The sequence below is a fragment of the Apodemus sylvaticus genome, chromosome 14 (assembly GCF_947179515.1).
Source record: "Apodemus sylvaticus chromosome 14, mApoSyl1.1, whole genome shotgun sequence".
Taxonomy (NCBI): Eukaryota; Metazoa; Chordata; class Mammalia; order Rodentia; family Muridae; genus Apodemus; species Apodemus sylvaticus.
In genome coordinates, this window is record NC_067485.1 from 12784377 (window position 1) to 12836256 (window position 51880).

Sequence of the window (51880 nt, forward strand, 5' to 3'; positions counted from 1 at the left end):
TGACTGGCCTCCTGCTGGGTCTTGGCCAGCTTCTCTCTCCTTTCAGCCCTGATTACCACACTACCTCAGAGCAGTCTTTGAAAGCACACAGCTCCTATGTCCTCTCCCTGACAGACCATTCACAGCTCCCCAAGGCCCACACAGACATAAACTGGTGGCCTACAGACATGTTTTCTTTGGCTCACACAGTGTTTGGGGTTTTTATTTAAGTCTTGAATTAGTTAGCATATTTTACATCAAAGTCCAGTTTTCTCACTCTTTCTAAGACACTAGAAAAGCTCCTACAGTTCCCAGGTTTCATTGCTCTAGGGCGGTACTTTGCCCTCTTGGAAAAGCCATGTCCTCCACCATTTGCCATAGTTACACTACTCCCTCTGTTTCCCTCACTCAAATGACCCATCTGACCCAGTGACATTAGAAGTTTGCAGTCACTGGGCTTGAAGACAAATACATCACTTTTGGAAGCATGAACTGAGGCTGATGGAGTAGGGAAATGACAGTGAAGCGAAAAAGTCAGATTAGCCTGGCAGTGGTGGCGCATGCCTTTAATCCCAGCACTTGGGAGGCAGAGGCAGGCGGATTTCTGAGTTCGAGGCCAGCCTGGTCTACAGAGTGAGTTCTAGGACAGCCAGGGCTACACAGAGAAACCTTGTCTTGGAAAAAAAAAATGTCGGATCATAGCCATGTTGTGAAGGGTCAGTTTGTCTGACTGTCTGTCTGTCTGTTGTGGTTTTGGTCTTGCTTGGCCTCAACCTAGAAAACCTCCTGCCTCAGTATCCCAAGTGCTGTGAGCATTGGCTTCCTGGATAGCTATAAGGTATTATGAAGCAGGGAAGTGATAGGATTGGGCTTATGTTTTTAGCTGAGACCTTCTTGACAAGGGGACCAGATGGGGACAAAGAATCCAGTGAGGAGCCTGGACAGACTGGGTTGTTCCCCCCTGGAACGTCTCCTAAGCCTGAGTCTGTTCTCTCTGTTTCAGAACCAGACAGCTGTCTTGAGCTCAAACATGGCGGTGAGGGTAGAGGGTCAGTCCTAAAGACCCAGCCTGACTCCACCCATTTCAGAAGGACTCCAGCCCCCCAAGATCCCTCTGCTCCCCACAGGATGGGAGCCTGGGCACTGGAGGCCCGGTCATGAGGAACTGCTGCTCCTCTCCACAGGTCATCCCTGCACCCGCAAGGCACACCCTGGACCAAAGCCTCAGCATGGACTCCAGACACGGCAGTTCCAGTGGGGCTGGGGAAGGGGCATCCTGTTCTGAGAACCCTGCTGGGAGCTCAGCCTGCCCACCTCCTACCCGCAGCCCTCTCCCAGAGACAGTGAGGGCACATGGAGCCTTGACCCCAGAAGCCTCTGAACCGACTTTGTTTGGGAAACCAGAGCTCATGTCCTCAGCAGAGGCTGCTCCCACAGCCTCAGAGATCAGAAACCCTGTGTTCTCACAGAAGATGGATTCCAACTCCTTGAAGCAGGCAGATTCTACTTCCACACGACAGGAAGAGGCTGGGTCCTTGAGGAAGGAAGAGTCCATGCTGAAGGGAAAGGCAGAGCCTGGGATCTGTGGAAAGGGGGAGCCTGGGGTGGTGGGAAGAGTGGACTGTACAGCTCCAAGGGAGGAGGATTCTGGGTCCTTGGGAAGAGGAGACACAGCATGTTCTGGCAAAATGGATGTAGTGTCCCCAGGAGGGGAAAGTGTTGGATCGTTAAGAAAGGTAGAGACTATATCCTCAGGCAAAATGGATCCTGGCAAGGAGAACCCTGTGCATTCCAGGAGCGAGCACTCTGGGTCCACACAAGAGGGAGAGCCTGTGTCTTTGGAGGGAAATGATGTGAAACCCTCAGAAAAGGTAGATCCTGCATCCACAAAAAAGACAGATCCCGGGTTCTCTGGAAAGCTAACTCCAGGATCATCAGGCAAGACAGAGCTTGTATCCTCAGTCACTGTCGTTCCTGTGACCTCCGAAAGGGTGAATCCAGTATGCTCGGGAATAGCAGATCCTGCAGCTGTGGGGAATGCAGAAATTTTGTCCTCAGCTAAAGAGGACCCTCAGGTTCTTGGAAAGAAAGAGCCTGTCTCCTCAAGAGAGGGCAGGCTTGAGTCTGTGAGAATGGCAGAAACAGTGTCTGCCAGACAGCCAGAAGGTATGTTGCCAGCAAAGACAGATCCTTCATCTTCAAACAGTACAGGACCTTCAGGCAGAGCGGACCCTGTTTCCTTAAGAGATTCGGAACTTGTGTCCCCAGTGAAACCAGAACACTTGTCTTCTGGGCAAGCAGAACGCGTGTCCTTGGTAAAAACAGAAACCTTATCCTCAGGAAAAGAAGATCCAAGGTCCTCTAGAAGGGTGGATCACACGACTCCCACAGGAAACATAAAAACATCTCAAAAGGGGAACCCCGAGTCTTCAAGAAAGACAGACCCCGTGTCTTCAAGTTCAGGAGATACCAGGTCTCTGGGGACTTGGGGGTCCCTGTCTGTTGCAAAAGCTGAGGTGACTGAAGGGAAAGGAGACCCACAGTCCTTGGAGAAGGCAAGCCTCCCAGTCCCAGAGAAGGCTGGTCCCCTGGCTTTAAGCACGGCAGGCTCTGCTAGCCAGGGAAAAGCAGAAACTCTCCCCTCTGGAGAAGTGGGCTCCATGACTTTAGGAAAAACAGTGCCAGCAAGTTCAGGCAAAACAGCTTTGGTGTCCCCAGGGAAGGTGGATCTCGAGGCCTCAGAAAGAGCAGAAGGCATTCCAGAGCTGAAGGCTCCAGAGAAAGGGAATCCTGGGAACTCCACACGGGTGGACACCAGGGCCTCAGGGAGTACTGAGCCCAAATCTGGGGTCAAAGTGGCAACCCAGCCTCCAGGTGCCACATCCCCGGGAAAGGCAGAAGCCCCGTCTTTGCAAAAAGAGCAGCCACAGCTGTCTGAGAAGAAGGAGCCCTCCAGAAAAGTCGATCCCACGGCATCTGTGGAGCCTGTGTCCCTGGGGAAGACTGACTCTGCATCTCCATCTCCTAGAAAAGCAGAGTCTCAGACTTCTGCAAAGATTTCCCCTCAGGCTCCAGACAAGGCCACGTCCTCTTTCAGGCAATCGGATGGTACACCCCACAGCTCAGCACAGCCCCGGAGAGATAGCAGGAGCATCGGGACCCTGCCAGAGCCCGAGCCCTCTGCCAGCACCAGCCAGAAAGACCTAGCGGCAGCGGTGGCTCATAAGAGCCCCGGCGCGGAGGGTGCAGCGCTCCCGCCAGGGCCACGGACTCGCGACAACTTCACCAAGGCGCCGTCGTGGGACGCCGGAGCGCCACCGCCGCGCGAGGACGCGGGCACGCAGGCTGGCACCCAGGCCTGCGTTTCGGTGGCGGTGAGCCCCATGTCCCCCCAGGACGGCGCGGGCGGCCCGGCCTTCAGCTTCCAGGCGGCGCCGCGCGCGCCCAGCCCCGCGCCCGGGCCACCATCGCGCCGGGACGCGGGACTGCAGGTGTCGCTGGGAGCCGCTGAGACGCGCTCGGTGGCCACGGGGCCCATGACGCCGCAGGCCGCCGCGCCGCCCGCCGCGCCGCCCGTCTTCCCCGAGGTGCGGGTGCGGCCAGGCTCGGTGTTGGCGGCCGCCATGGCGCCCCAGGAGGCGGCCGAGCCAGTGCGCGAAGTGAGCTGGGACGAGAAGGGCATGACCTGGGAAGTGTACGGTGCCTCCATGGAGGTGGAGGTGCTGGGCATGGCCATCCAGAAGCATTTGGAGCGTCAGATCGAGGAGCACGGCCGCCAAGGGGCGCCGGCGCCGCCGCCCGCCGTCCGCGCGGGCCCAGGCCGTGCAGGCTCGGTGCGCACCGCGCCGGCGGAGGGCGCCCCCAAGCGCCCGCCCGGCCTCTTCCGCGCGCTGCTGCAGAGCGTGCGCCGGCCGCGGTGCTGCTCGCGGGCGGGACCCACCGCCGAGTGATCTGTCCCTGTTTTGTAGGCCCGGGTTTCCAACCTTCTCAGGCTCCTTCTCGAAGGCTAGCCCTTGAAAGCTATGCCCCAGCCCCAAGTGCGCCACGCCTCGGAGGAGTGAGCAGCCTTGGGGGCTTCTTTCCAGTCCCTCCCTTCCCAAACACTGATAAACCCCCCTTATCCAGTCCCTTTGTGGCCAGGAGCCCACACACCCACCCCTGACAACTCCACCCTAGTGCCCTCACAGCCTTTTGCTCCACTCCCGCGGGAACTAAGGGAAGAGCACAGGGACATGCTCCCACCTTTCCACCCTAGAGCTGAGGCAGGCTCCTGAGACGGCCAGACTGGTGCTGTGAGGCTTCCGGTGGGCCAGGTCCCCAGAATGGGGAAAGACTGCATGCAGATCTTTAAGTGTTCTTTTACGTGTGCCAGGATTGATGCAAGGCCACCAGAAAAGCGGACTCTGAATGGGAGTCTGGGGGGAGGGGGGAGGCGGTGAGTCTCTGAGCAGTAGGGGTCTCCACATGGTGCTGGCCCCATGGCCAGGGCATCTGTTGCATGCTGTTGGTAATCCTACCCCTGTCCCCGTCTCTCCCCACCTAGCCCAGTACCCTAGCCCTATTTCCTCCCCGACTCAGTTACTATGCACAGTTCCCATAGAGGCCAAAGGCTAGGAGTGCCCTGGGGTTCAACTGAGCAGAGTCAGTTAGAGGTTAGAGGGACTTAGACAAGACGGGAAGGCTCCTAGGCCTCACACCATCAGCCACATGGGTGACAGCGGGTCTTGGGTACTGGGAACAGAATGGAGGGCTCATTTGACATCCACAGCTGTCTTTAAAGGGCCCCCTCTTACCCCTCTCCCCACACACACAATGCTGTGAGCTCCAAGTTCCCTGTGATCACCGAGTGCCCTGCTCCCTTCAGCCTCCATTTTTTGGCTACTAACTGTCACAGTATACATTGGTAATAAAACCTTTCCCCGACTCTTGTCTGTGACTGAGACTAAGGAGCAATGCAAGGCCATATATTATATTTTAGGGGAGGGCAAATGTGTGATTTGAGCTTGGAGAAGGAAGGGCTCTGTCACAGATCTGTGGTGTCCAGGCCGGGGTTGGTGAAGGCCAGCTTCTCCTTCTGCTTCCCACTGGTGCCTGCTGTCCTTCCTGAGAGCACTGCAGTCAGGGGCTCTGGATCAGGCTCAGGAGAGCTGTGTGGAAGATCCTTCCTCTGGAGAGACAAGGAGGGAAGGGTAAAGATAAGGCTCTCACTCCAGACCCTAGGACAGCCGATGGCTCCTCAGCTGAGGTTTCTCTGAAGCTCACTCTGTTGGGCCTCTGTCACCTTGCTGTGTCCCAGAGGTGGTGGTGGCCAGGGGTGGTACAGGTGGGGTGGCCCTAGGGGGTCATCTGTGGCCTTTGCCTAAGCCCAGCAGAGCAGCATTCTGGCACTCAGACCAATCATACAACTTTGTCACAATCAGAGCAACTTTGTCACAGTTCCTGCCACCTGTACCCTAGAGTAGGTCACGTGTTGGGCAAGGCCCCTCGATTCCCTGACATAGCCATAGATTCCCCTGCTGAGAGAGGTGGAAACCGCTCAACCATTCTTGTGGATGTCCATGGTGCAACACAGATTCTGCTTGAATTTGGCATCTCCCAAATGTTCTAGAAATGTCACTGAGGATTACACCTGTACCTTATCACAGCACTCACACATCTCTGTTGTCCTTCCTCTTGCCCTTCCCTTGTGACATTAGACACACAGCCCACAGATTCCTCCTCACAGGAACAATACCTTCCTGGGAGAGAGCCAGGCCCTGAGCTAGGTTGGTCGCTGCCCCCTTCTCCACAGGGCCAGAGTCCCAAGCCACCCCCACCTTCCTCCCTACCTGCTATACTATAAAGGACTTTTCCAACCTGGGGCTGTTACTATCCCTGGTAAACAATGGCGCATCTAAGAGCCCTGAGGGTTAGTCATTCTATGGTACAGACCCTAAGCCCAAAGCAACTGGTACAGCACTAGATAATGTAATCTGGTGCCTAAACCCAGAGACCCGACTCTGCATTTGCCCTGCAGGCTGCCTCAAACCTTAGACCAGACTGCAGCCTCTGAGTGTCTGCGCCCATGCTCCTTGCTTGGCAAGAGGGCTTGGGTGGTCTACCGGGCGCTCACACCTGTACACAAGGTTAACAGAGCCTCTATAGAGCACAGCACTCAGGGATGGCTAGAAAAACCTCTTTCTGTCCCCCAGCCAGCCTGTCACAACTCCTCTCTAGACTCCTTGCTATGAAGCCCTGTTCCTTCCACGGGGCAATCGGGAACCTCGAACTCTACTCTTAGGCAGCAGGCCTACATTGCCCTTCTCTGAGCCCTGAAATTTTTGCATCAGTTGTACCAAAGAAGTTTACTAGAGGTTTGGGGTTTTTGATTTTGTTTTGTTTTGTTTGGGGGTTTTGAGGGGTTGTTTTTGTTTATTGTTGTTGGGAGGGTTTTTTGCTGTTGTTTTGTTTTCTGGTTTTGTTGTTTGTTTTTTTGCCTCCAACCACCTTCACACAGAGATGAGCCACACAGGGGCTGACTAGCTTGCTCTCCACGACCCCCATTCCTGGGAGCCTTCTAGAGATCTCTATGTCAGACTTTGTATCATGATACATCTGGGCCCTTTTACAAGCCCAAGAGAAGCTTTGATTAGCCCGATCAATCCAAGAGATGAGTCCTCTATTGGATGGCAATGGTGGTGCACGCCCTTGATCCTAGTAGTTGGGAGGCAGAGGCAGACAGATCTCTGAGTTCCAGGCCAGCCTGGTCTACAGAGAGAGTTCCAGGACAGCCAGGGCCACACAGAGAAACTCTGTCTGGAAAAAATATATATATTAGAAAGAAAGAAAGAAAGAAAGAAAGAAAGAAAGAAAGAAAGAAAGAAAGAAAGAAAGAAAGAAAGAAAGAAAGAAAGAAAGAAAAAGAAAGAAAAGATTCCTTAAGGAAAAATAAGGATTGAGAGCTGGCGGGTCCTGTTGGGGAAGGGCCCAAAGAAAAGGGTTCTGTGACAGGGCAAATACCACTTCTTTACAAGAAAGGAATTATTGCAGCTGATGGACCCCAAAACTGTCTGCTCTTGTGGGAGGAAGGTGAGCACTCTAGTGAGACCCTCCAACGTCACTGGGCAGTATCCATGATTCTCCATTCCACCTAAGTATGAAGTTTCCGGGAGAGTCGGGCAAGGCAGCACACCTGTAACCCCACCGCTCAAGAGGCCGAAACAGGAGCTGAAAGCTCGAGGCTGGGCTACAGAGTAAGACCCCATCACAAAACAGAACCCAAAACAAATCAAAAGCCCAATCAGGGAGTGCCCTGGGGAGCTTTGACAGCCAGCATGTCCTTCCCTGGTCTACTCCAGGCCATCAAGATCAGGGTCTCCGAGTGTGAGCTCGGAGCCATTCCCTCTTTCACAATTCTTCGGGCAGTTCTTTGTTTTGTTTTGTTTTTCGAGACAGGGTTTCTCTGTGTAGTCCTGGCTGTCCTGGAACTCACTCTGTAGACCAGGCTGGCCTCGAACTCAGAAATCTGCCTGCCTCTGCCTCCCAAGTGCTGGGATTAAAGGCGTGCGCCACCACTGCCCAGGCGTTGGGCAGTTCTAAAAAAAGGGCTCAAGCTGTAAGCCTGTGACTCATCTATCAACCATCTAACCAACTAGTGGAGTTAATAAGCAGCGGCGTCACCGTTTGGTCATTTACTGAGCATCCTTTCTCTCCTTGGCTATCTTTCTTACATCCAGACTTCTTCCTCACCAACTCCACCAGTATTTGTACAGAGGTCAAAAACAGGCTGGACCAGTTTCTGGCTGCATACTTTGGGCCAGGGCTTTTCCTTCTCTGGTTGGTTTGGGTTTTGTTGGTTTGTTTGGTGGTGGTGCTGGTGCCTGCCCTGCCATTGCCCTGCACACTTGCTCTGGCTTAGTCCCCACACCAGTCTCGCAGAGCCTGCGTTTTGATTGCCACTTACAGATGAAAAGAACTGAGCGCCCAAAGCAAGAAGCAGCCCACCAAGGGTCACATTAGGGAGGAACGGTGTTGGGCCTTATTCATCTTGAATTTCACCCGTCTGAGAAGAGTCTCCAGTCAGATGCCCCAGGAACCGACTCCTCCCACATCTTGCCTCGACCCCTCCCACATCTTCCCTTGGCCCCTTCCCACACCTTGTCTTGACCCCTCCCCACATCTTACCTTGTCCACTCCCACATCTTGCCTTGACCCCTCCCACATCTTCCCTTGACCCTTCCCATACCTTGTCTTGACCCCTCCCACATCTTACCTTGTCCACTCCCACATCTTGCCTTGACCCCTCCCACATCTTGCCTTGACCCCCTCCCACATCTTACCTTGAATTCTTTACTGTCCATGTCCAAGTCCACAGAGTTCTCGTCTAGGGAATTGAGGCTATGGGAGGAATGATTGAATTTAGATTGTTAGCAGGTGACCCAGTATGCCACCACCACCACCACCACCATCACCATGACTACCAACATTATCATCAGTGTCAACACCACCACCACACCATCACTACCAACATTATCACCATCACCATCAGCAGCATCACCACCATCACCATCACCATCACCACCACCTCTGTCCCCCTCTACAAACAGGTAGTCTGGTAGTGAGAGATACTATTCACCTGTGATAGTCCAAGTCACTGGAGGAGTGGCACTCCAATCCCAGATCCTTGGTAGGGAGGTCCAGCACGGGGTTGGCCCTGAGGAGAAAGTTTGGTCAAGCAGCCATGGCCCTCAGCCATCTTACAAGGTCCCTTGCTCCCCTTCGACCCTGCTTACCTGTCAGTGTTGTACATGTTGGTCCCCGGGATTGCAGCAGTTGGAGTCGTCGTCTCTATCGGTGTCTTCCGGGCCTCCTTGCCAGCCTTCATAGCTCGAAGCTTCCGGTGGTAGCTGTTGAGTCAGGAGGAAGTCACATTTACAACATACTGGCCCGGTGCCTAGTGGGAGCCCTTCAACTGTGGCTTCACAAGGATCCTAGCTGGGGATCATTTTAGCTTCATCTCATAAGGGGTGGAAACCAACAGCCAAAGGAATGTAGCTGCCCAAAGCCACACATGCGGCCAGAAGTAGTACCAGAGTAAAACTCGGGAGGCTGCCGCCCGTGCTCTAGCAAGAGGAAATGGTAACCGTTTGGGGTGCTCAGCATTTCTACCCTAAATCCATGGAGGACTCTGGAGCAAAGCCCATTCTGCAGGTGAAGAGATGGGGCTTGACCCCCAAGTTCTTTCTCCCCACCCACCACACACTGGGCATCAGGCCAGGAGAGAGCTGGAGACATGGGGAGAAATACAAGCCGTACCTCTTCCGCATACACACAAGGGCCGTAATCATAATCACAAGGACCAGCACCAAGGACACCACCAGTCCTATGATGACACTGGTGAACACTTGTGACTGATCAGACTCCTGACTCTCCTGGTAGCTCTGGAGAAGAGAGAGAGTGAGGAGGCTGTGGGAGCCGTACCCCTCCCCCACCTGTGACCTCTCGCGGGGGTGGGGGGGTCGCCACACTCACCACCACCACCAGCCCCAGTTGCAGCAGCTGCCTCAGTGCGTCCTGGTCTCTCCGGATCATCCTGCCACAGAGCCCTGCTTAGACCCAAGGGTCACTGACCTCCCCAGAGGCCTCTTGTTCTGATTTCCCCTGCCCACTCTCCCAGACGCCGCCCACCCCAACACACACACTCACACATTCAGCTCAGTAAGTGTCAGGGCTGTCCCATTGGAGAAAACAAAGTAGGCGTCCATGTAGGAGACGACTCGGGCCCTGGAATAGACAAATAGCAGCTCAGGAACACCACAAGCCTCTCTAACTACTATTGCTTCCCTCAACCCAGCCACTAGGGCTGGGGACACTCACCGAGCCATAGAGTCTATGTTCTGGATTGTCACAACGTAGACAGAGGTCATGGTCGCCTGGATAAGAGCCCTACAAAGAATGCAGGTATTGCAGATGCTTGGAGTAAAGGCCTTAGCCCAGGATTGTGACCAGGGCTGTGCAGTGGACGCAGGAGTTGCATGGATGGAAAGGGTGTGCTCGCTAAGTGGCTAACACCTCTGCACTAATCAGAAATGGCAATTCGTTCTCCGGGCCCCTGACTCTTCTCTGGTGCCTGGATTCACAACCACAATGGCAGTTGTGTTCACGTCTCATTCTGCCTTCTTGGGGAATGGGCACAGGATCAAAGGTGGGAACAAGGTCAAGGGTGGGGCAGGGACAGGGGCAGGGGCCGGGTAGAGAGGTATCATCTAGTTCTTTGAGAGCAGTCCCTTAGGCCCTGTTCTTCCAACAACCCCATCTTGAACTTCCCAGACCTACTCCTTGATCTCCTCCACATTGGCTCCAACTTCCTCCTTGTCGGTGGAGAACTGCAGCCTCACACGGTAGCTCTGGTCCACAGTGAAGAGCTAGGGTAGGAGGGGCGGGCAGGGGAGACAGCAGGGGAGACGTCAAAAATGCGGGGCAACCACAAGGCCACCAGCAGCACATGCTTCTCAGGACACACAGCCACCGTTACAGCACATGTGCTATGTTCACCTGCGACCCAGATGCAGACACCACAAAGGGGCGCAGGAAGAGAAGGCTCTTCCACTCTCACATCCCTGGTCTTGCTCTGAAGAGGCCGTCATAATGACAGTCTCGTGAGATTTTATCTTGGAATTGTCTGGCTATAGATAATCCCATGAACTCGTGCGTGGTTTTCCTTGGCCACACGCTTAGAATCCTGGGCTATGTTGCCCTTACGTGTCTTTGCTCGCTCACTTGATCGTGGGCATCTCTTCTCATCTCTCTACATGATCTATGTCTGTGGTGGTCCGTGTGAGTGTCTCACACACCCTCACCTCTTCCTGGTTTTCTCACCACCAGGTGCTCTCATGTTTCCTGATGGACCACCTCAGTGGGTCTGCAGGAACATCCCTGGAAGGGGAAGTGTGTATCTCCGTGTGTCTGTGTGTGTCTGTGTATCAGTGCGTGTCTGTGTGTCAGTGTGTGTGTTTGTGTATCTGTGTGTGTGTGTGTATATCTGTATGTCAGTGTGTGTGTGTGTCTGTCTCTGTGTGTTAGTGTTTGTCTCTGTGTTTGTGTATCTCTGTATGTGTATATCTGTATGTCAGTGTGTGTGTGTGTGTGTGTGTGTGTGTGTGTCTGTCTGTGTTTGCTGGCTAAAACCCTATGTGTCTTGTGCGTATGTGTAGAGATGGACAGGTACCCTCCCCAAAAGATCACAACAGATTTAATGTCCCAGCAAGAATAAGAAGGGTCTGGGTCGAGGATCAGCATGTCTAGTGTTAGAAGGGCGGGTTCAGTCCTCCACAGGGCTGATGTGGGCCAGGAATTGACTTCCATGTGTGTGCCGGTGATTCTTGAGTGTGTCTGTGTGTCTGTGGACGGATGTAGGTATGGGGGTGTCTGTGTGTCTATGTGTGTGTTTATGTGTATATGTCTGTGTGTATGTGTGTGTGTGTCTGTGTCTTTGTGTATGTTTATGTGTATTTCTGTGTGTCTATGTCAGTGTGTGTGTGTCTGTGTGTATGTTTGCATATCTCTCTGTGTGTTTCTGTGTGTCTGTGTGTCTGTGTCTGTGTGTATGTTTGCACATCTCTCTGTATGTCTCTGTGTGTCTGTGTGTCTGTGTGTATGTTTGCATATCTCTCTATGTATCTCTGTGTGTCTGTGTGTCTGTGTGTCTGTGTGTCTGTGTGTCTGTGTCTGTGTGTATGTTTTCATATCTCTCTGTGTGTCTCTGTGTGTCTGTGTTTGTGTCTGTGTATGTCTCTGCCTGTGTTTTTGTGTCTATGTGTGTGTGTGCACACGTGCACATGCATGTGTGTGCATGTATGTGCATGTGTGTGTGGTCTGTGATTTGTCTTAAGGCCAGGTCTGGCTATTGAGCCCAGGCTGGCCTCAGATTCAAGCTGTTCCTGCTTTTGTCCCCAAAGGACAGGGTTACAGGTCCATCTGACTATGACAAGTATTCTGGATACAAATTCAGTAAAGCATGCTTTCAATCCCAGCATTTGGTAGACAGAGACAACTGGATCTATGTGAGTTCAAGGCCAGCATTGTCTACATAGGGCCTCCAGGCCAGCCAGAGCTGCACAGTGAGAACCTGTCTTAAAACAACAAAATATAAAAAACAAACAAACAAGAAACAGGGGCTAGCTGGGCACAGCAGGGGCAGGAGGCAGGGAAGTCACTCACATGGGCACAGCAGGGGCAGTAGGCAGGGGGAAGTCACTCACATGCAGAGTGGTCTGTGTCTCTAGGGCAGGACCCACAGCAGGCTGGTCTTGGGCCTGGACTGTCACCTGGTATGTGCCTTGGATAGTAGAATCAAGGCTGGTCACCAGCCTAGGACAGAAGGAAAGACATAACTATTCTGTAAGCTAATCTGGGTTCTTACAGTCCTAGTGAAAAACCACCTGTACTACATCCTTCCAGGATGGAGACCCTGCCTCAGGCTTGGGTTTCCCACCCCACCGCACCCCACCCACCCAGACGCGCCCATCACCACATTACTCAATGCTGCCAGTGAACAGGCCAGCTTCCACTGATTGGGTAATCCGGAAGACCTGGACAGAGTTGGTAGTCCCATCCTCACGGACAAAATCTGCTTTCAGAATGGAGAACTTGATGATCGCGTTGTCTCCTGAGTCCTCGTCTCTGGCCTGGAGCAAGAGTGGATGTCTGAGGAGAGGCCAGGAAAGGCCTCCCATTCCCACCATGATCAGAAGCTACAGTGGTCGCTACAGATCTACTTTTTGATAGGTCTCACTATATAGTCCTGGCTGGTCTGGAACTCACTATTAGGCCAGAATGGCCTTGAACTTTCTCTGATCCTCCTGCCCCTGCCTCAGAAGACTACAGGAATGTACACCACACCTGGCTTGGGCTTTTTAAAAATCGAGTTCATTGTACATCCATATTTGCCTACAGTTTTTTTTCTCATGTACCCCAAAAAATTAGATTAACACCCAAAGCCCTCCTGTAATGAAACCTGCCTCACTCTACTCAACTGCCAAGCCCACAAACACACACACATACACACATACACACACACACACACACACACACACACACACACACACACACACGGAAGCACTCCCAGTCAGAGCCTGGCTCAGCTCACCTACAGTGGGCATCCTCTCTGCAAAACCCTCCCTTGAGGGCTGACTAATGTGGTTCTACATTCCCTAGTGGACCAGAAATGGACGAGAAGGAGGGACAAACATCTGGATATATTCCAGTGTCTTCAAAAAGAATGGAATGGGTACACAAGGCTTCAAGCTCAGGGTGAACGGCTGAGCTTCCAGTTGTAAAAAGGAATTTAAAAAAGGGGGGGGGGCAGTGGTGGCCTGTAATCCCAGCACTCTGGGAGGCAGAGGCAGGCGGATTACTGAATTCGAGGCCAGCCTGGTCTACAGAGTGAGTTCTAGGATAGCCAGGGCTATACAGAGAAACCCTGTCTCGAAAAAACCAAATCCAAAAAACAAACCAAAAAAAGCACTAGTTCAGAAACCAGGCAGTGGTGGCACACACCTTTAATCCCAGCACTTGGGTTGCAGAGGCAGGCAGACCTCTGTGAGCTCAAGAACAGAGTAAGTTCTGGGAAGCCAGAGAAACTCAGTCTCAAAAAACAAAACAAAACTAAACAAACAAAAACACCAGTCTGGCAAAATGAATGCTTAGTCAATAAAGTGCTTACCCTGCAGGCACAAGGGCCTGGCCTCCTTTGGCTTTCAGAGCCCATGTTAAAGACCAGGAACTGTGGGATGTGTTTGTAATCCCAGCAATGGGGAGGTGGGGACAGGGGTATCCCTGGGGCCTGTCAGCCTAATAGGCAAGTTCCAGGCTACTGAGAGACCCTGTCTCCATTTAGGGGGATGAGAGGGACTGGAGAGATGGCTCAGTGGTCAAGAGAACCAACTGTTCTTCCAGAAGTCCTGAGTTCAATTCCCAGCAACCACATAGTGGCTCACAACCATCTGTAATGGGGTCTGATGCCCTCTTCTGGTGTGTCTGAGGAGAGCAATGGTGATGTACTCATATGCATAAAATAAATTAAAAAAAATCTTGAGGGATAGCTCCTAAGGAACAATACCCTACACTGTTTTTGGCACACACACACACCACACACACACAAATATACAAATATACACACATACACACATATACATGCAATCACACACACACAGGAGCATGTGAACCCACCTACACATGTGTTCCAGTGCACTCATACAAAAGAAAACAATTCAAAGCCATGACTAAATTAGGACATTGGCACATGGTTGGCTAAGGAATGGAAATTAACTGGGTGAAGTCTTGAAAGAATCTAGAAAGGGAAGATTGCTGTCCCCAGGAGAATTCCTATGGACACCTTCATCCCTATAAAGGGATGGCCAGGCCTTTCCGAGCCTCGTGCAGGAGCCACCAGCCTCTTGTCAGAGGCAGGCTGAGCTGGGTGCAGTGACCCAGGCCTTTCATCGCAGCATTGCAGAAGCAGAGGCAGGTGGATTCCAGGCAAACCTGGTGTGCATAGTGAGTTCCAAAATAGCCAAGGCTACATGGTCAGAACCTGTCTCAAAATACACGTAGAAAGGAAGGGCAACTTAATCCCAGGGAAACGTGTTGGCTCCAGCCTGGGGTTCACCCTACGTGGCCTGGCCACCTTCTGGGCACACACCCACATCCATCACCATAACAAATCGAAAGCACTGCTATAATTGAGCTCGAAAAGCTATTTACATAGAAGAAAGCCTTTTAATTTACAACTGGCTATGGGTTCCTGATCACACTCAAGAATTCTGGCATCATCAGGAAAACATAGCCTGCAAGTAGTACTTCTGGTCATGAAATTTTTATAAATACTAAATTGAACAATTAGCAGGACGGGAACTCATCGATTGGACAAGTGCTGCCCCAGCCCAGGCTTTGTGTGAGCCCACACCACACGGAGCCCGTCGGACCTAAGGTTAAGGCATGTTTAAGGCAGTTGAAAGGCTGAAGCCTTTAGTTCTGTTCCCTGGAGCTACTGTGACAGATAATGGCTGGAGCTGAGGACTCACCTGGACAGAAGCCACCTGCTGGTTGGGCAGCACGAGCTCTGGGATGATCACTACGAACAGAAGTACGGCAGGGAGAGGTCAGTTCAGCCGGGACAGTGCCCGCCTGGCTATAAGCGCAGCCGGGACAGTGCCCACCACTGCCGATAAGCTGAGTCCACTCCACAAGCCCATCCCCAATCCCTCTACAAAACCAACTCCATCCCAGCTGTTCCTGGGGCCAGAGTTGGCGAGGTGCCCACCTCTCATTGTACAGATGGGGAAATCGAGGCCCAAATAGGAAGACCTGCCTTAGAGTCAGCCATCCGCTGATAATGAAAAGTTGGATGCCCCCTCAAGCTGCAACAGGGGCAGAGGTGGGCTGGATCCCTCTGCCGCCTAGGGAGGCTTTACGGAGGTGAGAGGAGGGATCTGAGGGTAATCTCATGTTACGGGGTGTGTGTGGATACACGATGAAGACAGGTTGCCACACTCACTCACCGAAGGTCTTGTTGTCAGGCAGAAAATAGGGGGTGTTGTCATTCTTGTCCTCGATGTTGATGGCAAGGCTTCCTGGGTAAATAAGGTCCTGTGGGTCAAAGCTCTGAGCCAAGTTCTCATAAGACAAACCTGAGCCGGAGCCGGAGCCGGAGCCGGAGCCGGAGCCGGAGCCGGAGCCGGAGCCTCAGCAGGCTTCCTGCTGTCTGTCCCTGCTCTGCCTGCCCTGTGTGTTCCTTCTCCTCACCCAGGGGTCTTCACTGTCTCCTCTAGATGTTCTGGCTGTTAGTATTGTTCCCTCCTTCACAAAGGGCAAACAGCTAGCCAGAGCCACTCGAGTGAGGCGATCCAGGAGTGGGCCTGGCTCTGCCCCAACTGACCAGGCAGGTTAGGCTTGAATGGGTCAGTCAGTGGCAGCACACTTGGTTGGCACAAGCAAGATACGGGGATTTCTTAACACACCTAAAAGTGTATGTATGTATATAAAGAAAGATTATATATGTCTATCTATATTGATATGTGTGATGTATACATTTTATGTCAGTTGGTCATTTGAACACTCACTCTGAGCCAGGAGTACTGACTGACACACAACTGTAAATTTCAGCACATGGAAGGCTGAGGCAGGAGGATTATAAATATGAGGCCAGCCAGGGTGACAGAACGAGACCCTGTTTCAATAAAACAAACTAAAAACCTCGTCCCCAGCCTGTGCCTAGGCTTTCTCGGCTATGAGTTGGATGGGTACCGCTAGCCCCTGAGCTATGCGGGAGTAAGCTAAGCAAACGCTTTAAGGTGCCTGGCACGGTCCCGAGCTGTGCTCGCTGCTGAGGTGGCCCTTGCCCGCCTGTGTGGAATGGATGAGGATGCGACTAGCTCCTCGCAGCCCTCAGTAGGCGCCTCAGGCAATCCACTAAACACCACATCCGAGTGCTTGCGCTCTCTCCACAGCCCGCCCCCTCCAGAGGACATGGCCAGAGAAATGGTTGACAAGGGCTGACGTGGGTTCCCCCAGACCTGCAGACCCTCTCACCATTGCTGCTGTAAGGGTCAAAGCGGGGATCCGTGTTGAGATCCTGTGCCCGCACGATCAGCGTGACCAGGTGGCAAGCCTCATAGTCGATGGCCTCACTCTGATTGATGTACACAGAGCCGTTGGCATCCACCGAGAACCAGCCGTGGCACACGCTGCCCACATCGACGCCGGCCTTGGTGCAGATGACGTTCACTAGCTCTATCATCAGCGAGGCATTCGTATCCACATCCTGGGCAATCACCTGAGCCACCTGGCCGTGCTCAGAGCCGTTCTCAGCCACTGAGATGCTCTGGAGTGAGGCTGCATCCAGGGTGGGCGGCTGGTCATTCACATCCAGCACAGCCACGATGACATTTGCTGTAGAACTGAGGCCCTGGGGGCCTGGGTTCTCAGCACTCACTGTCAGGTTGAAGAGCTTCTGGGTCTCATAATCCAGGCTCACATCCGGGAGCAGCCAGAGGCTGCCCTCTGCCCAGCCTTGCTCTAGCACATTGCCTTGGAGTACAAAGTTGTTGGCGCCACTCCCAGACAGGCTGAAGCTGACACGGTTGTTGGCTGCTGTCTGGTCAGCATCCCGGGCCTTCACTGTGCCCACTGACGCTCCTGTGGACCAAGGGCAGAGTTTGGAGGGGCACCTGTGCAGGCCACAGGCACTTCAGGCTGGTCCTATCGTGGAGTTCTTAGCTCAGGCCTTACTGTTGGTGTCAGAGATGGGAGGTAAACATGCCTCTCCTACAAGGTGCCCTTCCCCTAAGTTCTGCCTCACCAAAGGACGACACCTGCAGGAGCATCCTGCACGTAGCTGAGGTGCTAGGATATATATTCCCCTCCCATCCGCACAGCTAGCCCAGGTGTGGGCCCAACCAGCCAGAGGACACATACCTGGGTCTCTCTCCATCACATAGAACTCATAAGAAGACTGGTTGAATATAGGCAGGTTGTCATTAATGTCCTAAAGGGAAAGGCAGGTCTGAGTCCTAGAGACACTAGCAGCCCCAGGTTCACCCTCCCCAGAGCCATCTGAGAACCCAGAAATAGCTCTACAGATAGAGCCATCGACCCCGCGTCCCTCAGACAGCACTACCCAGTCTCCAGATGTGCAGACAACCTTCCAAAAGAAGCCAGGAAGTGGTCCTTCTGTTAGTCTGGTCTCAGCTTAGAACTACTCTGGGTCCATTTTCCAGAACTATTTCTGGGTCCCTGTCTGTGTCCCCATCTGGCTTAGCCTGAGGTTCCCCGTCTCTCAGACCTGTGACACCAGCTCTGTGCTCAGTCTGGGCTGGACTCTGATGCTTTCTGTCCTTGCCCACGAGCACAGCTGGAGCCCTGTCTTCCACGCTCTCCTCAGTACTGCCTGTGTGCCTGGGGGGTGCCCTGAATAACCCAGCCCTTCCTTATCTATGGGCACACACACATGCTTTGGTGATCGACTTTGTCTATGTAACCATGGGATGGAGACGGGGAACAGAATCCCAGGCCTTCAGTGGGTGTGCCCTCCTCCCTCCTCTTCCTTCCTTTTCTTTTGTCTTTCTTCTCTCTCCCCACTCTCTCCTCCCTTGTCTTTTTCCGGGGATAGAGGTCACATTGTGTAACTTATCTCCTGAGCTCCTGACAATGACTCCCTAGGCAGACGCCACTGGATCCCTGCACAAGGCTGCTGAATTCTCAGGGTCATCCTGCCTCGCAGGAGAATGTCTAAGAATGTCTAAGATGCCTGCTCTGGCCTCTCTGGGCTTCAGTGTTCTTATTTAAAAACAGGGTGGCCTCCGACACAGCAAGAGTATGAAGCTCAGAGGGCACAGGGACCCCTCTAAGCCAGTGAGTGTAGTTCTTCCTTTTTCCTTTAGTATTCTACCTTGTTCCCAGGAAGCCAACAAATCCTAAATCTGCTTCAATGTCTCAATCATCCCCCCAGGTCACAAGGTCTGCTCTATAGCCCAGGATGGGCTAAAACTCTCAACCACCCTGCCTCAGTTTCCCAAGTATCAAGATTATGGGTGGGCGCCACATGCTTGGGCCCTGATTTCCACCTCTTGGTGTGCAGGAAACTTAATTGGAACCAGGTTCACCTGGCCCTGGCCTTTGCTTCCTGCCAGTCAGGATAAGACTCCGTGCCTGGCAATCAGAGCTAAGGCACTGAGAGTCCCCCCAGGTGACCCCCTCTTCAGAACCCCTCCATTCATTCCTGCTGATTTTGCCCCCAGTCTTCCTGACTTCAGGACAAGGATCACCAAAGACCTCGCAGCTGAGTTCTCAACCTCATGATGTACGAGGCAGGAAGTGAAACTTGGGCCGGAACCGGGAGCTAGTCTATGTGGCAGTACTCTGCTTACCTCCACCGTGATGGTGACATTGACATCAGTGCTTAGGGAAGGCTCGCCGCAGTCAGACACGCGCACAGTTAGCACGATACGGCCCTCCAGGGCAGGGTCAATGGCCTCTCGGTCCAGGGGCCCAAGATTCCTGAGGAGCCCTGTAGTGGGGTCTAAGGAGAAGTTGTGGCTATAGGGCCCAGGAAGCAGGCTGAAGAGCAGGCGGCTGTTGTTAGTGTCTGGTTGGTCATCATCATAGGCCTGTGGACAAAGTTGTCCTCCAGTCAGGTAGATAGGCCTCAGGCCTAAGCCCTCCCCTTAGCACTGGCCTAAGTGGCCGCAGGCCTTAGCTTCCTGCTGAGGTGCAGGACACAGCCAGCAGAACCTCTTGGTCTCCATCTTGAGCTTGTCTGTCTCCCAGATAAGTGTGGGATGAATCCTGCAAATGTGGACCTGAGATAGACCCTCAGAGAAGACCTGAGGTGGGGGTCCCCATAATGCTGACGTAGAGGAGGGTACAGGAGCGTACATACAGAGACTCACGGGGTGGGGTTTTTGTTGTTTTTTGTTTTTGTTTCTAAAGATTTATTTATTTATTATATGTAAGTACGCTGTAGCTGTCTTCAGACACCCCAGAAGAGGGCATCAGATCCCCTTATGGATGACTGTGAGCCACCATGTGGTTGCTGGGATTTGAACTCAGGACCTCTGGAAGAACAGTCAGTGCTCTGAACCACTGAGCCATCTCTCCAGCCGGGTGTTTTGTTTTGCTTTTGAATGTAAAAGTGTGAAATCCAAAAAAATATTCTGATTTTACCACAATTGCTACAGCCAGCATGATCTCTCTGTCTGTCTCTGTTACTACACACTACACACACACACACACCATACACACACAGTAGGCTATTTATTTATATATGTATGTATTTATATATTTATGTATTTATGTGTTTATTTGTTTATTTATTTTTGAGACATGGTCTTATGGAGCCCAAGCTGGCCTCAAACTCACTATGTAGCCAAGGATGCCTTTTTTTTTTTTTTTTTTTTTTTTGGTCTTTCGAGACAGGGTTTCTCTGTGTAGCCCTGGCTGTCCTGGAACTCACTCTGTAGACCAGGCTGGCCTCGAACTCAGAAATCCACCTGCCTCTGCCTCCCAAGTGCTGGGATTAAAGGCGGGTGCCACCACTGCCTGGCCCAAGAATGCCTTTAAACGTCTGGTCCTCCTGCCTCTATCTCCAGAGGGCTAAGATCACAGACATGCACAGACACCCCAGACAGACACCCCGTTTATGTGGTGTTCGGAATGGAACCCAGTGCTTTTTATACATACTAGGCAAGCCCTCTACCAACAGAATTACACCCCCAGCCCAGTACTATATATTTTCATGTTTAAAATTTTAAAGTTTTTTTCGTTTCATATATCTGAGTGTTTTGCCTGCGTGAATGTAAGCATTCCCTGTGTGTGCAGTGCCCGTGGAAGCCAGAGGAGGGCAGCAGATCCCCTGGAACTGGAGTCACAGACCTTTGTGAGCCATGTGAGCCACTCCGGGTGCTGGGAATCAACTCTACAAGAGCAGACAGTGCTCCAAACCACTGAGCCATCCCTCCAGCTCCTCACCCAACGTACTTTGAGGCAGAGTCTCGCTATGCAGCTCTGGCTGGCTTGTCATCCCCAGAGATCTGCCTGCCTCTGCCTTTCAAAGGTGAAATCAAAGGTACCCACCGCCACATCTGGCTATTGTCCCATACTTTTTAAACAGCTCGTTCTTCATATAAAGGGTGCATGAATGTAGACAAATACACTCTTGTCTTGTCAGGGCCCAGACATGCTGGATTGTACTGGAGTGAGCCAGCACAAAGAATACATGTTCTTCCGCTCCACTAGCCTCACCTGGGCCCTTCCGCTGCCTCCCAACCGTGTTATGGTCTCTGCAGCTCCCTGCTACTTCTGATAGCACACGTGATACCATCAGTAAAGGTCTGCAACTTGCTTTAGTGGGAGCCCCAGGAACAGGAGTCAGAGTGGCCTCACCTCTGAGCACCGGGGTTCAGCAGAGGACCTGGTGGGAAGCCAGTGCTGGGCCAAGGGTTGAGATGGAAGCTTTTCTTGTCTTTCCTCCCCACTCACCCCACCATCATTGCCTTCTCTTCAGTTCTGTTGGATCTCGCTTGGGAAATGAGCCCTTCATAAGCAACCAGAGAGGGCTCTTCCAAAGGCAACACTAATCCACTCCCGCGAAGGCACTCTGTACTTGGCCAGCTAATTCCCCAGCACTTCTGTGGATCTATAAGGATGCCACAGATCTGGCAGATCAAAAATGACTCTTCCAGGAGGCCCTTAAAGACCAGGCCCAGGGGGCTGGAGAGATTACCCAGAAGATGAGAGTCCTGGCTGCTCTGACAAAGGTCATGGGTTCAACTCCCATCTTCTACACTGCAACTCACAACTGCCTATAACTCTAGTTCCAGAGAATCTGGCACCCTCACACAGACAAATGCAGACAAAACACCATTGTGTGTGTGTGTGTGTGTGTGTGTGTGTGTGTGTGTGCGCGCACACACACAGGGCCAGGGTCAGAAGAAGCATGTCCACTGAGATCTGGACTACAGCCCTGCCACTGCCAGAAAAGCGTTGGAAGCCTCAGCCCCTGAGGGACAGAGCAACAGCCTGTGAGAACCCACAAGCCCCTTCTCACAAGATGTCCATCTGGGTCAGCCTGAAGGAGAGAGTCTCAGCCTCATGCTCTATGTTCTTCGCATTCTGGACTCTAATGCTACTGCTGGCCCTTTAATAACGCCACCCATTTCTTGTTACCTGTCCTCTGTTTCGGTCTTGTTTTTTGTTTGTTTGCTTGCTCTTTTGTTTTGTTTTTCTCAAAACAGGTTTTCTCTGCCTAGCCTTGGCAGTCTTGGAAATAGCTCTATACACCAGGCTGGCCTTAAACTCAGAGATCCCTCTGCCTGTGCCTCCCGGAGTGCTGGGATTACAGGCGCGCACCGCCATGCCTTGCCTGGATCTTGCTTTTTAAGTAAGCCACATCAGATCTTTTCTGAACGAGTTGGGAATGTGTATATTAAAGAGAGACTTGTTTGTGAAGGCCTGTTCCACACCAGACCTGCGCAGGGCACGATAGATCCTTTATCTCATGATGCCCTGCTGACCCAGTGATTAGGGAGCACAACTCTTGGTCTTCTAAGAGGAAACAGATGCCCAGGGAAACTGAAAAACTTCCTCAGGGTCACAATGTAGAGCTGAGACCTCATGCAAGGGCAGCATGGTCCCCTCTCCAGCATCCCCTACTGGGTCCCGTGTGGCTCTCACCTGGATGGTCACAGAGACATTGCCATCCTCCTCCTGCACAAAGACATTGTAGGAGCCTTGGATCACGGGTGCGTTGTCATTGACATCTAGCAGAGTGATCTCCAGGGTGGTGGTGGTAGATAGGTTCCCACCGTCAGTGGCCTGCAGCGTGAGGTAGTACACAGCCTGCTTCTCCCGGTCCAGCAGCGAGCCGTTTTTCACCGTCACTGTCCCCGAGTTTGGATCTACTTCAAACAGGTCCACTCTGCTCGGAGTGGCCAGATTGAGTCAATAAAAGGACTTACATTTGAATTTCAGACCAATGATCACACAGACATAAATGAACCTTGTGCAGTATTTCCAACGTGTTTAGGATGCTGGACTGGAGGAGCAGTGAGTGTCCTCGAGCCTCCAGGTGTTGGACACTTGGTCCACAGTGTGTGATGATGTCACAGTGTGTGGTGATGTCACAGTGTGATGATGTCACAGTGTGATGATGTCACAGTGTGTGGTGATGTCACAGTGTGATGATGTCACAGTGTGTGGTGATGTCACAGTGTGATGATGTCACAGTGTGTGGTGATGTCAGGGGTTGCAGCGGCCTCTGAGAGGTAGGACCTTTTGGGAAGTCATCCCTCACCCCTTCCCTTCCTCTGGTTTCCTATCCTGTCATGTGATTTCTCCATCTCATACAGGACCCCGTCGTGTGATTCAATATACTATCAAGTCCTCACAGGGCACAGTGGATGGCACCCCATGCCTCTGAGCCTCCAGATCTAAATAAACATTTCCCTTTATAGAATAACCTGCCTTGGGTATTTTATTATAGTCACAGAAAACCAATAGTTTTTTTTTCAGATTGTTTTTCTGGAATGGGCACACAACTGAGCACTTTGTATTTTTGCAGGGCACTCTGCTGTGCCCCCCCCAGCCCCACGGCAAAGCGGAGAAGATTCCCATCCTCCACCCCCACCCACCTTCTTACCCATTTCCTGGAAGCAGACTGTAGGTGATAGGACCCCATTCATCCCCGTCCAGGTCTGTAGCCTGTGAGGCAAAGATGGCAGAAACACTGGAAACGTGGCCGTCTGTGTTCCTATGCAAGCGCGGGGGTGCGTGTGCAAGCACGACCCATCTGACACAGCTGCTGTGCGTCCTGACTCGAAAGCTCACCACATCAGCATTCACACCTGGACACTCTAAGCACCCAGATATGTTGTTGCACGCACGCACGCACACACGCACGCACACACGCATGCACACACACACACACACACACGCACGCTCGCAGAGACCCAGTGAATGACTCAAAGTCTGGGCCAGTGTGAGATGGACGGCCCCGCTCAGCTTTCTCCCAGTGCGATCCAGCCAGCATCACTCACCTGGATGGTGTTGTTGGGGGCCAGAGAAGCTGTTGTACAGTTCTCCCACACAGTAAGTTCATACAGACTCTGAGAGAACACGGGCCTGTGGTCATTGATGTTTCTAAGGTGGATGGTCACAGTGGCGACAGAGTAGTCATTGCTGACCGAGTCAGTGGCCACAACCTGCGGACAAAAGAGCACGCGGCCTTACAGCTGCCCACGGCGTCTCTTTCCCTCAGCGTCCATATCCCTCAGCATCTCAGCACACCCACCGTACCTCCACAATCATCTCCGTCTTCTTCTCGTAGTCCACCATCTCTGAGTTTTTCACCACCACCTGCACGCTGACAGACCCTGCCGCTCGCTCTGGGGACACACTGAAGGCTTCAGCATCTGAGCCATTCAGGGACAGCAGGAAGGTACCATTGTCACCCTGTAAAAAGGGTGATATAATAGGGACTGACCCGCTGTTATCGCCTTCCGTAGAAGCCCTGCCCAGCGAGACGCACAGAGGGCGTCCCAGAAAAGACGGAGACAATCAATGGTCCAGGCCTAGGAAGTTGGGCTGACTGCTCAGCGCTACCAACGTTACCAACGCAGCCTCAGTTGAGGACTGCCCTCAGCCCTGCGGGTCTCCAGGTCTGGAGAGACAGGGCCACACTCACCTCACTCCCATAAAATGTTCCCATTAGCCTTCCTTCCTGCGCTCACGCCACCCCACCCTGTTCCCTCAAAGCCACCCTTCACCACTGCCAGCTTAGCACACCCGCCAGCCTCCAGTCACCACTAAGCAGCCTCCGCTCAACCCCACATCACCTCAATAAACTGTGGCCTTGCCCGACACTTACTACCGTCCATCGGTGGCGATCGATTCCTTCCCAGTTGACTCAGATCATCTTGAACGGAACACCGGCCACCTTTCTCTGAGGCTCCTTTACTTCCCCAAAGCACAGGCCACCCAGAGCCAACAGCACCAGAATCACCACCCACTGTTGCCTAGCACCTAATATCAACCCTCACTCCACATGGCCTCTGCCCAACACCACCCAGGATGCCCCTGAACATCACCAAACAGCAGACAACAACCTCCTCTTTGCAGATTGGTTACCCTACGACCCCACATCGTCCTGCCTTGTGCTCTATAATCCACTGCCAACATCAGCCTCAACCACCATCACTCTTTCCCCGACTTCCCTCCCCCTTTAGTGCCCCCTCCCCCACCCTGTGACCTTCCCCCTACCCCATCTGGGACCTTCCCCTCCCCCAACCCCCCTCCATCAGGGCCCCTCCCCTCTCCCCTGCACCTGCCTGGTCTGGGTCGTAGGCCACCATGGTCAGGCCATCGATGGAGATTCGGGCAGAGGCGTGCTCATCCACTTCGCCTGTGAAGTCGACTTGGGCCTCCTGGGGGCTGAAGGAACAGCCTGGGAGACTGCAGTTGTAAAATTCCGGCTTGTGGTCGTTGACATCGGTCACCCTGATTGTCACCCACGTGCTCACCTTGGCCTCTTGCCCATAGATGTTAGGATGCTCCTCAGTGGCCTGGGGTACAGAGCAGAGGGCAGAGGGCAGAGGGCAGAGCTCAGAGGGCAGAGCTCAGAGAGAGTGAGAGCGAAGGTCAAGGGTTAGGGAAGGCAGTGGCACTCACCGTGACCTGTATCTGCACTTCTTCATTAGCCTGAAGCAGCTGTTCTCTGTCCAGGGAGCCACTGACAAAGATGACCCCGTTTTTCGTGATGTCGAACCACCCAGACATCGTGGAGTCTGAGAAAGAGAGGCACTTGCAGCAGCTGTTTGCAGGGGCTCTGACTGCCCACCCCACCCCAGCCTTACCCGAGCCCTCTCCAGGGCACAACCAGGTTCTCACTGGAGATGCTGTAGGTCACGTTGTCATTGATGCCTTTGTCACCGTCCACGGCCTCCACGGTCAGCACGGACGTCCCCTGGGAGGCGGCTTGGTGAGTGCGTCTGACCTTCCTCTCAGGCAGTCGTGACCACCCAGCACCCTCACCTCCCCAACACATACCAAGGCAGCATCCTCAGCCACAGAGGCTGAGTAAAACTCCCTGACAAACTGAGGGTCCAGGTCCGGCTCATCAATCACCGTAATGGACACGAAGACCGGCTGGGAGCATTGTTGGACATTAGGGTCATTATTCAACATTCCCCCTGAGTCCTGTGGGGAGAGAAGGCCTCTGTAAGCCAGTGCCACAACACTGAGGCCCCCCATTCTGCTTACACCCCCACTCACACAGGCCTTCAGCTCTAGCTGGTAGAAGGGACTCTTGCTGTTGTAGTTGAGGTTCTCATTGAGCACAATGGAGCCGTTTACCAGGATGCGGAAGAGGTTGATGCTGTTGTCTGTGCTGGGGATGACCTGTGACACAGAGGACACTTGGGTGAGGTCCCAGGGACAGCAGTGCTCCCCCTACTCTGAGAGAGACATAGGGTCAAATCCTGGCTCTACCTTTGGCCAGAAATGCAAATGTCTCCGAGCCACGTAATCTCTCGGAACCCTAGGCTGGTATCAACGGTTGAAGCTAAGTTTTTAGTTGACGATCAAAAGGTTCAGAAAACACACACATGCCTCAGTTGTCTGGGTGAGCTTGGGCAAGACCCAGGTCCTCTCTGAGCCTTGAGCTCTGCTGGGAGCTATAGGTGTTTTAGCTTACAGGAGGCCTTAACAGTGCTGGTGAAGGGGTGGGACAAGGATTGGCTCCTCCTTCAGCAACTGGGCAAAGTGCGACTTTTCTGTGTTGGGAGCTGGGGAGGAAGGGGTGATCAGAGAAAGGCTGGGGAAGCAGGGTAGTGGTTGTCTGTGGAGATGCTGCCCCCTGGTGGACGTAAGACGCAGTGACGCCGGCTCCCACCTGGGGCTGTAGGACCCCTTCCACTCACCTTCTCTATGAAATATTGCACTACACCGGCTGTCCCCGTGTCCTTGTCCTCAGCCCGCACAGAGAACACCACGGAGCCGACTGGCAGGGTCTGTAAGAAGGGACTTTTCACCTGTGTGTCCCTCCCACCCCGACCCTGGGCTGGGCCTTCAGGGGAGGCATCCGATGGTTTTGAGGGGAGCGCCCAGTAGGATGCCCCCACCCAACGAGCCTGACATGTCCAGTCAAGGCCATAAATGAGAGAGCATTCTGGAACCCAGCCTGGATACACGTCTCCCCTGCTCAGGTATTCCTGAAGGCTCCCTGTAGCCCTGTGGCCCACAGCCACACTTCTCACACTTGGCTTCTGAAAGTTTCCCATTCTTCCCAGAACATGGTTCGAACAGTTTCGGTGGCCCTCAGAAATCAGGCTGCTGCCTGTCTCTACCCTCCTCCTCCTCTACCCTCTAGCCTCTGAGGCTAGCCTCATCACTGCCTGAGGTCCCCTGTACACACACACTGTTCCCCAGTATGGACCGTCCCTTCCCTGAAGATCCCCTGGCAGGCTCCTTGCTGTTCAGGTCTCTTTGGATGTCACCTACTCAGAGAGGGCAGAAGCAGCCCGTTCATAGGCACTGTCTTCCTCTCTTCCTTATCTTGTCATCTTTATAGCCTTTCACATCTCTGAAGCATCCCTCACAGCCTGTTTTTCTGGGTACCGCTTGTGTCCTAGACTGTGAGACCTGAAGCGTTATACCCAGAGGAGTCTTGACCACCGATGACGTGAGGAGCCAGGGCAATGCCCACACATGGGTGCTGGGTAGGGCCTGTCTGGTTGATTTTACGCCTGAACCCACTTCAAAGGTGTTCACAACCACATGGTCTGGAGATCTGCGGGCCATGTTCTATTTGTTACTAAAGCACAGCACTGGGAGAGCCTCTTCCTACCCAGTTAAAGCCATTAAAGTCGAGGTGCCATCCAGCTAAGGAAAGGGCCACAGCCCAGACCAGCCACTCCAGACCTCTAAATTGTCTCTAGGTGGGACTCATGGGCCAAAGTGACTGGAACCACACAGAAATGCCCAGTCTTTCTGCTCAAGCTGCAGAGGCAGTGAGACAGCTCAGAGCCAGCACCGCTGGGCTCCACACTGCAGGACAGAGGCAGCAAGAGACACAGAAATGAAGTGACATAGAGAGACTGCAGTGACAGAGAGAAAGCAGTCACATGGGGCCAGCAATGACAGAGAGACAGCAGTGACAGAGAGATGGCAGAGACACAGAGAGACAGCAATCAAGTCACGCAGAGATGGCAGACGACAAAGACACAGAGATGGCAGAGACACAGAGGGCAGTGACATAGCGATGACAATGACAGAGAGATGGCAGTGACAGAGAGATGGCAGTGACAGAGAGATGGCAGTGACAGAGAGATGGCAAAGACAGAGACAGCAGTGACAGAGAGATGGCAGTTAAGTCACACAGAGATGGCAGGCACAGGGTAAGATTGTCACCACCGACTCTGTCTAATTCAGCGTACCTCCACTCTTCAGAAACATGGGATAATCACCTTTCTCTGCATACTTTTCCTACAACTGAGAGATTTCTGATCTGAGGTGCTTGCCTGTCAAAGCGACCCTGTCGTTGTGTCCTTGCACCTCCCAGACAAAGGCTTCCTGGTTACGCTCTGCTGAGTGGTTTCTCGGATGCCCTCCCCGTGCCCTGCCCCATTAAGACCTGGGGATACCTCATTGATGCTGGTGGAGAATTCAGTGTTCAGGAAAACAGGTGCATTATCATTTCTGTCCTCCACAATCACCTGCATATTCTTTGTTCTCTGCAGATGAGAAAGCCCAGGTGAGGTCAGAAAATGTGACTTAAGACTCCAGGAGAGCTTCAGGGGCACTATACAAAATGCTGCTACTTTTCTTCTAGAAGTATGCCCTCCTCCTTCCTCCCTCTCCATCCTTCATGGGTATACATATATGTGCACTAGTGTGTGTGTGTGTGTATGTGTGTGTGTGGTGTTGTTGTTGTATATTAGTTAAATGTGAAGTTGCAAATGTGAAGTTGCTGAATTAAAAAATTCAGTTTTTTAACATCTAAAACATGTTTGCTCCATACGTCCATAACAGGGCATAGTTTAGCTATTTTCCCCCACAGTATAATCTGTGATCAACCTTAAGTACCCAGTGAAGGAGACCAACCAAAGTACCCTGAAAGGTTCCCACGTGGGTGAAATGGACGTTACAACGATGAACAGAAGTCCCTGTCCTGTGCGTGTGTGCGTGCGTGCGTGCAAAGTCCTGCCAGCAGGAAGCTCTTCGCCAGATGCAGCCCCTTGGCACTGAGCCTGAACTGTGACCCTAATGAATCTGCTCTTAGCTGCCTTTATTTGATTAAACAGAGCCTCCCTAGCCGAGGCTGGCCTGAAACGCACAGTGTGGTTAAGATGGGCTTGACCTATGGATCCTCCTGCCTTCAGCTCCCACCCACTGAGATCGCTCGCACGCATGTGCAACCATACCACCATGACTTTAACAAGAGGATCGAGGAGGAGGAGGGGGACTGGGGGAGCTAGCTACTCAGTGAAAGAAAGAAAAAATGGGGCCCATTCAGAGACTTAGAAACAACATTAGGCCAGTCATTGAGTAGACACAGTAACTTTGAGCTAACAGACACAGTTAAGGCCACCTTGTTGCTCTTCTAGAGGACTAACACCCACATGGTGACTAAGGACTCATGCAGCTCCAGTTCCAGAGGGCCCAGCACCCTCTTCTGGCCTCTGTAGACATCAGACATGCATATAATGCAGGGCAAAGCATTCTCACACACATAAGATGACAAGGTAAATTATTTTCAAAATCATTATTTATATTAGTACAAGCCAACACTGTAATTTTATAAACCAAGTGCAAGCAAACTCCTGGTCATATTGCATGACAAGGTAAACACATCATTTTGAAAATAACTTTGACGCACTATCAACTGGTGTACTACTCTCTGCTTGCCTGAAACAGACACATGACCAGAAATGGACACTTGGCCCCGTTTGTCCCAGCCCTGATCTCCCTCCCCTCTCTTCTTTCACTTACTTGGATGTTACCGTCACTCACGGAGATGGTGATCCCAAAGTAAGGAAGTGTCTGTAGCAGCAGAAAGAACAAATCCCTGTTCAGTGCAGGATCCCAACCATGCTCCCAGAACTCTGGCTCCTCGGGCTACCCTCCCCTGTTCCCTCTCCCCACCTTTCCCCACCCTCTCCCTCCCTTTCCCCACCCCACCATCCTTTACCTCATAGTCCAAAGGGCTGACGAGCGTCACTTCCCCAGTGTCTGGGTTGACGGAGAAGTAGCTGGCATATAGGCCACTAATCCCATAGGTCAGTTTGTCATTATCATTGTCTGAAGCCACTAACCAGAAGGCCACGTCACCTACAGATGAACAGGCACAACCCAGGTCCATGGTTACCTCTTTTAGGGTGGTCTGATCCAGCTGCTCACAGGGCAGAGGTGCAGATGCGACTTGAGAGCTGGGATTCTGGTCCCCCCATCCCCCAACCACCACCCTGCCTCTGGGCACTGTGCTTCAGTAAGACTAGAAATGACTGTACAGTGTTCTGTGGAAGAAACACTCTTGGCTGGAAGGTACACTGGCTGTTTAATGGCTGTTTTTATGTTTTTCTGTAGCTTAAAAAAAAAAGAACTGTGTTAAATGACTGGGTCAAGATAAGAGAGACCCTTTCTGATTAGAAAATGCTAAGACATAGGAAGACAAGCTTCTGGTGCCTGAAGAAACATGGGAGGGAAGCTGGTGAGTGGGAGTCTAAGCTAAGGTCTTCTGTCTTAGCAAGAGCCCTGACTGAGGTCCCATCTTATACAACCTCAGAATCAACCAACTTCAAGTAGATTAGCACAAAGATTTGGTATCCAGAGAGGCTGATGCTGAAATCAGTGGGTACCCAGGACCCTCATAGAAAGGGGTGGAGCTTTTGTGTAGAACCCAAGCCTGTCTTCCTTGATTTCAAATCCCCTCTAGATGACCGTAACACCGAATATGGTGGAAATAGTTGGTTTATGAAGTAAGGACAAGAATAAAAGTTATTACACCCCCCCCCCCAGTATTTTAGCCCCTGGAGGCTGAACCTGCGATGTAAAACCGTAGATAGAGAGGGCTGACCGCACACACAATCATTCAGGAGCTGTTCCTTAGACACGGGCAGGGAGTATGTGGGGATCTCAGGATAAACGCTGGGCTCTGTTGCGGCATAAGGACCACTACTCACCCACTGGTAAGTCCTCTGGCAGAGTCACTACTGACATATTGTCCCCGAACTCTGGTGGCGAGTTGGCTGTCACTGTAGGGACACACAGCAGAGGAGGTCTGGACACCCTGCACCTCACCTTTGGATGTCTCCCCCTTACATCCAACCTTCATCCCAGACCACCCAAGTATGCCAAGACTCTTCTGTAGTCCTCCCAGGGCCTACCTAGGGTAGGTCATTTAGTCTGGGCATTTGCTAGTTAGACCCGAGTCCCACCAGGTCTTGCTGGGGGTCTCCAGTTTAACACTGCTCTTGTAGGGGAGGGAGGCACTCACCAGATACCATGAAGGCAGGAAGCAGTGCACAGAGCAGCCACAGCCAGGCCATCTCGAAGAGACCTAAAAACCAAAGTGTCACGGAAAGGCAGCTGGGCACAGCCCTCCCTCCTGGCAAAGCCCACTTGCCTAGGTCTAGCCCTAAGCTATCAGTGTCCTTTACTCTGTAGCCAGGGCCTCTACCACCTTCTGTCCATCCTCCACAGGGAAGTCAGAGAGTAAGAAGGATGCCGGAATCTATACTTAACCCCAGAAGTCAGCACCCACTGAGCGCTGGGTGCTGCTCTAAGTGCCTTGGGTGTATGGCAGAGCAGGCGTTAAGCACTGAGGAGAGTCTGTGGTATACCTGAGGCCACACAGAAAAGTGACAGGACTGGCTTTGAAAGCAGGTCTTTTGACTCCAGAATTCACACCCTCAGCCGCCACTCCACCTCCCCTGTCTTACACACAACCTCGGTACCGTTCAGAATCAAGGGTCCAGAGGGTCAGTGGATGGGGGTGGGGGGAGAGAAGCTTTATAGCCGTGAAGCACGCAATGACTCTGTCACACGCTCAGAGGCTCACCCCTTCACCTCTGCTCTAGAAGTGCCGCATCCAATTTATTCCCCTCTAGAAGTGTCACATCCAATTTGTTCCCCCTCCGTTCCACCCCACCATGCCATATCGGCCACCTTCCCCATGCCCCATGCTTAATATCATTGGTCACCCCAAGGACTCTCTCCAACTCAAGCCCACTCCCTGCTCTCAAGAAATCTCATCCTAGGACTGGAGAGATGGCTCAGTGGTTAAGCACACTGACTGCTCTTCCAGAGGTCCTGAGTTCAACTCCCTTGTCTCCTGCTTAAAGCCCTGTGATAGCTCCTAAACATAGCTTCCCAAGATGCCCAGTGACCTCCCCAGTCTTGTGGCTAATGCTCCCACATGCCACTCTGACCTACCCTTTCCAGCAAGATCTCTGCACACACACCTTCCCCTACCCCAGAAAGCTGACCCCCTGGAGAAGGCCACTTCCTGTCCACACACCTCAGTGCTTTCCAGAAGGACCCCACTCCTCCTTCCCCATCCCTACTGAAACGAGCAGAGGATACCATGAATCCCAAGCTGCCTAAGGCTAACATGAGACACCTAGAGATTCAGCACAGCAGTATGTACAGCCCAGAGCCTGTGGATAACCCCTCTGGCCCTGGCTTCCCTGTGAGGAAGACACACTGGCCTCTGCAGTACAGTGCCAGCTCCCAGTAAGTACAGGAAAAGGTCAATGATTGTTACCGTGGAAAGGAATGTATCTCTTGCCCCTTTGCTACTGGTATCCCCACTCCTGGTCCCTCTTGTCCCCAAACTCGGCCATGGCTGGCTCCCTTACACACAATGTCCCTTCAACAGTCATCTGGCCACCACCCTTTTGTTGTCCACCAGCTCTGAAGATTTAGATCGATCTTGCCTCAGTACGACGGTTTGAGTAAGAATGTCCCCTCACAGACTTGGATACTTGAATGCTTGGTCACCAGGGAGTGGAACTATTTGAAAGGATTAGAAGGATTAGGAGGTGTGGCCTTGTGGGAGGAAGTGTGTCACTGGGGGTGGGTTTTGTGGTTTCAAAGCCCCGGGCCAGGCCCAGTGTCATCTTCTGCTGACTTCGGATCAGAATGTAGAACTCTTAGCTACTGCTCCGGCTGCGCCATGTCTCCCTATGCGCCACTATGCTCCCCACCGAGATAATGGCCTAAGCCTCTGAAACTGTCAGCCAACCCAAATTAAATGCTTCCTTATATAAGATTTGCCGCGGTCATGGTGTCTCTTTCACAGCCACAGAACGCTGACCAAGACACTCAGTTTTCCCCAACCTGACAGAAGAAAGACACTGAGGGGTTGGGGTTGGGGGAACGGTCATTTAAATGTCTGCTGCCATGTCCTGAGTGTCCACTTCATGATGAGTGTCCCGACCTATGCCCTCAACAGATACTGACTGCCACCTACCATCCACCCTCTGCTAGACCTGTTCCAACCCTGGCAATACACAGTGAGTGGACAAGCGAGGGATTGGCCTTGCTCAGTCAGTGGCTGACTAAACATGTGCTGTTCACCCATCGTGAAGAAAGAGAGTGTGTGTGCGTGCGTGCGTGCGTGCGTGTGTGTGTGTGTGTGTGTGTGTGCATGAATCAAGAACATAAAGGAGATAAATTATTTTAGGAATTATGGCAGACAAGCACTTTCACTGTTTGGCGTTCCTCTCTGCACGAAATGCAGACTATATTTGGTTTCCCATCGCCCTAGCTGGCCTAGAACTTAGCCTGTAGAGCAGGCTGCCTGTGAACTTGTAGCAATCGTCCTGCCTCTGCCTCCTGAGTGCTGGCTGAACCAGGTGTGCTAGTCATGGCTTTTTACTTCCTGTATTTTATGATGCTCTCTCTGTGTGGGGCTGTGGCTGGCCGGAGAGTTAGTGGAGCTAGTTCCAGAGATAGCAAACAAAGCCTCCAGACACGCCTTTCTTGTATAAATGGAGCAATTCACAGCCAGAGTGCCAACCGCGCTTTGGTGTCTCTCACTCCAAATCCAGGGGCAAATACTAAACAGGTGGGTGATTGCCACTCCTGCCCGCAGCACCCCAAGATTATCGGCACACCCAGTCCTGACTGGTTACGCTCTGGCTTCCTGTCCCTGTCTTCCCAAGAAAACACAAGAAGCCTTGGTTTCTCCCCTTCCCTGTTTTCTGGCCCCCTGGGCTGCCTTAGCTGGCTCCTCCCTCTTGAAGTGGTGAGCGGCCACATTTGCATCCAATGCTCCTTGTGTCTGTGTCACCACTCGGTCACCTCTTTCACTGAGCCATTAACATCTTGTACTGCATAGTTTGGTGTCAACTTGACACAGGCTCAAGTCATCTGAGAGGAGGGAGCCTCAACTGAGAAAATGCCTCCGTAAGATTGGGCTGTAGGCAAGTCTGTGGGCAGGGCATTTTCTTAATTATCGATTAATGGGGGAGGCCCAGCCCATTGTGGGTGGTGCCACCCCTGGGCTGGTGGCCCTGGGTGCTATAAGAAAGCAGGCTGAGGGAGCCGCAGGGAGCAAGCCAGTAAGCAGCAGCCCCCTCCAGGTTCCTGCCCTATTTGAGTTCCTGTCCCGACTTCCTTCAGTGATGAACAGTGACACGGAAATGTCAGCCCAATAAACCCTTTCCTCCCCGATTTGATTTTGGTCATGGTACTTCATCACAGCAACAGCGACCCTGACTGGGACACACCCACAGGAACAACGACGACATCAGACAGGAGTGGTCATCAGAAGGTGACCCCAGAGATGCCCTCTGCCAAGGCCACAGCACTTCTTGTTTTTTGAGCCAGGAACGCAGGGCTGTGCTGGAAGGAAGTCTGAGCTGCCCCTGAATGGGTGGACTTGGATGAGAGCCAACCTCTGTGGCGTTCCCGTGGAGCAGAGGGGCTGGCCAGCCACTCGGAGCTCCTGTCCATAGTCAATCCTCAGTGGCCACAGGCGTGAGGAAACCATATCGAACCAAAGTCTATGCCTGGAAACACATATCTACCCAGAGCCCTGCCCAGACTCAAGTTTTCTAGACAGGATGGTGGGGGTGGGGGGTTATTGTATTTGTTTCTAGCTCTGGATGGCTACGTAGACCAGGCTAGCCTAAATTCAGATCTGCTTTCTTTTGCCCAAGTGTTGAAAATTGAAAGTTGTTTTGGAGGGTTTTGTTTGGTTGGTTTTTGGTTGTTGCTATTTTCACCCAGGGGCTTTCTGTGTAGTTCTGGCTGTTCTGGAACTCTCTATGTAGTCCAGGGTGGCCTCAGGCTCACAGAAATCATCTACCTTTGCCTGCCAAGTCCTGGGATTAAAGGTGTGTGCCATGATGCCTAGACGGCTCCTGTGTGTGTGTGTGTGTGTGTGTGTGTGTGTGTGCATGTGTGCATGTGTGTGTCTGTCTGTGTCTCTGTGTGTGTGCATGTGTGTATGTCTGTCTGTGTCTGTGACTGTGTCTGTCTGTGTCTGTCTGTCTGTATCTCTCTGTGTGTCTGTCTGTCTGTGTCTCTGTGTGTGTGTGCATGTGTATGTGTCTGTCTGTGTCTGTGACTGTGTCTGTGTGTGTCTGTGTGCATGTGTCTGTCTGTATCTCTGTGTGTGTGTGTCTGTGTCTGTGTATGTCTGTGTGTCTCTGTGTGTTTCTATGTATCTATGTGTGTGTGTGTCTGTCTGTGTCTCTGTGTGTGTGTGTGTGTGTGTATCTGTATGTGTCTGTCTGTCTGTGTGTATCTGTGTGTGTGTGTGTGTGTTTAGTGGGAGTCTCACTATACTCCTAAGCCTTCCAAGTGCTGGGATTAGAGGCCTGTAGTAGCATGTGGTAGCATGTGGTAGCATGTGGCCTCATTGCTATTGTTCTTTGCCAGTAACCTTTGTGGGGATAAGTCTTACAGCCACAGATAACTAGAGACTGCCATACAGGCCTGCTCTCACAGAGACTCAGCAGTACAGGAGTGGGGGGATGGGGCGTTAAGCCCTTGTGGCTGCCCAGCTGTGAGATGCCCGCCCAGTCCTAAATCCTAGCTGAAGCCTAAAATACCATGAACCAAGCTAAGCAGTCCTTGCTATATCTAATCTAAATTCCTACAGAATCATGAACATTAATAATAGATTGTTGATTAAGCCACTGTGCTCTGGAATGTCTTATGATGCGGCAGTGAGTGGTCAGGACACCTTTTGCAAAACGCTGAAAAGAAGGTATTTCCAGCCTAGGAGTCTGTCCATACCGTCCAAAACTATTGGTCATACAGTCTCAGACAGACAGAACCCACATTTTTACCTCTTACGAATCTTTCCTCAGGAAGCCAATATAGGAGTAAGACGGAGACAGGAGACTGGACCGCACAGAAGTGGGGAAGTAGTGGACCCTGAAGCCTAGGGGCTCCCCCATCCTGAGGGAGGTTTGCATCCCTGGCAGAGTAAGTGGATAGACTTGTGATAATGAGCAGCAGACCAAGCAAGGAAAACCAGTGCTGGGCTGGAGAGATGGCTCAGCGGTTAGAGCACTGCCTGCTCTTCCAGAGATCCTGAGTTCAATTCCCAGCAATCACATGGTGGCTCACAACCATCTGTAATGGGATCCGAGGCCCTCTTCTGGTGTGTCTGAGGACAGCTACAGTGTGCTCATATATAGAATAATAAAAATAAATCTTTAGAAGACAAGTGACGGCAGACATGGAAGTCAAACCTCGGGGTGACTCTCAGTGAGCCTGTGCTCGTCTCTGCCCTGCCTTGCCCCACTCTGCGGATGGCGTCATGCCGGCCCACGTGCCTGTGGCTCTCAGGGACTCTGCAGTCACTGGACCCCTCCCTTTTGTGCTGGAGCTTGCACCTTCGCCTTTCTTTGCAATGTCACTAGGGTCACTGAGGAGCCTGCTCTTTCCTGGGACTCCGTCCCCATGCTCTGAGAGTGGGTGTAGAGGTCATAGTATACCAACCAGGGAGGGTCTAGGTGGAGCTGGAGTCAGGGGTGCCAGGGTGAGAGTGGGGGGGGGGGCAGAGTGCTGATGTATGTGCAGAAAGTTCTAGGGTTTCCTTGCTGGCTGGGCTGGCACATGAGTGCCTGGCATCTCCTCGGGACTCTTGCTTTGAGCCTACCTCCTTTATCTCTTTCTTGTGATCATTTTCCGTCTATTGCCCATGTAAAGCAACAGCCGCAGGCTGATCAGTTGCTGATGTGTGCACAATTCATCTTGTCACATCACAAAGTTCGCCTCAGCTCGTCTCCCGGGAAGGAAGTGTCTCCACCCAGCTCACCATGGGGAAGGGAGTTAATGATGAAGGGTAGAGCTGGGCTGACCCTTTGCACCTGTTATCACCTTGTTAGCAGAGCTTGGAAGGAACCCATCATAGGACTCCATCCAGTTGGGGATGGTGGTGTGTGCCTGTAACCCCAGCTATTTGGAAAGTGAGGTAGGAAGGCTGAGAGTTCAAAGCAAGCCCGGGAACTTGGAAAGAATATATCTCAAAATAATTTTTTTCGAGGCTGGGTTTCTCTGTGCAGCCCTGGCTGTCCTGGAACTCATTCTATAAACCAGCCTGGCCTTGAACTCAGAGACCCACCTGCCTCTGGCTCTCAAGTGATGGTATTAAAGAGGTGTACCACCACCGCCCAGCTAAAAATAAACCTTTAAAGGCTTAGGGATATATGTCAGTGGCAGAATGCCAGCCTGGCGTGTTCAGGGCCCTGGGTTCCATCCCCAGCACTGGACAAACTCTGTTCTCCCTTTTCAGGGCCTTCTGTCTTCTTCCTCCTCTCTCCTCTTCTTCCTCCTCTCCTTCCCTCCCCTCTCTCTCTCTCTCTCTCTCTCTCTCTCTCTCTCTCTCTCTCTCTCTCTCTCTCACACACACACACACACACACACACACACATGCATTTCTCCCCCAGGTTACACAGAACCCCCAGAGAGGTGCAGCTGAGGAAAAAGAAACCAAACTGGGACCTTCATTCCCCATGGCCCCTTGGGGGCTCCACTCAAGCCCCCTTCTCTGTTCCCTTCCATTTCCCCTCCTGCCCTCATGGTGTACCTCAGATGATAGTGCCCCATACCTGCACACTCACATGCTACACACACACACACACACACACACTGTCAAGTCACTATCTCCTGTAAAAGAGAGATGGCTTACACACTCCTTTTTGCCTATGGGGACCCCAACAGGAAGTTAGATTCCCTGTCCAGCAGTCATGGGGTCATGCCTGACTCATACCTAGAACTCCTTTTGATCCTCCTTCCTATACTGTATGAATTGACCCTAAGTTTCACAGTCTTGTCCCCTTTGTCACTGTGACTTTTCACAAACATACTCATTGATTATAATGAGGCCAAAGTTCTGCACTTGGCAGAAGCATCTCCTAGACTCCATCAATGAAGAAAAATGTGTTGTGAGATAGGAAAGCACCAGGTGACCTGCCTCACCTGGGCACAGGCACTCCAAGACCAGGCCTGGGCAAGACTCGCATCCTTGGCAAGACAAATCCTTGGGGGACCTGGATCTCACCTGCCAAGAGTGCCTCCCTTTCCCTCTTGTGGTTTCCTATCCTCAGTCCACACACACACATACACACACACACACACACACACACACCCTGAATTCTCTTTACTCTAGATTTGCATGTGTCTCTTCTGCCTCAAAGATGCTCTTGTGTGCCCTGCCCAAGTGCAAATTCTCTCTCTCCTTCACGGCTAGAGCCTCTGAGTGCCAGTCAGAGAACATATGCTACAGGCCATACGGGAGAAGAGAGGGGATGTGCCCAGGTCCTGGAGATGGTGTCCTTCTCTGCCATGGAGGACCACAAGTCAAACATAGGCTCACGTGAGACACCACTGATACCAGCCCCCAACCACTCTGTGCCTGATACCGTTTGCTTCTTTCAGAGATGGGAAGCTGGGTCCGGAGCACAGCCGGTAGTATCCCCATACTCAGGAGAGAGGAGGCTCTCTAGGTCTATAAGAGCCTGAGCTGTATTAAGAGACATATAAAAGGAGAGAGAAGCAAGGAGGGAGGGAGGGAGGGAGGGAGGGAGGGAGGGAGGGAGGGAGGGAGGGAGGGAGGGAGGGAGGGAGAAGAAAATAGAGATGGTGGAGCAAGAGGAAAGAAAGAAAGAACAGATCTAGAACCTAGAAATCCCAGGTCCTTGCTCCCAAGCTCCCAGACCACTTGTTTGGGGCTGGGCAGGAGGCTCTCTACCACAGCGGGGTAGCTGTGAAGGACACACTGTGGAATTTGGAGATGTTCTTCCGTGCTCTATCAATATGTTCAATTACTTTGTATCCGTTAAAAACAAAACAAAACAAACCCACTGCTATTCATGCTACAAAGTATCTGAAGAAGTCTGGAGCATTAGGGGCTCCAGATCACTCTATTAGACACCCCCTACCCACCCCACCCCACCCCATCCCACCCTCGCCCGGACTCAGGCCATCCTCTGCCAGGCCCAACACAGCAAAGGGACTCCTCCCTCTTGTCTCAGAGGACACATTGACCAAAGCTCAATAAGACTCCAGGAAACCAAAGACTCTACAATTCAATCCACTGGGTGCGAGGACCCCAGGACATCTTGGAAGGCCACAGAGGAAGGGAGCCCTCTCCTGCTAATGGCCCAGCCAAGGGCTCCCTAACCCCACAGCCACCCCACCCTGCCACAGCCTCCACAGCTCCCTGACACCTTCCTTTCACTTCTGCTTCCGTTTACTCCGTCCACAGCTGCCTCTCAGGAAGCAGCTCTCCTACGGTTTACTGCCCATCGCCCTAAGAAAACTGCGGTTCGGAGGGACAGCCAACAACAACGATAGAGGGTTAGTGACCAGCTGCAGGCAAGGCTGGACCCGGGTACCACTCTGGAGGTCTCTCCTAGAGAGGTCTCTCCTGATTCCACCGGCCCAGCCAAGTGATCCAGCCGCAAAGATACGGACCCAGGGACCTTGAAGCATCCATGTCCCAGGGATACCAGGCTTCCTGGAGCCAGAGGTGATGCCCGCCCTCCTGGCTGCTCTTTCTGGGAGACAGGTGTGGATCAGGACCCAGGTCTGGATTTCAGCATTTCACATACTGGTTGTCCAGCACCAGGTGACCCTCCCTCGTCCTCAGTTCAGTTTTCCTCTGAGGAGTAAGGTGAGTGCCGGCTATGGCTGTTCAGGAGAATGTCATTATTCTCTGAAACGCTACCTGGGACCAACCAGCAAGTAAGTCCTCTCTGAAGATGTGAGCTGGCCTGCCTGAGTCTGTCCCCTGTGACCAGGACAAGGACTAAGTTAGGGTTAGGACCAGCACGGTTAGTCCTCGCTGAGGTGACCTAGCATTTGTTCTCTGAGTCTGTGAGAGACAGCCTCCACACCCTGCCTTGTCTGTTTCATGAGCCCCCTCCAAGGGCTACTAGTACTGTGCCCACTCCACAGATGCAAAGACTGAGGCCCCAAAGCAGTCAGCAGCTCACTCAGAGTCTGCATGGAGCAGAATGAAGATCTGAGCCCAGCAGAGTGGAGCCAGCCTTTCCTCCTCAGGCTCAGGGCCGGATTCAACCATCTTCCTCATCTTCTCCTTTTAGGTAACAGGTGAGGTAGTCAATTCACTTCTCAGGGACGTAAGAAGGCAAACAGGAGGTTGCCACTGCCTGGAGAGGAGGCCTTACCCTACATTCTAGAAGAAACAGGCTTCCCAGGTAGCCTCATCAATCCAAGCTGTCCTAGTGGCCGGTAGCTAATGCCACAGCTAGCTCTTCCCCCTGGTGTCCCCTCCACCCTCCAGATGCCAGGAAACAACTCTGAAAGGCCTCAAAGTTTGCCTCAATCCCAAGGACCCCCCAGCTTACCTCTGGGCCCAGAGCCCCTGAAGCGGCTGATCTGGACAGCCCCTGGAAGGGGCCCAGAGGCAGTGATGTGCGGCAGTCGCAGGTGGGCACTGTCTGGGGCCAGCAGAATAGTCGCAGACTTTGGCACCATCTCCACCTCTTCTGAGCAATCATTAACCATGCAGAGACCACACCTCCGCAGAAGGCACTGGCCTCGGCCAGTGAAGGCAAGGCCCTAGGGCTGTCGTACTGGAGGAATAGGCAGGCCCACTGCCAGAGAAGGGGCTAGGCAGACGCCCAGCCCAGGGTCCCACTGCAAGCCAGGGATGGTGACAGTCACAAGACATGTCAGGACCTTCTCTCCTCTCCTGGCTCATCTTCAGTAGCGGGGACCTGTGGAGAAAGTAGGGTGTGGAGATCTGTTGGGCTGAGGAGACTTGACAGCTATCAAGCACTAAGCCTTCAGGCCAAGCCCTGACTCTGGCATGAAGGAGCACCTGCAGCTCCAACAAGGCTCTGTCAGCCCCATCTTTGTCCCTCTGAGCAGGACATCAAAGGGCAGGGCCAGTACAGGGAATTGTAATCCCAGCACTCAGAGGACAGAGACAGGTGGATCCCTGGGAGTACCAGGCCTGGTTGATCTATATAACAAGACCAGACATAGTAAACTGTTACCTCAAAGAAACAAAACCAAGCTGGGCAGTAGTGGTACCTTTGATCCCAGGACTCAGGAAGCAAAAGCAGGCAGATCTCTTGAGTTTGAGGCCAGCCTTGTCTACAAAGTGAGTTCCAGGGCAGCCAGAGTGACCCTGTCTCAAAAAACAAACAAACAAACAAAAACAAAAAGAGAAAATAAAGAAAATCAAAAGGCAGGGTCACACACTACCTACCCCAGGGGCTCCACACACTCTCAGTGGGGGAATGGGGAGGACATTTGATTTCATCCTACCTTAGAGTAGGAAGGAGGCCCGTGTTGCATGCAGAGCACCAGCCTTGCGCCTCTTCCTGCCTGGGGAAGCAACTGCTCCCTTGGGATACTGATGCATCCCTTTGAGATTCTGGTATGCTGTTGCAAGTTTGGAGAGCACCAAAGCCACCCAAAGAGCTCATGGTTCTTCAAGGTCCTAGTGAAGGCTGGCCTCGTGTCTCTGGAAAGGGGCTAGAATATGTATTTATTGAGCACCTAGTATAGGCATATATTTTTCACAGCCTAGTTTAATAAGGTTCAATCTCCCCTCTAGCCCACCACCCACCAGGGGTAGAAGAAGAAAAGAAAGTGTATTAGGATATGGGGAAGTGGACCTGTTTAGAAATAGTTCTTTGGGGTCTTCCAATCTTCTTTCTTCTTAGTTCAGTCCACAAGTAAACACCAGACACGAATCAGCAGCTACAGTCCAGTCCACCTAACAGACACCACACATGAATGAGAAGAAACCGCGAGTCTCACCAACTGGCTGGAGTCCGCTGACGCTGCAAGAAACCGCAAGAAGCCGCAGGAACCTCAGGAGTTCTTAGCTGAGTTTCTCTCTACCACAAGCGAAGCTCGGAAGGCCAACCAATACTCAAAGGCTAGAGAGCAAGGTGGAGAGAGTTGAACCAACCAATGCTCGAGTCCCACTGTCTGCAGGGGTCATGTTTACAATCTTTCTAAACATCATGCATCTTTTCTTTTGTGTCTGCTTTTTCAAAACATCCTTTCACCTGCGTGCCCGGCAAACCATCATTTGACATGACTGACTTTCCAAAGAAACCAAAAGTTTCCACTTCACTCTATGGTGTGCTTTTACACTGTGTCTCATGGGTGCTGGATATCACCAGAATTAAGGACTATGTTTGCAGGGTCCACCCCCCCAAGGAACCGAGCCTAAATTCAGGCTTGCCTCCCTTGACGGCTAGTGGCTGAGAGGAGCCCACTCTCAGAGAGAAAACGCTGCCCTGTCCCTGATCATTATTCCTCCTAGGGGTGTCCTCTGTGCTTCTCCCACAAAGCATTCCCCAGCCCTGACCCCCATTATGGGTAGCAATGTCCAAATAGCCCAGGAGCCCTTATCTAGGGAATGGTCCTCTAATTTCTTCTAGGAACCCCAGAATCATGGCTCCTCAACTTCGTGCTGGGCATGTGGCTGAGGCCTAGCCTGTCAGACTTAGGTAGGTTTGGTTATAAGAATGGGAAGCGAGCCTTGTTGGCCTGTGCTTCTAATCCCAGCAGGAAGGGACAGGCCGGAGAATGATGAGTCCAAGATCTACCTGGGTGACATGGTATCTTAAAAGAAAAGGAAAACAGAAAGAGAGAGAGAAAAAGAAAGAAAGAAAGAAAGAAAGAAAGAAAGAAAGAAAGAAAGAAAGAAAGAAAGAAACAAGCAATCAAAGAAACAAAGAAGGAAACAAAGAAAGGGAGAAAGAAAGACAAGTAAATTTAATAATTAGTCTCAAATAAACGGCTTCATTTGGAACAGTTGAAAGCATGGATTTCTTCCCTGTTTGGAGTCTAAACTGTAAAAAAGTGTCTATGGCATCACGCAACTGTTTTAATGCCATGAGGGCAAATAAGTGAGATACCCCAAGACTAAGTAAAACAGAGCAAAGAAACAGAAGCATGGGGGTGGGGGTGGCAGAGGCCTTTAATCCACTGCTCTGGAGGCAGACCCTGTCTAAAAACAAACAAAAAGAAAATAGAAACAATATCTTCTTAGTGACTTTCCTTAGCTCCTGAACAACCATGTTTGAAACCATCTACTGTGGGAGTCTTCATCTTTCTCTTTGACTTTGTTTATTTCATTTCTGCTCTGATATTTCTTAGCAGTTAGAGTCCCCGGTCCTTCATCAACACTCCACCAGATGCAAGGACAGGGGTAAGAGGCCAGAACTTGACTGTGGTTCCACCATCTCTCAACTGCTAAGCCTCTGTCTGGGAGACCTAGTCCTCCTGAGCCCCTTAGCAGATGTGAAACTGGGAGAGAAGTCATCTCCCTCTCTTCTCTCTTTTTTTTAAAAAAAGATTTATTCATTTATTATATGTAAGTACACTGTAAATGGCTTCAGACATACCAGAAGAGGGCATCAAATCTCATTACAGATGGTTGTGAGCCAAAATGTGGTTGCTGATATTTGAACTCAGGACCTCTGGAAGAGCAGTCAGTGCTCTTAACCGCTGAGCCATCTCTCCAGCCCCTCCCTCTCTTCTTTTATTGTTGTTTGTTTGCTTTTCAAGACAGAGTTTGTACAGCCCTGGCTGTCCTGGCGCTATCTCTACAGACCAGGCTGGCTTCGAACTCACAGAGATCCGCCTGCCTCTGCCTCCCAAGTCCTGGGACTAAATGCAGTCATACACCACCAGGCTTTATGGGATTCTTGTGAAGACTGGAGAAACCTAGCCAGGGAGATGACTCAGCAGGTAAGGGAGTCTGCCACCAAGCCTGACAACCTGAACTGACCCCTAAGGCCTACTTGGAAGAAGAGAGCCCACTCTGACCCCCACATATGAGCTGTGGCACATGTGTGCCCTTCCCCCCAGATGTAATAAAAATGTTTAAAAGACCAAAGAACTAAGACATCCCTACTGGAGTGCGCCCTACTGGAGGACAGCAGAGACCCGCCCCCCACTGCTGCTACTCACTTGGGCTCCCCCAGAGCAAGCTGAGCTTCCCTCAGATGCATGTTCTCTCCTTACTACTGTTAGGCTGCCTGCTAGGCCTGAGCAGAGCCATATCTGGTTCACACTCAGGACATCTGTGTCATGTGTTTGACACAGATGGACATTTTGTCAGAGTAGCTTGACTCCCCAAACCCTCTCAAATTTAAAACAAATGACTAAGATATACGTAGCTGGCTGTGCTGGCACACAACCTTTAATGACAGGATTTGGAAGAGGCAGGTGGATCTCTGAGTTCAAGGCTAGCATGATCTACATAGTGAGTTCCAGGATAGCCAGGTTGACAAAAACTCAGTCTTGAAAACAAAGAAAAAAAAATACATATACATATGTGTGTGTGTGTGTATTAGATAGACAGAGAGAGAGAGAGAGAGAGAGAGAGAGAGAGAGAGAGAGAGATGAGGGAAGGGGAATCTATAACTGAATGTGTCCACAAAATATGTCCTGGTGTTCTGAGTGAAGGAAGAAGTCGATGAAAAATGTCTCGGAGAGTCCTGGTCGCCAAGACACAAAAAGGAAAGAGGACCCATGTATTTAAACACATACCTCAGGCCAGGCATGGCGGCATATGCCTTTAATCCCAGCACTGAGGGAAGGGAGCAGAGGCAGGGCAGATCTCTGAGTCCCAGGTCAGCCTGGTCTACATAAGGAGTTCCAAGCCAGCCAACGCTACACAGTGAGAAGTGAGAGCATCTCACAAACAGTAGTAATGCAGTAGGACTCAGGAGACACAGACAGGAGTCGGGAGTTCAGGATTAGCCCTACCTACATACAGTCTGCTCTACAGCGTGCGGATGCACAGATGAGCACTGAAGCCTCACTGTGACTCTGAGGTTCAATCCCCAGTTTTCTCTCTGAGGTGTTCCTGAAGACACTGTGCAGGGCTGCACATCCCTGACAAGATTACTCCATGTAACAGTCTAGATATTGGACTCCGGCACCAGGCTGTGGGAGTCCATTTGGGTGGGGGAAGCTAAATAATTTAGTCTGAACTGTGGTAATGTCTGACACCTGCCTAGGCAGGCCACAGTAGCGTATCAAGGCCAAGGTCTCAATGAGGTTGGATTTTGTTGTGGTGTACAGCTGATTGTTGTGATATTGTCACAAATGTAATTTCTTCCCCACGACTCTAGAATAATAACCCTTTCTTTTATTACGGATGGAAAACTGAGATCCAGGGCCAGGCTATCAGCTGAAGGTCACCCATGCATGCTAACACTATCTGGGCAACTGTTGTTGCCTGATTCTCTGGCCACTGCTGTGATTCCGCTCTGGGAATGAGATACTAATCACGGGCTGTGGCTTGGGTCGTGGGAGGAGAGGCAGGTGACCTCATTAGAGGCTTCAGCTGTGCCTTAGACCTTGGGTCCAAGTACTCGCTGGCCTCCGTGCCCAACCCAGCAAAGCGGGTGGACCCAGGACTTCTTCCTCGCTCTATGGCATGGTCAGCAGCTCTGAGTCACTGCTCTGGCTGCCAGAATGTGGGCAAAGGCTAGACCATTACACAACATCTGCAGAAACCTGATAAAGCTGGACTGTCTGCCCACAGCATCCTGCCCATTTGCTACCAACGCAGCCTGGGGATTTCTCTGGGCTTTGGGCTGTGATGATCCAGGTCTGGATAAGACTCATGTCCAGTGTCAGTTTCAGGAGAAGTAGAAAGCGGAGTGAAGAACTAGAGATGACCAGGGACCTAAGGCCTGCCCACAGCCTACCAACCACCTTAGGTTCTCAGGCTGTCTCAAGCCCTCGCCTGGAAACTGCACATGAGGACAGCCTCCAGTTCATAGCAATGTTAGAAATGTGGTCGTCTCGGGACATTTGAGAGCACCAAGCACGGCGAGTCACAGAGCAAAGTTCGCATGAGTAACAATGAGTACACCAAAGTCCTGCGTAGTGTGTCCTTGCATTAGTGTGTGCTGTGAAAAAGTCTTTGGGCAAGACTTTAATTGTTCACAACTTTAATCCCGGCGTAAGAAGGTAGAACAGACTTATTATCTATTAAGTTCTTGGCCAACCTGGTCTACACAGTGAGTTCCAGGACAGACAAGGCTATAAAGAGACCCTGTCTTAAAACAAACAAAACAAAACCAGAGAAGTTTCCTGTGGCCTTGACTGTTTGGTGTACCCGAGAAACCTGTCAAGGTAAAATCTAGTTGTAGTTTATTTCTGACACTGCCTTAGGGGTGACCGGTAGAGTCACGGCCGAAGGTGGTGGAATTTCTTCACGCCTTCACTCCCAAGCTCCAAGATCGCTGCACTTGGCAGGTACAAAGTCTCTTCAGTGCCTGTACAGTATGGGTACCAGCTTGGGAACAGGTCACCCTTAGAAACAACTTTCCAACCCACACCTGGCCTCAGACCCTAGGCCCCATCTAGGGAACAGATCCCCTTTAAAGCGTTCTTGTCAGGAGGAAGCCAACAAAAGGAGGCTTTAAAAGCCAAGTTAACGCTGAGGACAACGAACCACCAAGGAGTCAACCAAATCTTGGGCTGAGATCCTGGAGCCCTTTGGGGCAACCCCAGGGCAGGGTCTGCAGGAACCACAACTTCCGCCATGCTCGGCAGCACGGCCCTCTGGGAGCTGTAGTCCTCACCGATGCGCTTCCCTTGCGGTTAAGACACTGACCATACGGGATCTACCCCCTCCTCTCGTATTTGGGGTCTATGCCCTCTGAAGTGTCCTTGAAAGGCCACAGAATCACATCTAACATATTTTACAGAAGTAGACCCCGCCCTCACGCCGGGTCATAGAGGAACCGAGGGCGCCACGGTTCCTACGCGTTCGGTCCGCGCCTCTGGAGTCGCGCCAAGGGGAAGTGTGCGGACGCCCCGCCCCACCCTCCCCGGGTCTGCGATGGTGCAGCCCGATAGGCCCATTGTGCGCCGCGGGGGGAGACGACGTTCAGCTCCTGGGTTTCGCCTGCGATAAGGGGGCGTGTCCAGATTCCCCGTTCCCGGCTTCCCCTGCTCCGGGTTGGTGAGGCCCGCCCCGCCCATTGTGCGCACCAAACGGGGAGTGCACTGAGGGGGCGTGTCCGGACGCCCCGCCCAGGTCCTCCCCCGGACAGTGATGGTACGGCCCGACCGGCCCATTGCATGCTGTGAGGCGGGGTGTAACGTTCAGCCCAGGCGCGTCGTCCCGGCGGTCCCCGGAAGGTAGTGTGACCCAACTCTCCACGATGGTCCCCCCCTCCACGATGGTGCGGCCCGACTAACCCATAGCGAGCACTGGGGATGGGGGAGGCGACGTGCAGTGTCGTTCCACTGGGAGGTTCCACTGCGGGCGCAGGGGGAGGGCCGCGGCCGGCGGCTTGCTAGCCGCAGCCGGAGCCGGACCGGGCTGCCCCGGGAGCAACGCGCTGCTGCCTAATCGGGGTGGAGCCTAGCCGTGGCCCCAGGTAACGCCCGGGCGCGGGCCGCTGTAGACGCGGCGGGAGGTGCGGGAGCTTCGGTGAGGCCTCGCCGGCCTTAGTCGTCACTTCGGCCGGTCCGCTCGGTCCAAGTGCTAGGGCGCCGAGCTGGACGAGTTCCTGCGAGCTCTGCGCTCGGATGGTGGGACTCCAGCGAGGATCCTGTGCCCTGTGGCCCCATAAGGGTCCCTAATATTTCACCCTTTGGCAGCCAGAGTGGCTGGAGGTCCAGGGAACAGAACAGCACTGACAAACAGGGCCATCACTGCATTCGCGACGTCCGAACCCCGAGGGGTCGGATAGGTTTGCATCTTGCCCAATCGCAAAGCTTTTGCTGAACCCCAGCTTGAGTGGAACCGGTGTTGGAGAGCAGGGAAGAAAAAAATTGGGGGTGGTACGTAAAATACAAGGAAGTGGGGTGTTGGGCCTTATAAGCACTGCACTCCTGTAGCCCCCAATTTTCTCAGTGGTGTAGTGCTTCCCTCTCTGACTACAGACAGAACGATCCCAGTGGTGAGGTGCATGCAGTGTAGGGGTGAATGAGAAAAAAGCCTCCCCCCTCCCCAGCATACACACAAGGTTCACACATCCCACTGCAGACACTGACTGGGAATCACACCCAGACACGGCCATCTGCATATCCGTTGAAAGCCACCTAAGGAGGTAGGTACAGGTACTCACATCCAGTGCTACCCCTGGACAAACAGCCTCTGGGAGATTAGGGAAGACTTCAAGGTCACAGAGCCCCTGAGAGCCCAAGCAGCCTCCATAAGCCCTGTCTTAGTAACATTTCAGCAGGTGAATGGTACTTCAGTTACTAGTGTTGTCATTGTCCCCATTTTACAGATGAGAGCTTGAGGTGAAGGGAAGATAATCGACCCAGCTGAGCCCAGATTGATGCTCTCAATGAGCAAGACCCAGAACATATCTACACGTACCCACACTTCTGCCTCTTGCCCCGCTGCACAAATGGTTGAGTATTTGGAGAGGCAAAGCTTGGGGTTTATCCTTGCCCAAAGCAGAGAGGATGCAGAACAGGGCCTTTTAACCCTCTCCCTGGTATCTGGGGCTCTGGGACGCCTGAGTCCCAAGGTGTGTGCTGTGTCCTAACATCCCAGTTGTATGTTTTCTTAGTTTGGGGAAGGTTACTGTGTCCCACCTCTGTGGAGGAAGATCTGAGGGGCCAAGGGAGAAGGAACTGAATACTTCCTGACTCAAAGAAGAGGAGGCAGCCAGTTTGCAGGCTGTATGGTAGGCGGGAACCCTGGCTGGGCAGGGCCCACTAGGAAGAGAGTGCTGGTACCTTCAGGAGGAGGCTGGAACACTGCAGCAAGTGCTTTGCACTAGGAGCCAGTTCTCATCTGTGTCACCTCAAACCACTTGCTAGGTCCTATGCCTCTCTGTGATCCTCTTTCGCCTGAGGGACATGTGTACTTTTGGTCTTTCCAGTCTCAGAGATGTATATGGGCTATCTGTCACCTCAGTGGTCTCTTCTGTGAAGTGGGGCAAATACTAGTATCTAGCTCACCATGAGATGATCAGGGTGTGTGACCTGAGGACAGTCTACAAACCCTCTTAGCTCTTGCAGGAACAGAGGCAGCTAGTCCATTTGTGCTTCTGCAATCCACTGCGCTCCCTTTAGGGTTCTGTGGTGAGGGCACTTACTTCCTCTCTGAGAGTAAACAGTACCTGCCAACTGGGGGATGGGCTGTCAGAAGCACACAGTAGGTGTAAGGACTACACCTCACAGGGGATGGGTTGTGATGAGGAAGAGGCATACAGAGGACCACACTGGGATTCCAGAGCATAGGAGTTTAAAGAGTAGTTCAGATCTCTGGCTTCCGTTGAAAACTTAGGAAACTTGATAAAATTCTCCTCCCTTATGCCCATAAAATTTTGCATGTGGCCAGGAGAGCTCTTCAGATTTGGAGGAGGTGGGTATGGCATCTGCTCTTGGAGAGAGGCTGACTGAAGGCTTCCAAGGCCAGGCCCAGGAAGATAGAAGAGAAAAGATGAAGGGACTAGGCAGGTAGGGACAACCGAGAGCTTCTTTGGATATTTGTGGCCCAGTGGGATGAGCACATGGAGATAGCCCCACCTGTTGAGACGCAGTGTGATCGTGGCTCCTTGGGTCTGCGAAGCGAAAGTAAACCTAACAGACCAGAAAAGGTACAAGGGAGATAGCTGGCTTAATCCAGAGCTTGACCAGGAATCTGCCAGAGGTGGGTATGTGGTAGTGAAGACATACTGGACCAAGGAAATTATACACAGGCTAGGTGTAGGCTTAAAAGCCCATAACTAAACTGAACGGAGGGTGAGTTGCTTTGTGAGTGCACATGTGTGCTGATATGTGCAGGCAGGAAGTCAACCCTGGATGTCATTAGTCAGTGTCCATCCTTTTCAAAGATGGATGTGGAACTAACCAATTAGTCTAGGCTGGCTGGCCGGCTAGCCAACCCAACCTGTCTCCACATTTATTTTTATGTGTGTTGTAGGGATTGAACTCAGGCCCTCAAGCTTGCTTGGCAAGCACTATCTCCCTAAGTGTCCAGAGGGTGGTTGTCTGGGGAAAGAAATGAGCAATGTGTGCTTGGGCATGTCACTTCACTCCTGCAGTTCCTAGCTCTCACCCATACACTGGGTTAGCCTGGGACACCACACTTCTAGGGAAGGCTGATTTCAGTGCACCTAGAAGGTGAACCCCTTCATCCAGGAGATTACTGAGGGAAACAGTGACTGGGGCAGGGTTTTGTGTGATTAGTTCACACAAAGTGAAGGTCAGGGTCCCATCAGCCCTTGTAGAAACACTTGGGATAGGAACCTTGAAGGAAGGAAGAATTAATTGATCTGTAGACTAGGAAAGGCTTCTCCAACAGAAAAGGCCAGGCTCAGCTGCCCGAAGGAGCGCCATCATGGTGCAAGAGGCACGCAGAAGAGGTGAGCATGTCACACGCACCTTCAGGGCCAGAGCACACTTGCAGCAGTGAGGAGCTCCTGCAGGCTCCTCCCGTAGGAGGAGTGGGAAATAGAGTGCTATTCCAAGGACCATCTGTGCTGCTGCATCATTACCTTGATGCCCTGTTACTCAGAGATGTGCAAATTGCTCCCAGGTACCACCTTGACATCAGCACCTGGCTGGCTGTACATCCACAGTGCAATTAGTCGACTAAGGGGGGGGGTGCTCTAAGCCAAAGGCCGGACCCCCAGTTTTCTTCTGGACTCTTTCCATTGGCTACTTTTCCTGAGGAGAGATCTTTATTGTAAAACAAAGTTTTTATGCCTTAAAATTGGGCTTAGAGGACTGAGGAGGTACTTCAGCAGTTAAGGGGACTTGCTGCTCTTCCAGAGGGCCAGGGTCCAATTCCCAGTACCTGTATCTTTAACTCCAGGTCTCAGAGCCCTACAGGCACTGCATGCATGCTGTACAAACATATAGGCAGACACACACTCATACATAAAATGATAAACATCTTTTTAAAATAGGCCTAAGATACATTGTTTTATAGCTTTTGGCAATTTCCTTCAGTGGATTATACTGTCTAGAACTTGTTTGTATTTTGAGACAAGATTCCTGTGTAGCCCTAGCTGTCCTGGAATTCAGTCTGTAGATCAGGCTGCCCTCCAGCTCACAGGCCACCTGTCTGATTCCCAATTTCTGGGATTAAATGGGCCACTACACCCAGCTCTGTCTAGATTTTTTTTATATGTATTAGTGTTTTGCCTGCATGTATGTCTATGTGAAGGTGTCAGATCCCCTGGAGTTACAGACAGTTGTGAACTGCTGTGTAGGTGCTGGGAAATGAACCCTGGTCTCTGGAAGAGTAACTAGTGCTCTTAATAGCTGGGCCATCTCTCCAGCCCTCTTCCTAGAATTTTTAAAAGCAAATACACAGTTACCAAATTTAAAAATCTAAGCTAGGAGTGGCGGTATATTCCTGTAATCTCAGCATTTAGGAAGAGGATCAAGAGTTGAGGCCACCTGAGATAAAGGAGACTATGTTTATAAACAAAAACAATAGTAAACAAATACAAAGAAAATAAAAATCTGCCCTCCTGAACAGGTGCACCCTAATGACAATTCTTGTATCATTTCCCAAATCATTTTCCACTGTATGCAGATACAATATCCAGTTGAAATTGATAATACTGTTACATCTTGTTAGCAAATTGGTTTAATTTTTTAAAAATATTTGAGATTATGGGATATATCCCCAAAGTACAGAGTGTCACCCATCTGTAGCCACAAAGGTTTAACAAATGTTGCAATTTTCTACTGACATCTTGTTCTGGGTTGGTGGGCGCTGGAATCCAGTTACTACAGACCATCCTAGTAGACAGGAGTGCTTTAGGTAATGGTGATGTTCTGCTTATATAATCGGTACAGACACTATACCCCGCTTTGTATGTTTACCTGGGGGACTTCCGAAGGGGAGGACATCTGCTCCCTCTCGCCTCAGCTGTGTTACTACCTGGGTGTGTGATACTTGTCTCTT

At 52.0% G+C, this 51880-nt stretch overlaps 3 protein-coding genes across 6 annotated transcripts in view; 2 read left to right on the forward strand and 1 right to left on the reverse strand.

The window, feature by feature from the left end:
- The first annotated feature begins 1106 nt into the window (after positions 1-1106).
- Gprin1 (G protein regulated inducer of neurite outgrowth 1) lies at positions 1107-3929 on the forward strand. Its single transcript, XM_052156470.1, has one exon. It carries the CDS (start codon positions 1137-1139, stop codon positions 3927-3929), a length of 2793 nt encoding a protein of 930 aa, XP_052012430.1. The 5' UTR covers positions 1107-1136.
- A 1039-nt stretch (positions 3930-4968) lies between these two features.
- Positions 4969-31055, reverse strand: Cdhr2 (cadherin related family member 2). The gene is made up of 31 exons (XM_052156465.1): positions 31004-31055; positions 30690-30761; positions 29699-29838; positions 29500-29550; positions 28152-28241; positions 26430-26519; positions 25783-25908; positions 25558-25707; positions 25399-25474; positions 25180-25295; positions 24840-25073; positions 23809-23964; positions 23550-23714; positions 23153-23214; positions 22189-22432; positions 18885-19124; positions 17434-17503; positions 16549-17154; positions 15519-15590; positions 15042-15091; positions 12496-12644; positions 12219-12327; positions 10294-10382; positions 9835-9903; positions 9664-9741; positions 9490-9550; positions 9274-9398; positions 8751-8864; positions 8594-8671; positions 8298-8355; positions 4969-5146 (listed from the first exon to the last, which is right to left on the reverse strand). The coding sequence occupies exons 1-31, from the start codon at positions 31053-31055 to the stop codon at positions 5003-5005; spliced, it is 3936 nt and encodes a 1311-aa protein (XP_052012425.1). The 3' UTR covers positions 4969-5002.
- A 16054-nt stretch (positions 31056-47109) lies between these two features.
- Positions 47110-51880, forward strand: part of Rnf44 (ring finger protein 44) — a 13940-nt gene continuing 9169 nt past the window's right edge. For 2 of the 4 annotated variants that reach the window (XM_052156489.1, XM_052156496.1), the window contains exon 1: positions 47245-47375. The gene's annotated coding sequence lies outside the window, so the exon portion shown is untranslated. Of the gene's footprint in view, positions 47134-47244; positions 47376-48233; positions 48360-51880 lie in introns of those variants that run through there. The other 2 variants (XM_052156493.1, XM_052156494.1) reach the window with 2 other exon arrangements.

Coding starts and splice junctions, on each gene's coding strand:
- Cdhr2 (XM_052156465.1), bottom strand. CDS start 31,055: ATGGCCTGGCTGTGGCTGCTCTGTGCACTGCTTCCTGCCTTCATGGTA. Junction 9,551..9,663: donor ACACTTACTGAGCTGAATGT/GTGAGTGTGTGT, acceptor GCTCTGTGGCAG/GATGATCCGGAGAGACCAGG. Junction 5,147..8,297: donor TGGACAGTAAAGAATTCAAG/GTAAGATGTGGG, acceptor TTGTCTCTCCAG/AGGAAGGATCTTCCACACAG.
- Gprin1 (XM_052156470.1), top strand. CDS start 1,137: ATGAGGAACTGCTGCTCCTCTCCACAGGTCATCCCTGCACCCGCAAGG.